The sequence below is a fragment of the Chionomys nivalis genome, chromosome 1 (assembly GCF_950005125.1).
Source record: "Chionomys nivalis chromosome 1, mChiNiv1.1, whole genome shotgun sequence".
In the NCBI taxonomy this organism is placed as follows: Eukaryota; Metazoa; Chordata; class Mammalia; order Rodentia; family Cricetidae; genus Chionomys; species Chionomys nivalis.
The window spans coordinates 33,606,005-33,666,952 of NC_080086.1; the positions used below are offsets into that span (position 1 = coordinate 33,606,005).

Genomic DNA, 60,948 nt, shown 5'->3' on the forward strand with positions numbered 1-60,948 from the left:
TAAAGAGTCTACTGACTTTTTCAACCATCAAAAAAAAAAAGAAAGAAAGAAAGAAAGAAGAAAAGAAAAGAAAAGAAAAGAAAAGAAAAGAAAAGAAAAGAAAAGGCATGTCGTCCCTGAGTTCAAGAGAAGGAGGGGACCATACCAACGAGAACCACAGTGGACATTCCTAAGGAGGGCTGGAGAGCTTGCGCTATGCGCTATGTTCCCTATATGCCAGCCTTCCAAAAGGCTTAATTAAAGCTCTGTGTGAAGTATGGCAATTCTGCCACTGTAATTCTCCTTCCTTTTTATATCCCGGTGCTGAGACAGGTCTTAAAGCTGATGTAGTTAGGACCAGGTAAATTCTGATTACATGCACTTAGAGTGAGTGCATTAAAAATGAAGGATAACACACATACACACACACACACACACACACACATAATCATAAAATCAAAGTACAACATTTTATACAATGTATCATTTCCAAAAGATCTTCTTATGTTCAAAGCAATTTCAGATGTTAAGCAAACAGAGCTTGTTTCGCCCTCAGAATATTGAAGTGGAGACTGTTGTTTAAGCTGTGGTTTCTCTTATTGCAGTTTTATTTTTTGGAGTTTTTCTTATTTGAAGTCAATCATGGTTTGAAACAGTGCATGGAAGAGTCTACAAATATGCAATTCATAAATTCTTCTGAGATGCAGGATAAAATCATGCACCACTAAGATCATCCTAGCCATGATCATCACTTGATTCTGTGGATGCACACTATCTACCCAGTAGTCACTCAGTATCCATCTCAGATATGAGACTGACTACAATGGTATCACAGCATCTAATATCTATTTCCTCAAATTGAAGCATTTATTCTTTGAGGGGACTGAGCATCTTATAAGGAGCTAATGAAACTCACATGGCTTAGAAAGCTCATAAAACTTACAAGACATAGCAAGTTTCCAAAGAATACCAAAGGCAGTAAGTTTCCTTTTCCAGAAATAAATACCATTGTTGTAATATTCTCTGAGAAAAGCAACTTTGCTAATCCACAAAACAATTATTCCAAAACATCAATTATAAATATTTCAAAGGGACTCAAAGAGGATATGAACAAAGCCCTGAATGCGGACAGTGAAAACATAAACAACTGAATAAAATAATTAAAACAATTGAAAATGGAAAGATGGAAATTTTGATAAAGAGACGGATTCTCTGAAGGAAAGCCATAATGACATAAAACTTGAAATGAAGAACTCACTCAGGAAGTAAATAAAACAAAAAGCTCAGAGGAAAGTCTCACCAAAAGATTAGATCAAAGGAAAGAGATATTAAGTGCTGTCTTGGAGACAAGTTAGAAATAGATCACCCCAAAAAAGACAATGTTAAATTAAAAAACAAAAACATACTACAGGAGCAGAGGATTCAGGAACTCTATTATATATATATATATATTATATATGTATATATATTACTATAATATATTACTATTATATATTACTATAAAATGTACAACTTTATGAGTAATCAGAGAAGAAAAGGAGGAGAGGAGAAGGAAGAAGAAAGAAAGAGGAAGAAGGAAGAGGAGAGAAGAAGACTAACCAGGTCAAAGGCACAGAAAATATTTTGTAACCCTCACCCACCATCAAAGAAGCTACTTTTTGGAGCAGAGAATATTACAGAAAAGTCACAACTAGACAAAATGTAGAGAACAAAAGACTGTGACAAATGACACATTGCCAATTGATACATCTATAATATAACACCTACACCTAACGCTCAGGGAACATTGCAGAACTTGTGGATTGGATAGATTGTAAGAGCCAGAGGACCAGAATATCTGTTGTGAGATTATATCATCTAAATATGGCAAGGATGCTGTACTCATGAACTCTCTGATGAATTTGAGAGCGTAGATTAATACCTAAAGGTCAGGCAGGTCATGTGGGACAGTGTGTAGATCATTGTTGCATCTCCAGAAATAAACAGAAGACACTGTTTTTCCGGCAAGGAGTTTTACCAGTTATCTTGTGAAAACCCTCCTCGAACAGCCAAAGCAACCCATTCTGAAACCTGGGACAGATTTCTTTTTCTTTCCAGCCACACGGAAACTTCAACAGCTATTTGGTGTGGCCTCTTATTCCTTCCAGAGCCTTGGTTCTTCTCTCTAGAAATTCAGATTTGAATCTAAGCTGAGGAAATCTGAATATTGGCAGACATGCTCTGTTCTCTGGCCCTGAGAAGACAGGATGGCGATTAGGTAGCTGCAAGAACAGCTAGCTAATAGATCAAGGATGGCCCCTCCTGGGGCAAGGAGACTCCTCAGACTCCAGTACGACAGGCATCTGTGGAGGATAAAGGGTACACAATAATACAGTGCCAAATGCTCCTGACATCACAGGAAATGACACCACAGTCAGACTAAGATGAAGCTGCCAGTGCTCTTAGAATTCAAGGGGCCATATTGGGTACCATCATCCTGAGCCAGCAATGTTCAATGTGTAGGATCCTTTTTTCTAAGCCCCAATAAAGATTGCAGAAAATGCCAGCATATAGTCCAGAGCCAGCTTGAATGTCTCTTACAGGACAAAGTAATAATTGTCCTTGAATGATAGAGGACTAACATAAGATAGAGATGCCCATGATTTGAAACACCAGAGTCAGAAAAGAACCAAATTGGGTCATCACTGGGACACTAAGAATAAGGTCAACCACCTGGACAAAGTAGGGCAGAATGTACTACATGGGTCATACCACAGGCATGCCCTCCCCCAGCCTCCCACCAGTTTGACCTTGACCAAAGAGAGCCTCCATCACAGCACTCAGGCCTGTTTCCTTCTATTCAAGTGGATTCTGGATGTTTGTCATGTGTGGTGGAGTTTTCCCAGGTGGGTGCAGGCTTAAGGCAGGGTGGCCTTTCTCTTCCTAAGACATCCCAACTTTCATTTCTTTGCAAAAGGTAGGCAAGTGTGAGCGTTAAAGATCTGGAGCTGCAAAGCTATCCTGACTGATAAGGAAACAGGCTATACCTAGATCTGCAATGTGACAGCTTAGCCCAGGAGGGAACAGCTTCTTGACTTGTTGGGGAGCCAGTGCCAAAGAAACATACTTTGTCTCTAGAATCAGAGTCAGTGAAAGAAATATGACCTTGCCCTAAGGCTAAAAGGGACCTGTGAAAGGAAAACAGGTTCACTACTTGAAGTTGTGGTGAGGTGGGGGATGGTCTCCCCACAGGATATAGCAATCCTGCTTCTCTCCTAGAGAGCCACTACAGCTGAGCTCTGTTCTGCTCCCTCAAGGAAATATCCTAACAGAGCTATCAGCTGCTTGTTCTCCAGCCCAAGATGTTACTTCTTTTGCTAACACTCTGCTAAAGGGAAGCCCCTAAGAAGTGCAGCAGTCTCCTCCGGCTCCTCAAAAAGTTATTACTTTTCCTGCTCAGCCTTGTTCAGCTCTCATAAGGAACATCTCAGCAAGGCTTTTCTTCTCAGTCCCCTAAAGGACATCCCAGCAAGGTTTTTCTATTCTGCACCCAAGCCTCTTTTGGGAAAGAGGTTTATTTGGGAAGGGAAGAGCCCAGGAAAGTGGCTGCCTCTGCCAGGGTAGTGATGTCCCCAACTGAACAGGCAGAGGGTCTTATATAGGGCTTTTTAGAGGCAGAGTTTTCCAGGGGAGATGTTTTTCTGCTCAAGGATTGGTTAGTTGTCTCTGCTCAAGGACTGGTTAGTATAGTTGGTCAGGGGCAGAGATGGCTCTGATTTCAGGGCCAAACTGTGTTCCTTTCACAGGTCCCTTTTAGCCTTTTGGCTCTAATCTTAGGGCAAGGTCATATTTCTTTCACTGACTCTGATTCTAGAGACAAAGTGTGTTTCTTTGGCACTGGTTTCAAGGTCAGGGCGTGATTCTTTGGTTCTGGGTTCGGGGATAAAGATGTTTCTTTCCCTGGTTCAGGTCTCAGATCCAGGGTATGTTTCTTTCACTGGCTCTGGGTTCAGAGTCAGTGTGCTCAGTGATTGGTTGGTTTCCTGCTCAGGGATTGGTTGGTTTCTTTGGTCAGTTGGTGATATGTACCCTACAGCTTTCATCCCAGATAACTGCAAATCCTCAAGGAGATGTGGTTCTCACACTTCTACTGGAGATCCTCTTGACTTGTGCAAGTACTTACGTAACATGTGGGCCTGCTTCTTGGGGTTTCTGTCTGCCCGGTTCCCCAGCCATTTAGTCCCAGAGAAAATCACACAGAGAGTCTACATTAGATATGAACTGATTGGCCCATTCGCTCAGGCTTCGTATTAGCTCTTATAACTTATATTAGCCCATTATTCTTATATATGCTAGCCACATGGCCCAGCACCTTTTTCAGTGGGGCAGATGACATCCTGCTTCTTCAGTGTCTGGATAGGACTGTGGGAAGAGCTTCCTTCTTTCCAGAATACTCCTGTTCTCATTGCCCCACCTCTACTTCCTGTCTAGTTGACCCACCTATACTTTCTGCCTGGCTACTGGTCAATCGGCCTTTATTTAAAGCATAATTGACAGAATACAGAAATGTCCCACACCATTTCCCTCTCTTTTTTTTAAACAACGGAAAATATTCATAGTCCATTTTTGGGAATGTGGGTGTATTACCAGGCTACTTCCTGCTGATTGGGGGCACTGATAATCTTATGGGGACCTAAAGAAAATTTAGAATTAGGATAAAGTCCTGGCTGGAGTATCCTGTGAGCCTTTATCATCTCAGGCAGCAGTCTTGAATCTGTTCTGGATGTAGAACTCAGACATCCAGGCCATCTGTTCCTACCGAAGATTTTTTAGGTGGTCTTCCTTGATCAAATATGATTTTTCTTAACTTAGAATAAATCCGCAGCCTCTCATTTCCTCTGGAAACAAAAGAAAAATCCCTTCTCCAAAGTAACATACCTTTTGACTTCAATTTTGAAGTCAAGGTATTTTTTAAATACCTATTTTGGATTAATTTAGCAACATTTATAAACAAATATCTTTTAGCAGCTATTGCTCCTTCTTCAGCATTCAAACAATTCAAAGAGATCATAATAACATACAGTATTAAGATTCTCTGTATATTTTTTCATCTTTACATGGCTTATTTTAACCTCTATTTCTTTTATTTTTTTTTTTTTTTTTTGGCTTTTTGAGACAGGGTTTCTGTGTATCTTTTTCCTGGAACTCACTCTACGCCAGGCTGTCCTTGAACTCACAGAGATCCACCCATCTCTGCATTAAAGATGTGTGCTACCACACCTTGAATTCACAGAGATCTGTCTACCTCTGCCTCCCAAGTGTTAGGATTAAAGGTGTGTACCACCCCAGCCCTTTTATCATCTGTGTACAGGAGGGCTAGTGGGACAAGGCTAAGATAAGGCTGATCTTTCATAATTAATAATAAATCTCCATGTCATTTCTGAGCTGGGAGTCCAAATAAAATCTGACTACATCAGTATATCTTTGTATTAGAGGAACGAGCACATCCATTTCATTAGTATGAAAATTTGCTTTTGTCTCTAATAGATAGTAAAATATGTACATCCATAAAAAGGTATGTACCACCACACCCAACTACTCTCTTTGTTTCTTTTTATTTTAAGGACTTTAACCTTTTTCTTTTTTCTCCTAAGCTAGCATATTCTTTTAAGCACACAGTAAATCATTTAGAGGTTTTCTTCATCTTTAAATCTCTCTTTACTGTACATCTCTCTTTTTCTGACCACATGAATCTTTAAGCAATATGGGTAGGATTAAAGCTGTGACTTTGACGGCTGGATCCAGCTCATTCCTTAGCTTTCTGTGATTCCAGCCTCATGGTGGAGGTACCAGCTGTAGCCATGTTTATTGCCACAACTCTATGGTGTTTCAAGGTCCTTGCCAGCAAGCAAGCTGCAACACTGTGTCCACAAACTACACTCAAATGCTCTCTCTGTAGCCAGACTCCTGCCTCCGAGAGTCAGAGTTTGCACTTGCAGGATGGCCCAGAAAGCTGGCATTTTAAAACGGCATAGCTTTTTTTCCTGCTATCACTGAAAACCGACAAGCATGAGGTCAGCTTTTATCAACACTATTTAAGTGTTTGGTGGCAGGACCTCTTAAAGAGCTGCAGGGTTTTCGCAACTAAAGCTGAGTCAGGAAGCTTCTCTTAAATGAGAGTGCTTATCTCTAGCAAGCAGAGCAGACCCGCCATGCTTTACTCTATTCTTTTCTGCCTGAATTACTTTCCAAGCTCTCTCAACCTTTATATGGATGCAGTTGTCCACATGGGTGCCATTCTGTAACATGAGGGCCTGCTTGTTGGGATTTCTGTCCTGTCCAGTTCCCACAGCCATTTTGCCCCAAAGAAAATCATACAGAGAGCCTACATAAGTTATAAACTGGCCCATTAGCTCAGGCTTTGTATTAGCTCTTATAATATATATTAACCCATTATTCTTATATATGTTAGCCTCATGACTCAGTACCTTTTTCAGTGGGGCAGGTCACATCCTGCTTCTTCAGTGTCTAGACAGGACTGCAGGAAGAGACTTCCCTCTTCCCAGAATACTCCTGTTCTCATTGCCCCACCTCTACTTTCTGTCTGGTTGTTCCACCTATACTTCCTACCTGGATACTGGCCAATCAGCATTTGTTTAAAACATAATTGACACAATACAGAATTGTCCCACACCAGACTTAAGCTAAAAACTCTGCTTCTCATCTGCCAATAAGTGAGACAGATGGTGTGGAGAGATACAAATTCTGTGGAACTGGATGCCCAACCTCTAGCACTTCCCAATAGGTCCTGGTATTTCTGGTATTTCTGAGCAGACTCAATGCGCTGGAGTCCTCACTACTGCTTTCTGGGGCAGAGCAGAGGGGGAAAAAGGTTTGATAGCTCTGTCCCTGATAAAGTCAGCTGGAGGTTCTGTCAGTCATAGACCTCAGGCCCAGCAACTCAGCATGGTGGAGGGAAACTGACATAGACCTAGAAAACATATGCAAAATTTCCACATGACTTCAATGGACATGTTTATCCTCCCTAAATAATTAGACCAAAATAGAGACTCTGCTCTCATTAGTCATATTTAGAATGTACAAACAAAACTCATTGAATATCATCAATTATTGCTCCAGGAACATTTAGTATTGCTCATTTATGATATTTACATATTCACTAAAGTCTTTGTTCATGACTTCTCTGATGTTATATCTTTCTGCTCATAGTTGGCAACATGTATCTTCTGCTTTGGCTCATTGACTCTGTGACACATTTTGGAATTTAGATTCTGTACATGTCCTAAGAAGATTTACAGAAGTTTTGGCAAACCCACAGACTCCTCGCTCACATCCTGTGGCTGTTACATTCACACAAGCACCAACACATTTCATGTATTTTCTAAAGTCCTAATGTCGATTGTTTTGGCTTTGTAAAGGACAACTCAGTTATGGTCCCACAGGAACAAAATGGGAGAGGAACCTATAGCTCAGAATCAATTCGTGTGGTTTTCCCTGACACAAACACCAGTTCTCTGACACCACATGAGTGTCTTTACAATTGCATGCTGACACTATTTGCCCAGAGACTGAACACAAACCATGAGATGAACAGGCAATCACAAGACTGTCCCCTCTTCAGACACAAAGCCTGTTCCCAGGCTGCCTGTTCTTCTGCTCAGCTGACTACAAATTTAGGCATTCCCATTGTTATTAAGTCTGACAGTTTGCTAGAATGACTGACAAAATTATTCAATACAATAACTACAATTAATTATAATAGTTTTACTTTTGAGGATGCAAATGAACAAACAATCAGGAGAGGGCATCTAGCCAGGCCCAGAGAAAACTCTGATAGGCAATTCAAATATGGTGCAGAAATGAGCTCAACCTGGACTATAGAGGATATCTGGTGGTTAAATAAAAGCCAGCATTTCTCAGGAACTTGTTAGGGTGGTTCCCCTCTACCAAAAGAAGTCATTTCCCTTAATTTTAGCTACAGAAGTAGGAACATATGGCTACTTGTAGTGCCTGTTAGCATATCAAAGCTCATTCTGGTCTCCAGTCACCCTCAGTGTTACACATTCAAAGTCCACACTAGCATCCTAGCCCTGCTCACCACCTTCCCTACCCTTAACTCCCTCTGATGGGGAATCTTTGTCAGCCAATGATCTTTAAGAGATGGGATCAGGTTAGGGTGTGACTTTTGGGTACCCAGAGAAAAACAACAGGCCAGGGCACTCTCTTGCTCACTTGCTCTCTCTCTCTTTATCTCTCTCTCTCTCTCTCTCTCTCTCTCTCTCTCTCTCTCTCTCTCATTCCTGCACTACACAGCTGAGCTTGGACTTCTTATCCCTGTTTTGTGAGTTTGTCCCTTATAACAAACAAAAATAGAATTAGTTTATTGTAGGAGGAGGGCCCTGGGCCACTTGTTTGTCCTGACTGTCCAGAACTGAAATAACCACACAGAAACTATATTAATTAAAACACTGCTTGGCCCATTAGCTCTAGCTTCTTATTGGCTAACTTTTATATTAATTTAACCCATTTCCATTAATTTGTATATTGCCATATGGCAGTGGCTTACCGGCAAAGATTCAAACCAGCATCTGTCTCAGTCAGAGGATCCATGGCATCTCTCTGACTCCGTCCTTCTTTCTCCCAGCATTTAGTTCTGTCTCCCTGCCTGCCTAAGTTCTGCCCTATCAACAGGTCAAGGCAGTTTCTTTATTCATAAACCAAGAAAAGCAACACACAGAGAGATGGACCTCCCAAACCAGTTTATTTTGTAGTTAGCCTGGTATTTTTCGACCCACATTAATTCAACATCCCTCCAGTTCACGGACTTCCCTCCCTCAGCTACTCATTCCCTGCTATTCTATGTTCGTTCTCCCTCTCTGCCCTGCTCCTGCTCCTCTCGCTATGCTTTCTTCATTCTCTGTCTCCTGCCATTCTCCCCTCTCTCACAGATAACCATGGCCATGTTCAGTATACTTCTTCCTCTCTCAGCTCTGGACTCTTCCAGATGTCTCTGGCTATTCTAGCTCTCCCATAGCATCAATAAGTGCCTTTAGTTTATATACACATAGCCAGTTATGAGAAAGTGATCTTTTCATAGAGCTTTAATGCCCTCTATAGGCAGCACAGCCTCTCCAAGAAAGGCCTTCTACACATGGGTGTGTTCAGCAACCCATATGCTCCATTGTCTCAGAGCTTTATGGCATAGACATGGCTGATGAGATGAGATTACTGTGATTGATGAAATCACTATGATGGGTGAGATCACTATCTCATATGCTTGAAATATGCGTTTTGCAGTTGCTTTTTCTAAAATGCATTGAGTCCTTGCTTGAGCCTGAAGTCACTGCATTTGCTTTGTATCTTTCTGCCTCCTTTTTTTTAAGCTAAAGGCACAGACATAAGTTATTGTCCTTAACCTTCCTTGTTGGGTCACTTTGAATTCTTGGAACAGTACAACTGCAAAGGACATACCTTATTTTCCAGGTAAAGGCAATTATCCATAAGGGTAAGGCTGTACCCTAAAAGAAGTGATAATCCCTGAGAACTCCCTTGTTTCTTAAAGCAACAAGAACTTTTCAGACCGCCTTCAAGACCTTGAAGGGCCCAGATATGGTACAACCATCAACAGGCAGAAAGCAGAACAGGACTGCAATTACGGATCATCTCTTGCCCCTTTGCCCCAGTTCTCCCTTAAGTCCATGTTAGTGCCACAGTGATGGACTTGGAGCACTAGACTGTTTTATTGGTTCCTCTTCCCAACATGGCCACATTGAGTAAATCTCTCTGCTCCTCACCATTACTTGTTTCTGTAATTAGCATCCTGGGGATGAGTGGTTGAACCTATCTCTTGGGAGCTGCTGGAGTACAAGTTTTTGCCTTGATAACTGTAGCGATGAGGAAACCTCAAAGGTGACAAGTACACGCTATTGCCATGGCTAGTCACTACCCACCAGAACTAGATGCTAAATGCCATTGTTTAAGACGCTACATATATTGGTAATAGGACACAAAGCAGTGAAGCCTTAACTGAGTTGAAAGTTTGGCTAGTGTTCTTAGTGTCTGAAAATGCTATGCCAGCCGCTGGAAATAAGAAACCATCAATGGTTCTGCCTAGCTATATATATTGGTAATAGGACACAAAGCAGTGAAGCCTTAACTGAGTTGAAAGTTTGGCTAGTGTTCTTAGTGTCTGAAAATGCTATGCCAGCCGCTGGAAATAAGAAACCATCAATGGTTCTGCCTAGCTATGAACACTGCATGCTACCACCTAGAACTGCAGGATAAGATGTGCTCTCTGCTGCAATCATGAAAAGACTGCTTGGGGAAATAACAACAATTTTCTTATTGGATTTGAGGACCACTTCCTAAGAGGATTCCTTGGTAAGATAAACCTAATCAAAAGCCTACATCTGGAGATGTCACCAATCGTGGAGGAAATTTGCTCCTGATGCGTGTAAGCAGAGTATTCTATTTCATTTCCCAGCCACCCAGACCCAAAAAATCACACAGAAACTGTATTAATTACAACACTGTTTGACCTATTAGCTCAGGCTTCCTATTAACTAACTCTTATATCTTAAATAAAACCATTTCTATTAATCTGTGCATCATCACGAGGCTATGGCTTATCGGGTAAGGTTCTGGCATCTGTCTCCTTCAGCAGCTACATGGCACCTCCCTGACTCTGCCTACTCTATATATCTCTTCCAGTCTGGCTATATTCTGCCCTGCTATAGGCCAAAGCAGCTCCTTTATTAACCAATGGTAATAAAACATATTGATATCATACGTAGGGGAATCCCACATCAGATACATTACAAATGGACATGTAGTCAGCCAACCCATCTTTAAATGTTTATGTTTACATACATAGACTAGTGCCTCTCTCAGCCTTTATCCAATAAACTTCTTTTTGTAGTGGGCAGTGGTTAATACAGAGACTCATAACTGGTCAAAACACTAAAAACAAGTGGCTGTTGAATGCTCGGTCCTAAATAGGACATATATAGCATACCTTCTAAGGTCCAGGGAATACAGGGCAAGAAGGATTTGAAAAGAATGTAGTTAAGAACCAAGGAAAGGAAAGAAGTGTTGTGAAATGCTGTTTTCTAGATATGAACACATAGCAGCTATGGATACCTGCACAAGATTGGGCCCCTAACATTCCATCCCATATAGGGGAGGGGATCACAAGACCACACCCACACTTCTCTGAGGAGTTTTTGACAGTTAATGCAAGGGGAGTCATTTTGTGGCCACTGGTAAGTTGCCCATACCCTAATAAATGACCCCTCACCCATACTCATGCAAGTGCCACATTTATGCTCAGTGGGTCATGAAGAAGAAGGAGGAGAAGAAAGAAGAAAACATAAAAGTAAAAAGGGATAATTGGGGAAGAAGAAGAAAGTCAGCAGAAATGGGGAGAAAATAAGAGATAATGGAGGGTGAATATGTTCAAATATGTGTATACACATATAAAGTTGAAAACATTCAAATTTTTTATTTAAAAAATTGTTAACCCCTTGGATTATGTACCCACCTGAAAGGTCAGTGGTAGGACAATATGGCCAGTTCCCATCTTGATATTTTCAGAAGCCCACCTAGACACAACTCATTAGCATACCTGGAAAGATGAAAGGGAGTTCCTTGTGCATGATTAGGACAGTCCAGCGCCCCAGGAAATTCCACAGTTGTCACCAAAAAGACAAAGACCAAGTGCACACCTTCTTTATAGCACAGCCATAGCCAGGTGCACACTGACGGACTATGCTGCCCACCTGACCCTGACCCACGGCTGTCGCTTTGTAACATAAACAGCTCATGGTATCAGCAAGTCTATGTGAAAGGCACTTGTGAGGTGCTAAACAAGTGTGAGTTTAAACTGGTTGAGCAAACTGCTCTCAGAACAGACACTCATTCACACTCAAGGTAGGACTCAGCTCCCAGTTCCATGGTTTTCCCATTTCAGAGCAGTGGGGGTTAACTTCTGCGAAGTTGAGCACACATTTGTCCAGCAACGTGTGTGTGTGTGTGTGTGTTTCTGTAGGCACATACATGAGGGTTACACAAAAGTTCAAGACAGGGTTCCCCACCAGAGTACAAGGAGTAGCAGAGGCCTGACTGAAGGCCCAGGCAGATGCTGTTGCAGATATGAGGAGAAGGTGGGGAGGGTGAAATATTAAAGAACCACCTAGAGAGCTTCTAGGGGAATCTGGAGTGGCTGCAGGGCTACAGGACTACGGTGAAGCCATGACACAAGGAAGAGGACCACCGAGGGTGAAATCCAGGACTGGAACAGATGAACCATCAGAGAAGTAGGCTACATCCGCAGCGGAGACCAGGCTGTGCCGAAGCCCTGAGGGAAGCGAGAAGTCCTCCGACTGTTCTCTGCCTGCACACCAGGTAGTCAGGTGACAGGTCACTGTGAGGATGCTGGTCTGCCTCAGGTAGTCAGGTGACAGGTCACTGTGAGGATGCTGGTCTGCCTCAGTTTGCAATGCTCCCTGGCTTCTTACACCTGTTCATTTGTTTTCTGACATGTTTATAATATGCCCTTACATTTACTGACAGGTTTACAGGTGTGTTTTGTTTCCTTTTGGGAATTGGTTGTTATCTGTCAGTCTCTTGTGGTTGGCACTCCCCAGGCAGTGGTGTTAACATACACAGTGAGATACAGCACCATCCTTTCTTCAAATTTATACTCAAAATGGAGTCAAGTGGTACTTTGTGAAATGGAGTTCCAAAAGGCAGCACACAGCCTTAAAGCCACTGTCTTACACAATATGGGGTCATTAGGACATAGTCTGCGTTCAGGTCTCCATGGACCTAAAACCTTGCCACCATAAATAACACTATATTTGAATACCCATAGTACCCTTTTCGTATTAGTAAACAAACAAAATATTCTAAAAATGACCCTAAAATGAATGAACAAATTTTTATGCCAAAATAAATAAATAACTACTAAAATGAGCAAATCTTTAGTTTTTAAGAAGCCAGACACAAGTCCATCCCCATCCAGACACCTAACGAGTACACAATCTGTATCAGCTGTGAGTCTATGACTGATCTGTGGATACAAGAGGAAGATGATTGATTGTCTGGTGCCTCACTAGAAAGAGATGAAAGAGGGCTCTGCATCTCTCCTAAAACTTTAAGATGCTTTGTTTCTAATAGAGCTTCTACAGATAAAAGTGATTAGAAAGATTCTCCAAATGGATAGCTTAATTCTTTGATTTTACCAGTAGCAGAGGTATCTTCATTTAATCAGTCAGTTCAAACGTCTGGTCAGTGAAGATCATAGACCTTAGACCTACAGAGAGGGTGTAAGGACATTCCTGAGCTAAAACAAACAGAATACAACCCATGTCCCAACCCTATAGGCTGATCCAGAACTCCTGAGTTGAGTTAGTTGCCTGTGATGTATTCAGGGAGCTCTCAAACCTATGTAGGCACAGCTGTAACTTCAATTCTGAAGTCTTCCAGAGACTGTCTATGGACTGTCTCCTCTAAACCATCACTCTCCCCTGCCTCTCCTTAGTTCAGACTCACAAATGAACACTTCCCAGACAGAGAAAGCCCCACCACACCTGGCCAAGGCAGACATACTGTGAGCACTCTACAAAGAAGTTCTACTGAGAACACCAAGGGCAGCTGAAGATGACCCAGAAGACCCAATAAGCAGCAAGGCACCCCCGTGGTTAGTCAGCATGCATCGACTACATGGAGCACATTATTATACAATGATGGTGTGAGGGAAATGGATTTCTCTTATGACACACCAAAGAGAAAACACACCCAAAGCCCTCCCAGAGGAGATGACAATTATAGAAATGGGTAATATGGCAGAATGATCAATTCTGGCTTCTCTCTCTCTTTCCTCTCTCTCCATCTCTTCATCCCTCTCATTTTCCCCTTGTCCTTCTGTAAGAAATTACAATTATGTATAAAATTATGTGAAATTCCTTACTTAAAAACCCACATAAAGGTCTCTTTCATCCATCGTTCTTTTGCTTTCTCCAAATTTCTCCAAAACTTCTTTCATAGTGAAGCCCAGGGAAGAGAGAGAGAGATGTGGGAAGGTTGTAACTCCTGCTTCAAAGACATGGGTCCAAAGACTTGCTCAGCAGACCCTGTAAAGTCTCTAATATAGGTCAGAGCAGAAGGCATCTGCGTGATTCCCAGCTCTTTTAACAACTTGAAGGCGACCCTTTGGGGGCGAGCAAAGCACCAATGATAGGCGTCCCCCAGCTTTTTCTATGGTTTGAATGTGTTCCTTCCAAAATTATTATGTTGGAAACAAGACAAAAATGTACTGGGAGGCAAGGCCTTTGAGGAGGAGCTTAGATCATCAGTGTTCCACCCCATGAAGGACTTGTGGGACTGGACTCTATTCTGCCATGAAGACATGACATCCCACCTCCAGAGAACCCAGACACAAGGCACGACTGTGCAAGCAGAGACTGTGTTTTAACTTGCTGTCATATTTATCTTGGGCTTCCCAATCTCCGTATGTATGAGAAATAAAGTTCTGCTCTTGATAACAGTCTGGAGTAATCTATAATAACAGTACAAAGTGGCTCCAGCTCTCTTTGAATCGGAAACATACACGAGAACTTTGAAAACATGATAGAGTTACTTAGAGCTGGAGGGGTAGTGACAGGAGTGCATTTTCAGCCAGCAAGGAAAAGATTATTTCTTCCACATGGATTGTGAGGAAATATGGAAGTAATTTTTTAAAAAATTTTTGGATTTAAACTTAGTATCTGCAGTTTGGGTACCTACTTATGACATTCAACAGTATGATACAAATGCTTGTAGTCTTCCAAATATCAGGTTGGAACTAAATGCTGGAGGCAATAGAATAAAAAGGCAATTTTGGGGTAATTGGATCATGAGATTGCCACCCTCATGGATGGGATTAAAAATCTTATTGAGGTATTTGAGGGACTTTGTTTGTGCCCTTAGTCAACTTTACCATGTCAGGAGACATGGTGAAGCCCTTCCTTCTTCCATGTGAGAATGAAGCCAAAAGGTATCATTTGTAAGGAGCCCTTTCCAGACACTGAACCTTGATATTGCACTTCACAGCATGTGGGACTATGAGAAATGAAGTTGTGCTTTCTATTAATTACCCAATCCAAGATATTTTGTTATGGCAATAGGAATAGATCAGATGACCACTTAACATGGTGATTATAGAAGGATAATCTCTGGGATTCTTGAAGAAGATCCCATAGGAGAAGGAGAAATACCCAAAGACAGTTCCCTGGGCCAGGAAGGTCACTGCATACAAAGGAGCTCTGGTCACAACTGTCCAGTGTGTCCTCTAACCTTAGTCCAACAGAAAAGCAGAAGAACACCTAGCAAGTGTCCTGTGGGTGTTTTTCATTTTTTATGGGAGGGTAAAACTCCAGCAGAAGGATAAGCATACAAAAGATAAACAACTAAAGCTTCTTAATAAAATAGTAATAAAAATGAAGTTGATTTTGTAAATATCATGGTAACAGATTAATCATGAAACTTCTAACAAGTATTTTCAGGGCTCCAATTACAAATCAAACTTCTGTTTACCTGGATACAACAAACAAAGAGATTAAGGTATATTAAGCAGGGTTATGATTCACCACGTGCTCAGAGAACAAAAGGAAGACATTTCGAAGTCTGGACCTGTGCTCCTTGTATCTAGAGATATTAGTGTCTCTACTACTACTGCCCTACGGGAGACATAGGCTACTGTGCTAGTTTGTTTTCTATTGCTGTGCTAAATACCATAACTAGAAGAAACCTATGGAAGAAAGTCTTTATTTGGCTTACATGTTACAGCCACAGTTGATCACTGAGGAAAGGCAGTGCAAGAACTGAAGCAGGAGCAGGAGCCACGGAGGAACACTGCTTATTGGTTTGTTCCAAGACCATGCTTAGATACCTTTCTTATAATAACCAAGAAGTGGCATCACCCATGGGGGACTGGGCCTCCCACATCAATCAACATTCCAGAAAATGCCATACAGACTTAATTAAGGCCAATGTAATAGACATTTCGTCCATTGAGATCCCCTCCTCCTAGGTAACCCTAGTTTGTGCCAAGTTGACCCAAAAAGCTAGCCAGCACACCTGCCTTGAGATATTGTAACCATATGACTCTGGACAAGGTCCTCTGGCAACACAGAAGATAAACATCCTTGCCTCTACAGTGCCCTGGGAGGGCTTCAGAAGTACAGGGATGTGTAAGTTAGTGGGCAAAGATACAAAATACAGAGGCAGTAGGGAAATGTATACTAATGTGAAGAGCCTTCACAGTGTCCCAAGGTCAGAATCATTCTGGAGCATCGAGGGGATGTACCAAGGACTCAAGCCTGGCCCCAAGGTCAAGCCAAGTCACTGGCTTAAACTGGCATCCTCACTCTTAAAAACAAAACAAAACATTGCTTTTCCTCCTCCAGCAAAATACTCTGTTCCCATTTCAACTCTGTCTTTGACAGTGAAATGAATAACAGAGACAGTCAATTGATTACAAAGAAAATTCTTTGGCAATGATCTTCATATTGCTTACCATAAATCCTGGCAATTCCTTGGATTTCTCATAATGGGAAACCAAAGAGCAATCATTGAGTGACTTTTTATCAGACTCCAGGAGCTCTCTAAAGCCATCTGTGCTCTGGTTTCCATAAATGAATAAAGATGCCTGAGTCCAAGACTCACTGCTGAGTGCATGATGCTCTGAATTTCAACTCCATGGATAGCTATCTTCACTCTGCTGTTAGGAGATGGTCTCTTGTGAATTCTCAGACCCTGGGATGTTCCCCTGCTCTCTCTGTGTCCTTAATCCACATTAGAGTGTGACTTTCCCACTTGCGCACAAGCATGATGTAGATCCAGAAGCCATGCATTTAGAGACTTTAATCCGCTTTACTTAAACAGGAGAGGTGTCACTGGCACTCATCTGATGTGGGAAGGTCATTGGTTAATTAATAAAGAAACTGCTTGGCTTCATAGGTTAGAACATAGGTGGGTGGAGTAAACAGAACAGAATGCTGGGAGGAAGAGGAAGTGAGCTAAGACACCATGCTTCTGCTCTCCAGGGCAGACACGATGAAGCAAGCCGCCAGGTCAGACATGCTGAATCTTTCCCGGTAAGACTGGTGCTACACAGATTACTAAATATGGGTTAAGGCAAGATGTGAGAATTAGCCATTAAGAGGCTAGAACTAATGGGCCAAGCACTGTTTAAAAGAATACAGTTTCCATGTAATTATTTTGGAGCATAAGCTAGCCAGGCGGCCGGGAGCCAGGTGGCAGGAACGCAGCCCGCGGCTCCTTCAACACCCATCTATCCTGATTTCACAAATAAGTACCTCTTTCTTCCAAGAAACTGACAGTATAAGCAGGTGCAGTGGTTGGAACGGACCTCTCCTTCCTTCTTCCTGTAGTAAGGAGAAGAGAGCCACGTCCTGCCACCTAGCTAGCTTACACCAAAAATAATTACACAGAAACTGTATTCATTTAAACACTGCCTGGCCCATTAGCTCTAGCCTCTTACTGACTAACTCTCACATCTTGATTAACCCATTTCTAATAATCTGTATGTCACCACGAGGTCACAGCTTACAGGGAAAGATTCAGTGTGTCTGACCTGGCAGCTTCATGGCGGGTGGCTCTCTCCGACTCTGCCTTCTTTCTCTCAGCACTCAGTTCTGTCTACTCTGCCTACCTAATTTTCTACCCTATCAAAAGGCCAAGGCAGTCTCTTTATTTAACCAATGAAAGTAACACATAGACAGAAGACCCTTCTACACCTGATCTTCCTTTCTCCAGTCGTCCAACTTCCCAGCTTCCTGGATGGCATCCTGTCCTGATGTGCCAAAACTTCTATTGTTTGGGTAGGTTGGGCTTTGTTTCAGGTGTCCTTTTCCTGTTTCTTCTGAGAAATAAGTTAAGTGAGGTCAGGTTTTATGTGTGCCATGCTGCAGGATGCCTTGAGACACTGAGTTCAGAACCCAGCTTTCCTGACCACTCCATGCTGCTGGATACAGGTCAGAGTTGCTAACTTCCAACTCTGAAGTAGCAGAGAGTGGGAGAGATGCTAGGTTGGGTGGGACAGAGCCCTGGATGTGTACATACATAGCACTCCTTGCAGAAGCGTACCCACAACAACACCTCGTGCGAGAAAGTGGGTGAGAAGAAGAGGTGGAACATAGTCCAGAGCACAATATATTTTGTATCTGGAGCCTTGAGTACCAGACTCAGTATTCCCTCAGGGTTCAGAGTAAGGTGTCTATGGCAAGAGAAGATCTGAAGGTAAAATAATTAACTCAAACATATTACCTCTGCATGTTCTTTATTTTTCAGGTGAGGAGGAAAATTGTAGTAAAGGAGAGCAGAGGAGAAGGAAGAGAAGGAGGAGAAGGAGGAGGAGGAGGAGAAGGAGGAGGAGGAGGAGAAAGAGAAGAAGGAAAAAGAAAGAGAAGAAGAAGAAGAAGAAGAAGAAGAAGAAGAAGAAGAAGAAGAAGAAGAAGAAGAAGAAGAAGAAGAAGAAGAAGAAGAAGAAGGAGAAAAGAGAGAGTAGGGGTGATATCCATGAGGTTTCTAGGTTTTACAGTCATAGTTGGAAATTTTCATAGGCAAGGACAATGATAATGTTATGGTAAAAATAAAACAGCACCAGCCTGAGGTGCCCATGGGCCATGACGAACAGCAGGTTTCCCAGTAGGGTGCTGGTCACATCCTGGGGTAGCTGGTCTCTTTGCTCCTGTCCAATGTTTGCAGTATAGGAATGTCTGGTGTCTCTTATACCTGTTTAAGGTATTAGCAGAACAGAGGACAAAGTTAAGTTTAGGGGAAAAAATTAGGATCAGGGAATTAAGAGGGGTGTATGTGACCTATTTAAGGTGGATCCTTCAATCAGACTCCCTGGAACTCATAAGAATTTTTTGGATTTGTGAAAACATAAGTTTTAGCATATTATGTCAGAATGACTGTGACAGGCTGTGGTTGGGGGTGATCTCCCCATTTTTAGGAACATCAGAGGATTACTGGGAGCTTAATGGTTACGGCTACACTTGAGCCCTTCGCTGACATTCATCTCTTGTTGTTTTCCATAGCTAAAAACATGATCGGACAACCCAGGGATAGTCCTCCCATGCTAGCACTGTACACACTGAGCAATGCATTTGCTTTGGGGCCCAGGATCCCTCGAATTTTTCTTTCTCTTTTTCTTTTCTTTTCTTTCTTTTTTTTTTTTTTTTTTACTACTTGTAAGTGGTCCCCACTCAAAGTAGCCTTTAGCCTCTCTGGCTTCTGAATTGCCCAGACTGGAGCCAGTCAGGCTTTGATACCCACAAATAATCAGGAAGCAGTCTTGAGAATCCACTGCCCCAAATACTTTGACCTGTTGTTCCTAACCTCCTGCCTTTTTATTATAAAAAAGAGATAGGAATGAAATGGCTTGTCCTGTCCCTTTAAGATACAAACCCCGCCTACCTTCCCATCCCCCCCACCCTGTCCACTGAGGCAAGTTGATCTTCCTTCTGCTTCCAGCCTGAGACTTTCTTCCTTTCCATCTCTCTTCTGAAGAGGTAGGTGCTGCCATGGCTCCTTTCCTCTTTCCCCCTCCTTTGCCTCTTTCTCCTCGTCCCCCTTCTCCCTTCCTCTCCCCTTTCCCCTTCCCTTCCATAACCCACTAAATAAATATCCAATCTCCGTCTGCATGGCGCATCTATCCATCGCTGTCTCTCACCTATCACTAGGTTCTCTGCCTGGGACCCACTGTCCCTCGTGGCCCACTGCGCTGCCCACTGCTGCCCCTCAGGGACCTGCAGCATTTAATTTTACTGTAACAGATAATATGCATAACAAAATCACAAAAGGGCAGATAGAACCTGACAAAGCAGTACTCCAGAACATGTGACACAAACCAGGAAAGAGCCAGCACCCAAGAGAAAATATCTGACATCCAAACCTTTAGATAAAGTTGCTAAACATCCCTGAGTCCTGGATTCACCCATTCTCCTCATCCAATCTCTTTTGTGACAACCAGTTTTGGGGACACCCAGATTTGTTTGTTAGCTAAGGTAGGGCATGCTACCTTCTTGCTCAGTGGCTGTTTTCTTTAGACATTTCTATGTGATCTATTAGCAGATAATTTTGTGGGATTAATTCTATGTAAATTTGATTTTTAGAACAAAGAGTGACTACTATCACTCTAAGGCCTCATGGTGTGGGGGAATGAAAAGGTCATTCTGTTGCCTATGCAGAAGTCACACTGCTGAGGCATTTTGGGAATGAATTCCATTTTGAAAGTAGAATCATGACCTCACAAGGTTTGCACAGCTATGACAGTGACTTTTTCAAAAGACAAGTGTTCCCACAGCTCTGCAAAATGGGTAGGTCCATAAGTTGTACACTGTGGGTCTGCCTTCATGAATCTATCAGCTGTACAGTGACTGTATAGTCATGTGGGCTCCAACACTTTTGGAGAAATCCTACCTGCCCAGGTTCACCTGCTGTCTCTGGGGTAAGGGTTAAGAAAGGGTAGGGTAAGATGCAGGCAAGATGCTCCGGAGGAGTTCTGGCCAGGAACATAGGATGACCTCTAGGAGCACGAAGAACCCTCCCATTCATGGGATTATCCACCCCTCTGAGCACTGATGAAGACACAGAGCAAGAGGATGACTCAGAGCAATGTTTGCTCTTTGCCAGTTCAAAGGAGAACCAGGTGAAGAAGGTCATCTGTTCTCATTCAGTACAAATATTTTGTGTGCACCACTCCTTAGGAATACTGGCAGTAACTGGCCCCCACAAGTCTTTACCTTGATAAAACTGTATATGCCAATGGAAGATAAGTGATGGCAGACAAATAAAAGACAATTCTTATTATACGACACAAAGAAAGTAAATGGGGGTGATAGACTAAGGGGCAGAGTCCCTGTACCTTTATTTACCTATCTCTAAAATGTAGCCAATGATATCACCAAGCATTATCTACCAAAAGATATCATGGGGAAGCCCAAATGGAATGAGCTAGAAAGAAGGCCGGGTGAATGATCCCATGTACTTTAACTTCTCCTGTGTAAATACTGTGGCAAACTAGCCTAAGATGTGTCATTTCAACTGCACAGTCAAGCAGCATTTTAAAACGTACAGTTGTGTGACATTATACCTGTTCACACTGTGTGCAGCCATCACACCACCCATCTCCAAGACTCTCCTCACAGAGGATCTCTGCCCATTGAACACGAACTCCAAAATTTCCAGTACTCCTTCACTTCCTTTTTCTGTGAATGTCCCCAGTTTAGATCTCTCCAGTGGCATTGTGTAGCGCTTGTCCCTCTGCATCTACAGCATTTCCCACCCAGCTTCCCCTGAACATAAGGCTACTGGGGAACATGGCAGTTCTATGGTTAGCTTTTGGGGGAGCAACCAAACTCCTCCATAGTGACTGTGCCATTTTCGAATCCTACCCACAATTTACAAAAGCCCTGATTTCTCCACATTCTCATTCACAATTATTTCCCATTTCTCTGATAGTAACTGTATTAACAGGTGTGAAGCTGTCTTTTGTTCTTTTTAATGCAATTTAAAACATTGCTGAGTTACATCTTACACATGCATCCTTTTAATTTATACTTCACTGTGCTGGTTAGTTTTTTGTCAACTTGACACAAGCTTGAGTCATTAGGAAGAGGAAATCTCAACTGAGAAAAATGCCTTCACCAGGTTGGTTTGAAGGCAAATTTGTGGGGCATTTTCTTGAATATTGATTGATATGAGAGGACCTAACCTTCTATGGGTGATGCCACCTCTGGGAAGGTGGTTCTAGTTCATAGAGAAAAAAAAAGCTCAGTGTTCCTCCATGTCTCTGCATCAGTTCCTGCCTCCAGGTTACTGATTCAGTTCCTGTCCTGACTTCCTTCACTGGTGGACAGTGACATGGAAATATAAGTCAAACAACAGCCAAACAAAACAACAGGCAAATGAAACAACAGCCAAACAACCCCTTCTTGCCCAAGTTGCTTTTAGTCATGGTGTTTTATCACAGCCATAGAAAACAAATAGGATAAGTGTTTCACGTCATTGTCATACTTGAGACTTGTCATGAAGTAGAAAGGCCTGTCTTACTATTCAGGTGGCTGGAATGTCCAACAGTACAACATTGTCCTCCTGTTGAGAGACCCTGGCTGTATCAGAGATGCATTGGCAAAAACAGACACATACAGGAGAGACAAGGCCCTGCAGTTTGATTACTGACTCTCTTTTTGTTTGTTTATTTACAAGACAGGGTTTCTCTTTGTAGCTCTCTGGCAGTCCTGGAATTTGCTCTGTAGCCCAGGCTGGCTTCACCTGCTTCTGCCTCCTGAGTACTGGGATTAAAGGAGTGCGCCACAACTGCCTGGCTTATAACTAGCTCTTATAAGACCATATCAGGCGATTTAAGGGGCAGAGCCCCATGAGCTGACTACTTGCTAGTGTTACTCACATACTAACGTTCCACCACCTGAATGCCACATTGGAGACTCAGCTTCTTTAGCAAATGGACCTTTAGGGGAAAATCATATCCAAACCATAGCACTCTCTCCATTGCCTAGGTATAATACACACTGTGTGCTGTGCATATTTCTGTACTGTACACCAGATTATGTCCTCTAGACTTTACGGAAAATTGTAGACATTGCCAAATATAGTCTCAACAAATCTGTTTCAATTGTTTATGGCTCCTTCCACAGAAACAGGACATAGAAAGCTGCCAGCCCATCTACAAACCTTCATTATTATTTGCCAGTAAAGTCCGACAGTGAGTTGCAACACTATGCCAACTACTATATCCCTGCCTATCCCAACCTATTATACCCATGTACCCAGACCAGAATGCCCTAACCAGAACAAAGGAGGATAGCAAGGCCAAGAATGCTGGGTTCTGTAAAATGTCCCCAACCAGACTCATAGTCCCGCACATCTGATCTTCCATGTAGCATAACCTCAAACCATAAATTTCCCAACTCCTGGGGCAGGCCATACTCAAAAGTGTAATTTACAACGTGAAATCCGAGCAAGGGCCAAACAGCGGTCAACGCTGTGGACATAAATCCCACGCTTGTTCTTATGTTGACAGTCTACCATCTGAGGAGAATAAGCAAGAAGGTGCTTTCCTTGGCTAATGAGTTACATGCCAACGGATCTCCAAACATTGTGAATACGGTTCAGAGGGACTCTAGCAAAGGATCAGAGGGGACTCGGGGAAGTTTCTAGAGCTTTGCTAGTGGGTTATTTGTCCTTCCCAGTGTGCTCACCTTAATTTTATAACTGAGAGGGGTCAGGGCTGCAGGACACTTGGAAGCTCCACTGCACAGTGATTTCAAGGCCCCTGGATCTCACCTTTCCATGCTTAGGACTGAACCTGCCCTTCCTCAAATGCTGGACTTTATTTGGGGATTTCAATTGACAAGTCTACTCACAGCCTGCTATCTGAATCCCAGCTTATTTACTTGGCAGAAACAAAACAGCAGTCTGCCAATACAGGGGCTCATATGTGATAGCCCTGCAGCAGAAATATAAAATACACCGTTGTGTCCCAGAAGTCTCAGAAAGGAAAACCAAACATGAAGAACTCAACGGAAAGGCAAGCAGGATTAGCAAGGCGTGAGAAACTTCTTTTGCAAAAGTCCTCCCAGCCAGAGCATACAACCCCTGCTCACCCACGCACACACATATGCACACATATAAAGCTTGTTTCACGTGGGAAGTGGAATGATCCCTGAGGAGGTCCACAGCAACACAAACATTCTGTCTCTGCTCCAAGTCCACTCCATTTCATTCATGTTAGGAGAGTCTGAAGAGAGCTGCTGGTGAGGCCCACAGTCTTGGGGAACCAGGTCTGTCACCCCATGAAGCTCTGCCACATACAAGGGAGTCAGGTGGGGCTAACTCACCATCACCCCATAACAAGGCCATTTAGACCCTATGATCTCCCTTTGCCAAGCTGTGGCTTCTAGAGGCAGCTCCACTTTCCGTGGTTTCAGTAACTGATAATCAATCACAGCCCAAAATAGTAAATGGAAAATTCCAGAAATGAATAGCTCCTAGCCAGTAAGTCGTGTGCTATTCTGAGTAACATCCTAAAGTCATAGCCATCCTTCTCAGTCCCCCTGGAGACATGAAACTCAACCTTTTGCCCTGTGTGGACACATTTATACACTACTGTCCATGAATCATTTAGCAGCCTTCTTGGTGATCAGATTGACTTCGTGGTATTAGGATTTTTGTTCAAGCAATTTTGCCTATTAATACTTCCAGATCACAAAAAGATGCTGTGCTAGCAATTTTCTTACAGTATATTGTGATTAATGTTTTGCCTTTCACTGTTTATAATAATTGTAAATTAAACATTATGTATAAATGAGTATGTGTATATGAAAAAACATAGCATGCATTGATTGAAGTCAGTACTGTCTGAAGGTTGAGAGATAAGCTGGGGTCTTGACAGTTCCTCCACCCCCAATGAGAAGGGGTGCACTCCAGTTTGTCTTGAGGTGACAGAGAATTTTCTGAGCACTTAACTCCTGAAGAATCTAGGGACCCTCCTGTAGAGGGTAAATGTGGAGCTAGCTTCATTCCCAGGTGGGCAGGAGTCCTTAAATCTTCCTCATTCTGCATCAGTCTCTGCCACTGAGGCAATAGGCAGGGGACCTGGGAAATTTTGTGTGACAGAGCAATTGCAAGGAGGACAAGAGCCCAGTCACCCGCCACCGGCAGAATCACTCTGCACTCACCAATCCCAGACAGGCACCTGTCTTACTTTATCTGTGGCAGCTGTGTATTATCTCACAGAGTGGGGACTATAAAGTTTGAGCAATTACTGTCCCTTACCCTGAGAGGTACCCTGACAATGGAACAACAAAATTCCATTAAATCCAGAACAAAGACAGCTCCTCTCAACTCTAGTTTAGTAACAGCAGCAGCTGAGGCTGAGAATGAACAAGGGGCCCTGGGAAGGAGAGAATGGGGGTACTCCTGTTTCTGCAGGTAGGTGGGATTTCTCTCTAAAAGGTAGGAATCTTTCCTATGCAGAGACTGGAGAGGCAGGAGTCCTTGTGGCCGTCTGGCCTGAATAACAAACAATCTAAAGCGATATGACTTAAAAACACAGTTGTAGGGCTGGAGAGATGGCTCAGTGGTTAAGAGCATTGCCTGCTCTTCCAAAGGTTCCGAGTTCAATTCCCAGCAACCACATGGTGGCTCACAACCATCTGTAATGAGGTTTGGTGCCCTCTTCTGGCCTTCAGGCATACACAAAGACAGAATATTGTATACATAATAAGTAAATAAATATTTTTTTAAAAAAAACACACAGTTGGGGCTGGAGAGATGGCTCAGCGGTCAAGAGCACTGGCTGCTCTTCCAGAGGTCCTGAGTTCAATTCCCAGCAACCACATGGTGGCTCTCAGCCATCTGTAACAAGATCTGGCGCCCTCTTCTGGCATGCGGGCATACATGAAGGTAGAATGTTGTATACATAATAAATAAATAAAATCTTTAAAAAAAAAAAAAAACACACACACAGTTGTAATTAGTGGCCTGTATCCTCAGGTTCCACATTTTTACACTAAACAGAAGTATGTGTCCCTTCAGAGGACTGCAGTGTATGCTGAGCCTGTAATTTTCCTGCTGTTACTCCCTAAATGGTGAAGTATAAGACTACATCATCTGTGTATTGCAAATAACCTAGACATGATGTAAAGACACAGGCGGATGTGAGAGACAAACATGTCACCATGCTATATAGTACATTCGCCTCCAGAGGTTTGGAGATTGTCAGACATTCTGAGTTTTAGAGCCAGTTCCCTACAGAAACCAAGGGATAATTTTGTTCACAATTATGCAATTGATGACCTCAGCCGGGCTCAGCTATGCCGTGGCTCCTGAATATCTGCTGCTGTATCACAGATGGGACTGGTCATGGCTTCCTCTTGTGCTATATTTTGTATATTAAATAATCCTTCCAAGTCCCACAGGTTTGAAGGCTTGGTCCCTATGCTATGTAAGTTTGAGAAGTAGTGGCACACTTCAGAGGCAGGAACTACTGGGAGAAAGTTAACTCATTTGGGCTGTATCTTTAAAAGAGATCTTGAAACTCTGGCTTCCCACCCCCCTCTCATTTTGTTTCCTGGAAGCAGTGGGGTAAACAGACTTCCTCCACCATACATCTCCACCATGATGCTCTATGTTGCCACAGGACCGAAACAGGGGTTGAGTGGTCATAGACTGAAATTTCTACAGTTGTGAGCATAACAAACCTTCCTTCCCTTTAAGCTGTTACATCAGGTATTTTGTCGCAGTGATAAAAGGATATTTCCTCAAGCAGCCAAGCTGGGATTTACTACAGTAGCTGCGCAAGAGTTGAGAGGAAGAAAGCGCCAGGTATCTTCCATCAGCTTACAAAAGAACAAAGGGCCGCTTTGCTATACCAGCATCATTCCTTACTACGTTCTAAACTGTATCCTTATGTCCACAGATAAACGTAGCTCTCACCCCTCATCAAAAAAGCCGTCTTTATGGGAAGTGAAGACCATGACAGAAAACCACAACTGGACACAAAGCAGAGATCAGCAGATCGTGAGGATCCAAGCCCAGTGGATACATCTATATCTCAGCTCCTATATCCAAGGCTCAGGAGCATCAAGGAAGAAGAAGCAGAAAAATGCTAACAGCCAGATACCAGGATGTCTACTAGTATCATAGAAATAGGTGCATAACTAAGATCTGAACCATTGCCATATAAATAGACATGCTAAGTTCAGAGGAGGGAAATCTCATAGGGTTCCACCCCTAGGCAAAGAACGACAGGTGTCTAATGATTTCAGAGAGAGGAGAAGTAGCATCTCCCAGTGATGAATGCCCCATTGGATGTGTAGTGCGGAGAAGTTGTCCCCAATGTACTGCTGCCTGTCACAGGCCCACGAGCAATGACTCCAAAGCAGTATAAAGCCTCCAGAACTGTGAGCAAAAAACAAAGGCTTTCTGAATTATTATATCAGATTCTATCGTTGCAGATAGAAGGATGACTAGCAAACCTACTCAGTAGAAAAAATCATCTTTTAGGCCAGCCAAAGACTAACGCTCATCAGGAAAGACATTCTACTATTTAAGCATAATTAACCAGAAACCTGGAAGTAGGAAATTTCTGCTGGGATGTTCTAAATGAAACTACTGCTTCCCTTCAAACAACCATGTCATTTCTTTACCAGGTCAAGTAATGAAGACCTTCTTCTCCTCCTCCTCCTCCCTTACCAGAACCCCTGGCTACTTTCAGCTTGGTGTTTGCCCAATTCCTAAGCCGTGGTTCACTCAGAGCCTTTAATATGTTAATCAATAAGCCTCAGCTCCTCTGTAGACCCCTGGCCATCGTTTCTTCTGTGTGGGCCATACGGAGCAACCTGAGCAAAAAGAGAAAAGGACGCTGGGACAATCATGTTGCAATCTATTAAAATACAAGTGCTAGACTTTCCTCTTCAGAAGATCTCCGGGAATGCGGAGCACACACCGCAGCTCAGTAGAACAGAGCACTTTCCTAGAGAGCACAAGGTCCTGGGGCTTGGCCTCCAGCATCACAAGAAAAATAAAATAGAAAAACAAAACTTTCTTGTGGAATGTGGTGGCCCAGATCTAGGATACTAGCATGTGGGATTCTGATACCAGGAAACCCCAAGTGTAAGGCCAGCCTAGACTTCACAGTAACTTCTGGGTGAACTGGGCTTTCTAACAAAATCTGTCTCAAATTAAATGTCTAGAGGCAAGCTCAGCAACCAGGCCACCTGTGGGGTGACTCGTGGGGATTATATTGCGGGCCAACTCTTCTGTTTCAGGCTTCATTGCTGGACACAATTTAAGATCTCATTTGTAGAGGGACAAGGCAAGTGTTGCCAGGTATTGGAATTTAGAGCTGACTGGCCCACTCTGCACAGTGGGGGCTCTACCCAGTCACGTGAGAAAGCCTCTTATTCTATTAGCCTGGGGAGTTTCAAGGCTGCCTTGGCCTCAGTAGCAGCACCTGGGGGCAGGGCTTGTAAACTTCAGGCCTCTTTCCTCTGGACTCTGACTCATGGACTGGGAAAGCAATAGACCCGAACTGGCCCCACCCCAACACTGATTGAATCGTACGCCATGGGACGTGGACATCAGGATTTGTGAGAGGTCACCCAGATGAGAGCAAGAATAAGAGCCATGTTTAAGGTGACATTTAAAGAAAGAGTGATCCTCCAGAAGGTTAAAGGACCCGAGTGCCTGCTAACCCAGCTTTACTCTGTGCACACTGTTCTACAGAGTCAAGACTTCTGCCCTGCCAGATGGAGCCCATGAAGAGAGGTCCTGTATCCTGCCCAAAGAAATCTATCACTTGATCTCCACTGCAGCTGTCTTTGGTGCCTTCTCTTCATCCATGCTTTCCAGGGGGCCCAGGCAGTCTCTCAGGGGGCTAGACTCTAGGCCTTTCAGTTCTTCTTGCTTGACCCTGTGGGTCCTGTTACCTCGCAAGCATTAGCAGCCTGATTGCTGGGGGATGCTGGTCCTCTGGGGATTACCACAGACCAGGTGTACAAGCAAAAGTCAAAATCCGGAGTCACTTATACTGAATGTGCGTCTGATTTTCACACCACTGCAGAGGTGGAAACATAAATCAACATCTTAAGTAAGAGCAGTTGCCCAGACTCTCAGCTGTCTCTCTTTTTAGCCCCAAGTGTGATCTTTGCTCCTGACTTCTTGGCGTCCCTGTTGCTGAACCCTGTGGGATGCATGCAGGCATGTTCAGCCCACACAACTCACAGGCACCACCCCTGCAGGCCAGGTGAAGGAACCTCCTGGGTTTTGCATAGTCTGGCTTTATTCTGCCATCCTCACTTTCCAGAATTATCCCTCCATCTTTAGTGCCCCTAGAATGCACCCTGCTCAAACCCTCACGCACCTTTCCACTGAGGGTTGGAGCAGGGTGCATTCCCACTCACCGGCCACATTTATCTAGACGGCCCTGTGGTTTGAAAAGAAACTTGATTTTGACTTTGTTTTTAGTTATGCTCGGAGGTAGAGTTTTTCAGATGTGGGTTAGCAATGGACATTGATGGCTGGATGAACTTAGAGGAACATGCTTTTAACCCTTATGTAGTGATAGGAGCGGCGGGCTACGTCCCCGGCACCCGGCCGCCCGCATGGCTAGCTTATGCCCCCAAATAATTACACGGAAACTGTATTCTTTTAAACACTGCCTGGCCCATTAGTTCCAGCTTCTTATTGGCTAGCTCTTACATATTGATCTAACCCATTTCTAATATTCTGTGTAGCACCACGAGCTGGCTTACCAGGAAAGATCTTAACCTGCATCTGTCTGGAGTGGGAGAATCATGGCAACTGACTGACTTGGCTTCTTTCTCCCAGCATTCTGTTCAGTCTACTCCGCCTACCTAATTTTCTGTCCTTTCATGGGCAAGCAGCCTTCTTTATTAATTAACCAATGAAAGCAACAGATAAATACAAGACCCACCTCCATCACCCTTAGGTTGACTTCTTTGCAAAATTTCCTAATGAAATTCTCATTTTCCTTTAGCCATAACCTGAGAATTATTTGGGGGTTAATTTAAACCAAAAGTTGAGACTAATCAGAATTACCACCAATGAAATATCAGCGTAGAATACCTGCTGCCTACCCCAACTTTCCATCAGTCCTCGAGTCCAGGGCCATATGCCTTCCTGGAGTCCACCCAGGACTCTCGTGCAGCACCCTGGGTTTTTTCTGAATCGGCTCCTGTACCCTTCAAGGCTCTGATGAATGAAGAGATTCATAGCAGTAACAGAGGGGCATCCTGTCCAAAGTGACTTGCTCTCTGTCGCTGAAATATTGCTTTCTCCCTATCCTGGAATCTACTCCTGAGCATTGGGGATTTAATTGCCTACATGCTACAAACCTGTGTACCTATTTAGCCTCATATGTCCTCCTGAAGGCCCAAGTTCAGACACAAATTGCTAGATGCTACCTTCATCCAAGGGTCAGGCCTTTAGAAAGCTGAAAATCTCCCATGGGCACACAGTGCAAATCTGCACCTTGACACTCCTGGCAGGAGACTAAGCTGCTGGGCAGAAATGTCTGGTGGGGCTGGCTCAGCAAAGAGCTGGTGTCCTGCTGACCCCCGTGCTGCCTGACCATCTCTCACCTTGTCTGTCTTCTCTGTCAAGACAGCTTAACTGAAATCTAATATATGGTGGTAGAGACCTCAGCTTCTGTGATTCACATGGATCCAACAGGACCCACTGTCCTCTGTAAACTCAGACAGAGATACCTGAAAGCCACGGTGGTCCAATCGCACGTTGACAGCTAGCATCAACTGGAACATAGCTAGATGATCCCTGTGCCATCAGTCTGCTGGGACCAAGGTGGCAAATGACTGCTCCACGGCTCTCCTGGCCCAGCTGAAGAACAGTATTTCATCACACCAACTCCATACAGACCAACACTGGGAGACATGGGGCGATTCCAATGCCCCAAGAAGCAGAGAGAGCTAATGGTACGGGTCTTGGGGTCACCATATACAGTAACATGGCCCTTCTTCTTTTTCTAGAACACAAGTCTTGTGCAGACCTTGGATTTAGCCTTCACTTTATGAAGAAATGTGGGTTGCATCTACCTCAGGCAAGGAGAAAAAAAAGTTTAACTGAAATAGAGTATATGCAGTGGCAAAGGCAGTCAGCCTGGAAATGTACCATTCTTACCTGTCCCACCACTGATCATATGGCCTGCCTACTCTCTGCAAATCAACTGAATTCATTCTAGAGGCCTAAAGTATAAAAGAGTCCCAAGTTCCCTTCATTTATTCAATCATACACAACCGCCAGGCCTAGGAAGCCCAACAGCTGGTGGGAGACGCTAACACTAATGCAGGGAATTCAGACGTCATAAGCTGAGTGCTGGAGGCTGGAGGGAGGTAACACAGGCATAAACAAATGATCAGAGAGAGAGAGAGAGAGAGAGAGAGAGAGAGAGAGAGAGAGAGAGTCTAAGCTGGATTTTGAATAATGAATAAAGCAAGAACGAGAAGAGACTATGAAAGATAAAAGATATAATCAAGAGAACCTGAACAAGACAGTGAAGAAGTGACCTGGGCAGCTACTAAGGCCTGGAATTCTAGAATAAGAAATTTGAGCTTTATTCTGTAGGAAATGGAGATCCTTCAAAAGAGTTCAGCTAAGAGGTAACTTACGAAGGTCTACATTCCCCAGCGTAGCTTGAGGTAGCAGGTGATGGGAGAGGAACGCCATCAGAGATTAGAGGACGACGGACGTTTGCAAACAAAAGAAGATGGCCAACAAGAAATGGAACTGACAGAAGCGGAAAAGATGAGGAGCTGTGATTCTGATTCTGGTGTTTCCAGGTTTCTGATGAGGGTAGTAATGAGGCTGGGATCTAAGAACGGAGAGGAAATAGAAAGGAACTGAGAGGGACAGCTGAGTTTGTTTGGTACATGCTGATGTTGACACAGAAGTGGCCAAAAGACAGGTGAAATTTTAGTGCCATAGAGAAGGAAAGGGAAGTGAAGTCTGAGGCTCTCGCTGGAATTATCTTCATTTTTGTAATGTTCACGTTGTGGGAAAGTAAACCACGAGAGTGGAGAGCAGAAGGGAGGATTGCCCATAATGTACTAGTTAGTAGTTGCTGTGTAACAGGTCACTCTAAAACTTAGAAACTGGAAAACCAAATATTTACTCTCTCACAATTTTGGAGGACTGGGTGTGTCTGAGAGCCACTTGCCTGGCTGGCCCGTGCTCAGAGTCTCCAGAGAGGTGGCTGTTGGCAAGGGTTGGACTCATCTGAGCCTTGGCAAGGACCAGAGTTTTCATCTGAAGCCATTCAGGAGGCTTCTGTAGGCTTCTGTGGACAAAAGGCTTCTAAGTTTGCATTCTGTTACACTGCATCTGTCTTCCTTCTGAGAGGATAGCTCCTCCTTCCATCTCTACGGCTTGTAAAAATAGTGGTGATATGTGCTTGCTCAACATGCCCACACTCCAGGGAGTCAGTACTGCGCACAGATGCACCCTATCCTTGCTCTCAGGGGGTGGGAGCATTTCTAACCTATCAGGGTTGATGAACTATTACATCTATCATAGGGGTTACACAGCACAACCTTGATACAGTCTAAGAGGGGGAACCCACAGAAGGAAATTTAGAGATAACTAACTACAAAGCACCTGACAGGAACACAACAAAGAAACAAGACTCCATAATAAACACAGATAAGACCGAACACAAAACATAAAAGGACAGTGTAAGCAGTCAGAAAGAGAGGAAACGTTCATATGCTAATAAGCCTAAGAGTGGGAGGAGCCAAATGAACACAGACTAAGTGATGCCCAGCCATTTTCTTCTACTGACCCCCAGCTGGGAAATAAAACCTAAGGAAGGACATAAAACAGCAAGGGGTCATCTAAATCAGCCCAGACACCACTCCAGGACAACTCTGGGTTTGAGTTATGCCCCTGCTGTTTCTACCGCTCTCTGGAATCTTCCTCAAGCCCAGTGGCTAAAGAGCGGCACGTACTCACATTTCATGTTCTCCTCACTCGAGATCCCCAGAGCCGTCCCTAGCATCTGGAAAGTCTGTGCTCCTGTCAGTGATGTTCAATTTACATCCACCCCCAGATGGCTGGGGTGTCTGAAAAACACCCCTTTACAGTAACAAACAGAAGCTCCAGACAAAGCCGAGAGGGAGCCCCGGATTGACGGCTGGTGCACTAGTCCCGTGGACCACCTCCAGAGAAGACCGCAAGCCTTCGCCGAGTTAGCCTCCAGCCCCTCAGATCTAGAAGCAGAGAGCCTCCCGATGCTGATTTCAGACAAAAATCTTTCTAAATCATCTCCACAGTTCCTGGAAGAGTCTCTCTCACAGGGCAGCTTCTTGATGAAAGCGTCCATAAATCAAAACCTGAGCGAGCAGCAGAGGGTCTGAGCTAGAGGCTGGACCAGACCCACTGGCCCCTCGTTTCTTTCCTTTGTGATATTGAATCCGTTCACCTAGGTGGACCTGAGAGTAAGATCGGGGCTGTGTATGTGCACAGCACTGACTCAGGAACACAGGTGTGTTGAGCAAGCATCAGCCCTTGCTATGAACGTCAACCCCACAGCTGTTTTCACAAGCCCTGGAGGCAGAACAGCTGTTTGCTAAACCCTTAGATTTCAACACTAGGGTGACTTTAAATCTGTGTCCACCCCTCAACTTCCCCCACATCACTTCTTTGTGGCCTGGCATCTGGGCACCATTGCAGGTCAGGAGTTAGTTAAGACAGACATCCCTAGATCTCTTCCTTAGAGTATTCCAAGGACCCTGAAAAAGTGCTTCCTGGAAGTCCTCCTCACAGCGTTCCCCTGGGTTCAGGAAATAGCCACTAAGAAGGCCAGATTTCTCCCTCTGATCCGAGGATTGTGAACCATCCACATGTCCCTACCCCAGCACTCATGGGCTTCAGGCTGCTCGTCCCCTCCCAGGGCTTGATCTCCCCGCTCTGATCTGGAACCAGAGCACATTTCTCTGCTGGGAGCTTGGTGCTTTCCATTTCACCTTCCACTCACTGCACCGTGGGACAAAATCAAAATTGACTTTGGGCTTTTTTTTATCCACTTGCCACCACTGTTCCAAGCAATGAGGTCCCTGCCTGGTATAGTCTATAAGACTTCCTACTATAACAAGACTTTCTGTCACCTGAAGGACTGTTCCAAGCTCCACACAGGTTCCTGAATCCCTTTCTACTTCAGGTTCTCTGCCTTCCCTCTGTCCCTCCCTCCTCTGCGTCTCACTGACCTATTGAAAGTGAAACTCCCACAGCAATGCGGGAGTGTTCTTCCCTTTCCCCACAACCTCTCCAGCATAAGTTGTCATCAGTATTTTGATCTTGGCCATTCTTACAGGTGTTATATGGAATCTCAGAGTTGTTTTGATTTACATTTCTCTGATGACTAAGGATGTTGAACATTTCTTTAAGTGTCTTTCAGTCATTTTAGCTTCCTCTGTTGAGGGTTCTCTGTTTAGGTCTGTACTCCATTTTTTTTATTGGATTATTTGTTTTGTTTTGTTTTTGATGACCAATTTCTTGAGTTCTTTGTATATTTTGGAGATCAGACCTCTGTCTGATGTGGGGTTAGTGAAGGTCTTTTCCCATTCTGTAGACTGTTTTGTCTTGTTGATCGTGTCCTTTGTTTTACGGAAGCTTTTCAGTTTCAGGAGGTCCCATTTATCAGTCGTTTCTCTCAGTGTCTGTGCTGCTGGGGTTATATTTAGGAAGTGGTCTCCTATGCCAATGTGTTCGAGTGTACTTCCCACTTTCTCTTCTATAAAGTTCAGTGTGGCTGGCTTTATGTTAAAGTCTTTGATCCATTTGGACTTGAGTTTTGTGCAAGAATGCATGCTGGTACAGCCCCTTTGGATGTCAGTGTGGCAATTTCTCAGAAAATTAGGAAAACCTTCCTCAAGACCCAGCAATACCACTTTTGGGTATATATCCAAAGGATGCTCAATAGTGCCACAAGGACATGTGCTCAACTATGTTCATAGCAACATTGTTTATCATAGCCAGAACCTGGAAGCAACCTAACTGCCCCACGACCAAAGAACGGATAAGGAAAATGTGGTACATTTACACAATGGAGTACTACACAGCAGAAAAATAAATCTTGAATTTTGCAGGAAAATGGATGGAGCTTGAAAACATCATTTTGAGTCACACAGAAAGACAATTATCACATGTACTCATAGGTGATTTTTAAACATAAAGCAAAGAAAGCCAGCCTACAAACAACAATCCCAGAGAACTTAAACAACAATGTGGACACTAAGAGAGACTTACATAGATCTAATCTACATGGAAAGTAGAAAAAGACAAGATCTCCTGAGTAAATTGGGAGGATGGGGACCTTGGGGGAGGGTTGAAGGGGGAGGAAAGAGGCAGGGAGGGGAGCAGAGAAAAAATGTAGAGCTCAATAAAAATCAATTAAAAAAAAGAACTAGTAACAAAAAAGGAAAGAAAGAAAGAAAGAAAGAAAGAAAGAAAGAAAGAAAGAAAGAAAGAAAGAAAGAAAGAAAGAAAGAAGAAAGTGAAACTTCTGGGCCTTCCGCTAAATGTTCAGGGAGCGCTGCTCTATTTTCTCACCGGGTACATTAGTGTTGCAGGATCAGACTTGCATGTCTAGGGCCTCACTTCCTTCCCATCCAAGTCCTATTTTAGGGTCTAGCCACTGCTTCCCTGAGACTTCACTTCCCTAGGACTCCACTGCTTCTTCTAAAAGACTTTTAGAGTCTTTTCTCTGAACTGAAAGCGATCTGAGGAACTTTGCCAAGACTTCTCTCCGCCCCATGGGGCTCCACAAATGGATTACTGGTCTTATGCCCACTTTGTGGTTTCTTCTAACAGGCTCACACTGGGATTCCTCTTTTGTTTTGTTTCTGAAATGGCCTCTGCTTTTCTCACACCACCAGCTGGGTGCCATTGTCCAGATCACTGGAGGGGCATCTCAGTCAACAGGGCACCTCCAGGTCTTGAGGAATGCCTTAACTTCATAACCTTTAGTTCTCTACCTGTCCCACTGTGAGCTTAGAGCACTGAGAAAATCCTACTTAGGAAAAAGCTGAGTGGAGCCAGTTCAGGAACAAGCCTTTCTGTCAGGCAATGTGCATTCTGTGGGGACCTGAGGCCTTCTGTGACGGCTGGAAGCCTGCTGGCAGACCCCAAAGCCAGCCCACAGCTACTTGTTGTCTCTTGGGACAGACCCACCCTTGCCATGCCTTGTCCTGCCTAGGAGATCCACAGAGGTGTAGCGCAGCCTGACCTTGAGCCCCACGTTAGAAGTAAGTGGCTTCCCCTAGAACCCCAAAGCACGTGACCTTTCTCGGCCATTGGCCCAGAACTGGGTCACCTCCTCATTCCTAAAGTATTGACTGGGAAGGGGAGGCCATGGTCATGGTCAGTGGACTAAACTGCCCTCACCAACAGAGGCCAGGAAGAAATTCTTGTCTTCTGAGCATAGGGGCATGAGACCCAAAGCAAAAGAAGCCACTATGGATGGGGGAAGGTAAATGACAGCTGCGGGGTGACCAAGGCTTCCCAGTCTCCTTAGGGACAAGAAGTTCTCGAAGAAGGCTGTAAGCCACAGATCTACTGTGGCCCAGGCCCCAGATCCTTCCTCAGATCAACTCAGTGTGCACCACAGAGACCCCCTACCCTGCATCTGACATGGAGTGTGCTGGCTAAGACATACCACATTTCAAAAAGGTTGGAATAGAAAAATACTCAACTAATGCACAAATAATCTGATAATAAACAGTCTGTTCAGAGGAGAAGCAAGCCATACACGGGAAGTGCCTCCCATCCCCCCCACCCGTCTCTCTGTGTGTGTGTGTGTGTGTGTGTGTGTGTTACTAGAGATGGGACCCAAGGTCTCACATATGATGAGCACCGAATGATAGATTTCTACACCTCAGTTTAAGCATCATATGAGCACAGAGGTTCTTACAAGACAGGGTGGGTTGTGGAATGGAATATAAGTTAATGATCCAACTATAATAATCTTAATAATAAAATATGTCCATTCATTAAACAGCAGAGAAAGATGCAGAATTACACGCTAAGGTTTCTGCTATTATTAGGGTCGGTCAGTTTGCCCGTTTGTTTTTGCTTTCATCCCACACGAGCAGACAAGGAATAGGTTTCAGAAAACAGCTGACAGGAAGACCAAAACATGATACCGTTCAATCCAGTAGATCAATTACAAAGGAAGAACCAGCGCAGTCCACCAGGGGCCATTCTTAGAGGCTGAGCGTGTCCGCGGGGCTCTCGGGTCTTTTCTGTTTGGGGAACACCAGTTCAGTTATATTTCTTCTTTACTTTCTGCCGCAGTTACCAAGGCCACACCCAGTTAATTATTCACACAGCATACACAGTGATTTCCCACATCTCATCTCCCAGATGCTTGTAAGAAATTGAAGAAGGTCTCTACATGCTGTGATCTGAGCTAAGAGGGTCTTGTCAGAGTTCAAATCTACCAGATTAGGAAATATTATCAGCCCATCTACACACAGACGGATAAAAACCTAGAATTCATTCCAAAACTTCTTCCCATTGGTGATTTAAAAACACATCCATTCTATCTCTCTAGCGCACCCCAGATCTGCAGGTGCCCAGTCTCCTGGAGGACCCCAATCAGGTGTGAGGTGTGTGACTTTCTTGGCATGGCTTGATAAGGAAGGGCTAGGGCTCTAGCTCTCCTGTTTCCTCCTCCCAGCCAGAAACAGTTAATTGCCTGCTCCGGGCTGCCTCCAGCCCAACCCTAATCGGCATGATCTCAGGCTTCTGCACTGGGGCTGAAGCAGCTCCAGGCCCCGGCCAGGGCTGTGTGGAGCAAGGAGAGCATTCTTCCAAGATAATGATTAATCTGAGCAGCACTTGGCAAGGGCACAGGCTGCTAAGCTAGGAAGGTGAGCCCTGTTCACACCTCAGCCAGGCTGAGGCAGCAAGAACTAGATCGGGAAGGCAGAACCCAGAGGCCCAGGGGGCCCCAGCCAACCTCTACAGCCTCCTGCTTGTGAGGGGCATCGGAGCATCTCAGATCCAGAGAAATCATTGCAGTCTGCCCTTCTGCGAGTCTGCTCACACCTCGGGCACCATGAAGCTCCAGGTGTTCTGGACTGGGCTGGAATATACCTGCCGGCTCCTGGGCGTCACCACTGCTGCAGGTAAGATCCTACCTTATCTACCACCGCCTTGGTCAGAGAGGCACAACAGAGAAGGCTGCTGGAGAAGCGGTCTCAAACCAGGAGGTGGTGGGCACATCTGGCCACATCTGGCCTTGAGTTTCTCTTTTACCCCTCTACTGTGGGTAAGCAGCTGCAGAGCAAGCCCTGGCAGGTGAAGAAGAGTGAGCCTTAGCTCTGGTACTGAGACTCAATGGCAGCCTACTCTGGTGAGACCTTGGGAACCTTCAGCATCCAGGAATGAGCTAAGGGGTCTGCTCCCTGCCCTCAGAAGATAATGAGGATAGCAGGTTGAGGTGGGGACTGGAGGTGAAGGTATAAAGGGATAGAAAACTATGAGAATTGTACTATTGTGTAGTTACGAAAATGGTCACCTGAGTTCACCTTGCTGGGTCCCTATCCAATCAGAGAGGATCGCATTGACAAGGCAGCTCTGTCCTTGGGAGATACACAGGGCATGAAGATGGCAGGCTTCCATGGGCCCTCCCACACCCTACTGGCATGGGCACTGTTGAAAACCAGCCCCTTTGCTATGCGCCATCTACAGGAGTAGATGTGTGGAATTCAGGGGTCGGGAAATCACCTGAGCTGCTCAGTTAACTGGGATGACAGGTGGTTAGCAAAGAATTGACTTCTGCCCCTAACATCGATCCAGAAGGGGGAGAATCTATGTTGAGGAACTGAATAGCAGTGTTCTGAGCCCTTAGCTCAGTGTACCAAGTCCCTTGGGGAAAAAGAGGAGATACACATTAAATCCTTCTTTGCATCTATATGAAAGCTTTCTCGAGATTCTCTCCCAATTGAAAGGCCCCTCCAGTTCAAACTAAAGCCACATGAGTTAAGCCTCAGGCCTCTCACGCATGTACAACCTTGGTCCAGCCCTGTAGAGCTTTGAAACCGGCTTCCTGACCATGGTGATGGATGGATCTGCTGAGTTCTGGCAGATGCAGTGCTTAGCAAAACATGTGGACAGAAGTTCTGGGTAGATGCCCTTGTGATATGTTGCACTGTCAGTGGGGATCAGATCATTCTTGGGGTACTAGGTTGGGCTCTTCTGGCACCAGAGCTATGAGTCAGAGCAGGTAGGGTCAAATTCCTGCCCTCCTGCTATGTGCTAGAGCAAATGAACTCAGATTAGAACCGTGACCTTGCCAAGGTCACACAAGAAGCTTGCATGTTGATTCTTGGATTTTCCCAACAGCACTGGGCAAAGCCTTCCCTGAGTCCCTAGGCAAAAGAATTGATCTGCCCAGACCTGTGTAGATAGGCCTGGTGGAAACGGCAGTTCTAGCCTCCTTCAAAACCACAACACATCTTACATATAGGCAATGATCACAAAGACTCCCAGGTAACCCTAAATACATCTCCGTGATGAGAATGTGTATTATCGTCTGCTGCTCCAGCTCCACTGTGTTCCCTCTGCACCCTGAGTATTAAATGCAGACACTGTACCCTTCAGGCTACCAGGAATCTCACAACTAAAACACAGCCATACCCCACACAGAGCTATCTCCATCCTTCCAGGAAGCTGCTTAAGATGCACCTATCTGTCCTTCTAATGGACTACTGAGCCTAATGTATCTCAACCTAAGGGCAGCCTTTCACCCCACACCCCCAGCACGCGTGCACACCAAGGCATATTGCACATCTTAACCGCAGCCTTCATCTCTGCAAAGAGACCGCTGCTAATGCTGAAGATGAACCTCCTGCTTGGCTTTGGTGCAAGACCCAGGCTAAAAATAGGCTGCAGTTGCCTTTAGGGCCACGCTTTCAAAGAATAGCCCTTGGGCTCTTCAGAGTGCTGGAGCAAGAGAGACACTAGAGAGGGGGCTCTGGGGCTCTCTGGCAGACCTCAGATTTCTCCTGACATCGCTGGCTTTCGGGCCTCTGTCCAGTACATAAGATTTTCAAATTCTTTATTCCCTTAAGCCTCTTTTGTTGAAATCCTCTGTTGAAAAATCCAGGCCGCATTGTAGGAATGTTGCTGCTAAAGGAAAAATGAGACTTGAAACAGAGACTTGAAACAGAGACCAGCATTTTGCAGAACTCCAGGGGAGTGGGACATATGAAGTGCCTTTGTATATAGACAGCCTGGGCTGCCCAGCTGCTAGGAAGGAATGTGAACAAAGCCTCCCGGGGTGTCACCTCCAGGGACTGTGCAGATCCTGGGAGTTGGCAGCCTCCACCTCAGAAGCCTCTTTGGTGGATCCTGGAGACAGGCTCCAGGTGCTCTCCCGACGCAGCCATTTCCTGTGGCTGTGGTTGAGGCATGCCCTGCAGAGAGGTCTGCTCACTACACGGCTTCCCCTACCCAATTCCCTTCATGAAGCGTCGTGGGTTTTGCTGCTGACACAGAGCTCAAGCCCTGTACTCCAAGTGGTTTTCAGGACAGACACTTCAGCCAACCCAGGGCAAAGAGACCACAGTAGACAGACAGTACCTATTGAGATTATTTTCCAAATGAGAAAATCCTGCCTCTTGGCACAGTCACGTGTTTCTTGGTCAACACACACACATACATCCTACTCTAACACGATCTTACAAAGCCCTTCCCTGGCCTTCGAAGGCATGAGGGCTATATGTGCAGTGCAGTGTGTGAGTTTGACCTCTAAGTGTCCCTGTGGCTAAAATGTGTTGCAAGACCCTGCCCACAAAGCAGACACACTAAAAAACTGTGCACAGGCCAAGAGGCCCTGCCCACCCTGTGCAGATGTGGGAACATCTGTGTATCCATCGGTGAAAGTGGACTCTCACCACCCTGTGCAGATGTGGGAACATCTGTGTATCCATCGGTGAAAGTGGACTCTCACCACCCTGTGCAGATGTGGGAACATCTGTGTATCCATCGGTGAAAGCGGACTCTCACCACATTCCCCTGAAACATGGCAAACATTTTCTGTATGAGAACCTGAGACTCAGTGGAGGTGATATGTTAGTAACAGTTGTTTTGCTTGGGTGAGTTTTTGTTCGGAGGCAGGCTCTACATTTAGCTTAGGCTGGCCTCAAATTTGTCACCTTATCTGAGTCTCTGGGATTGCAGATGTGGCCGCATCACACCCATCGTGTGATTGCTTTTAATACAAGCTGGGCCTCAGAAAAGACCTGATAAATAGATACCAAGTGGACAGGACTCAGCAGGGCAGGGCACCCTTCTACCTCACGAAAATGGCTCACAAGATTAGTCCCCGGCGTTTGGACAGAAAGGCAAACCTATTCTCCTTTGAACTTCTGCAGCACTTATTCTAGGGGCATCATCAGTGACCCTTCACCAACTCCCAGCCCTGCACAGGCCAGAGAGGGAGAAGTGTTCCCAAGGCAATGCACAGATGCTTTGCCCAGTCCCTAGGGCCTGGGATTCGGGGAAGGAGTGGGGAGGAATATGTCTTTGGGCCTTTGTCTAGGAAGGAACCCTTTTCTTGACTGTCAGTACACACAAATAGGCACAGGCTTACCCAAGAGTGATCTGTCCCCTGGAGGAGGAGAGATGTCATCATCAATACTTTCTAGGGCCTTCCAGCCTACCTCAGAACAGAAGGCTTATGCTAAAAGTCTATCCACTGGCCCCCACCCCCATCCCCATCCACACCTCCCCACCCACCTTCTCCCTCCCCACCCTGACCTCAAAGTGGCAGTGTTCCCTCATTCCTACTCTAATTGATTCCTTCAGTCTCTGGGTAACGGCAACTAGGGTCTTCACCTGTGCTACTTGTCTTCAGAGCAAAACCTCATGCTACCCTCTGTGGCCCCACTGTGCTCATCGCCACAGCTATCTTACAGGTAGGGAAACTGAGGCACGGTCAATTGAAGCACTCTGCTCAAAGTCTCCTCCAAGGAAGCAGGGAGGCAGAGTCCAGCTGATGGGTATCTATTCGTGAGACCCCACGAATCAGGGTCCTCTGCCTAAACCAGAGTTAGAGTGTTATGTGGGAAATGGAATGGGAAAAGCCGGGTGCCACCTCTCAGAACAGGCACCTGAGACGGAGTGGAGAACCACAAGAATGTGTGCAGACTGGCAGCCTCAGGGGAGTGGCCTCCAGAAAGCCCAGCTGTCCTGCTGCAGTTGCCCGGGATACAGCTAAGCAGTGCAGCACCATTCCTGACTTCTCTCTTAGTTGGTAGATCTGGGCTTTACAAGTAGTGCATTCTAGATAAGATACTGTGGTTTTATTTCCCAACAAATTTCAGACTTCTATCTCAAAGGGGCATGTTTCTCTGTATTTTAATGACTCTAAGATGTAGGATTTTTTTAGAAAGAAAGAAAGAAAGAAAGAAAGGAAGGAAGGAAGGAAGGAAGGAAGGAAGGAAGGAAGGAAGAACAGTAGAGAGGCCCAGTCAGAGCCCCCCACCATCACTATCAACCTTGGATCAGTCCTGACTGTGCACAGGCTCAGTCTGGGGGTAGGGCTGTGTCACAGGCATGACTATATTGCAGCAAATAATACAGTCAAGTATATCAAGTACTCTCTGAAGCCAAAGATCCTGGTATTTAAGCTGCTGGTTCTCTGCTCTGAATAACCTGCATGCCTGATTCATCTGGTTACCCCCAAAGATCTCCAGCTGAGTCCATTCTTGGGCCCTGTGTGCTCATCTTTCCAGAAAGGCATATCATAGTAGAGCCTCCCCCTTAGATGTCCAGAGGAACATATTATCCATACTACAAAGTTACTATCTTGCCTACCCCATGAATGCCTGAAGACCGTCATGCTGAATTTAGTGGGGAAACCGACGCTTACAGTTCTGTTGGTTTGTCAGAGGTCCAGTTTACCCAGGCACACTGCAATGTAGTGAGGAGCTGCAGGCCGCTTCCCACCACCCAGCTCTCACACGGCTAGCTTTATACCCGAAATAATTACACGGAAATTGTATTCTTTTAAATACTGCTTGGCCCATTAGTTCTAGCCTCTTATTGGCTAATTCTCACATCTTTGATTAACCCATTTCTAATAATCTGGGTAGCACCACGAGCTGGTGGCTTACCAGGGAGGATCTTAACCTGTGTCTGTGTCTGGTGGGAGAATCATGGTGACTGCCTGACTCGGCTTCTTTCTCCCAGCATTCTGTTCTGTTTACTCTGTCTACCTAATTTTCTGTCCTATCAGGCCAAGCAGTTTTCTTTATTAATTAACCAATGAAAGCAACAGATAGATGACATTCCCACATCACTGCAACAAGGCAGGGTCTTCTAAGGACTGGACACAGCAGACCAGCGTAAGGAGCGAGATGGTACCTGAGCAAAGCTGTTGTGGGCAACTTGCTTGTGAAACAAAAGTCCTGTTTCTCCCAAATAAGGTGCTATGAGTCACTCTGGGGCTCACTTAAGGCTTCTTTTGTTTGTTTGTTTGTTTGTTTTGTTATGACCCATTAACCTGCTTCTCTATTTAATAGACACAACCACATTCTAATCAGCAGCATTCCTTACTATATACCCTTCACATATACAAAAGACTCACAAATATAGATCAGGACAAAAGTAGCATTTAAGTCCCAGGTGGTCTCGTTTCTTAATGGGTACAAGGTTTATGCTAGAAATCTATCTACCCAGTCTTGGTCAAAGCATTCAAAAAAACTAAAAGTTTTCTAAGTAACTGTCTAGGGCCCTGCATGTTATTTTTTCTAATTTTGCATATTTATTTACTTTTATTGTATGAATATTTTGCTTTGCATGTATGTCTGGTCACCACATGTGTGTCTGGTCCCTGTGGAGGTCAGAAGAGGGTATCACATCCTCTTCTGGTCACCACATGTGTGTCTGGTCCCTGTAGAGGTCAGAAGAGGGTATCACATCTTCTTCTGTAAGGCACTGTGTGCATGCTGAGAATTCGACCCCTGGTCCCCTGCAAGAGCTTCAGTGTTCCTGGCTGCTGAGCCATCTCTCCAGACTCCCCATCGCCACTGCATACTAATTTCAAGCATCTTTAAATGCAGATCCGCATGACCACCTCCTGCCTTTGAAGAAATCATGTACTCCAACATGTCCGCAGGGGATTTTTGTCCCAGTGAGGTTAAAATGGCTTTCTGATTTTTTCCAAATGAACCCCTTTCTTTTCTGGTCTGATGATCTTGATGAATATTCTCCCTGCCTCTTTTCTTCTCTCCTGCCTCGCAACAGGACTTGGGTCAAATGTTTCTTTCTTTATTCTTCATACTTGGGTCTTCTAGGTTAAGAATTGGAATATGGAAAGCTGCTCATGATTTATTCCTCTGCAAAAATTTGCTCTTTCCATCTTATGCACTATGTACCCATACATGAAGGAGCCGAGACCTCCACCCCAGGGCACTGCGTGTGATCTGACCAGGGAGGCAGCTAGTAAACACATTCCACCACCTCATGCTTTTGTGACCTGCACCTCCCTTCCCACATAAACTCTTTAATCTCCAGTTCCCTGTCTACAGAACAGCAACAGTCATTGGTTCTACCCTGAGACTTTGGTAAAGCAATGACTCAAAGAGAAAACTGTTGCTGTGGTTTGGAACTCAGAGCAGGCAACTCCAGAAGCCTGTTCAGGAAACAAGGTCTGTGATCAATGAGCCCCTCTTGACGGAGGAGGACAAATCAAAGGAAAGAAACAGGCAACAAGGGACCCCAGTAGACTATGACGGAGGGGTTAGATGGGCTTTAAAAGCCCTGATCCCGCTGTACCAGACCCATCGTATGTGAGCTGAGGTGGTGACTGGATTGGAGAAAGGATCTCACTCTGTAGTCCTGGAACTCACTGTAGCTTGAGCTGGACTTGAATTTCTGGCAATCACTTGACTCAATCCTCCCCTCCTCTAGTGCTGGGATTACAGGCGTGTGTTCCTCCTGCCCCCTCCCCCCAAGTGTAGCTATTTCTATTCCATGTGCAGTGTACAAATCAGAAAGAAGACTGTAGTTCTGATCTATTTTTCATGGGTTTACAGTTCTTTTTATCTCCTTTGTATATATTCATTGCTAAAAAATGGTGGTTTCATCATAACAATTATACATACATACACACACATATTTATATATCATATACTTTGTATCCATCTGCTTATTAGTCTCTCTTGTTTTCTCTTCTCTGTCCTAGATCCCTACCTTTCTTCATATTGTTCTCCTTCTATTTTCATACTGTGCATGTACATGGGAGCGTGAGCACGTGTGTGCGTGCGTGCGTGCGTGTGTGCGTGTGTGTGTGTGTGTGTGTGTGTGTGTGTTATCCCCATATGAAAGACAATCTAGTTCTCTTTTTAAGCCTGGCTTATTTATCTTAACATTATAGTCACCAACAAATGACACAAGTAATTCTTCTTTGAGACTAAAAAAAAAAAAAAAAATCCAAGCCAGGCGATGGTGGCGCACGCCTTTAATCCCAGCACTCGGGAGGCAGAGGCAGGTGGATCTCTGTGAATTCGAGACCAGCCTGGTCTACAGAGCTAGTTCCAGGACAGGCTCCAAAGCCACAGAGAAACCCTGTCTCGAAAAAAAAAAATCCATTGTGTATTTGTATCAAATTTTCTTTATTTGTTCATCTATGATGGACACCTAGGTTGATTTCTTATCTTGGCTTCTGTGAATAGTTCAGTAATTAGTAATTGTGTGGACAGGTACTTCTGTGATATGTTAACTTAGTTTCTGTGAGTGTCTTTGCGTGTAGACCCAGCAGTGGTGTATCTGAATAGATCGTATGGTATTCTGTTTTGGGTTTTGGAAGACCTTCCGCACTAATCTTGACAGTGGCTCTCCTGGGTTACATCCCTGTGGCGGTTTGAGCAATGACCCCCATGGACTCGTGTGTCTGAATGCTCGGCATCTAGGAAGTGGCACGAGTAGGAGGTGTGGCCTGTTGGAGAAAGTGTGTCACTGTGGGGGTAGGCTTTGAGGTCTCATGTGTTCAAGCTGTGCCCAGTGTTGTAGACTGGTCACTTCCTATTGCCTGCATATCAAGATATAGAACTCTCAGCTCCTTCTCCAGCACCATGTCCGCCTGCATGCTGCCATGTTTCCTGCCATGATGATAAGGGACTACACCTCTGAAACTGTAAGCCAGCCCCATTTAAATGTTTTCCTTCGTAAGAGCTGCTGTGCTCATGGTGTCTCTTCACGGCAATATGAATCCTAACTAAGACAGTCCCCATTAGGTGAAGGTCAGATGAAGAAGATGACGTCTCTGCTGTGGACCCACGATCATCTTTTGTAGCACCACGAGAACTGTCACTTGGAGAGAAAATGTACATATTTTCTTTTAATGCTGAGAATAAATGGGAAGTGTATAAAACCTTGAGTATTCCTAGCCAAGACCAAGAAGAAAAGGCTTCTGAGTCCTCACAAGGAAGATGGTGTTCTAGTGGGAGACAATTTCCTCAGAAGTACTGAGGAATCACACAGGGTCTCACACAGCAGTCTCATCTCCAAAAACTGACACATCAGCCCAGATACCTTCATGGGAGAACTCTGCCAACACTTCCTACAGAAATTTGAAAGGCGGGAGTGATTTTTCAACTCACGTTATAGAATTGCCACTTACGATGTGACTACTAATCTCAGCTGTCAATGTGACACACCTGGAAAGAGGGAGCGAGACAGTGCCTCTACCAGATGGGCCAGTGGACACATCTGCAGGGCCATTTTGGTTTGTTTGCTTTGGTTTGGTTTGCATTCTGTTTGTTTGTTTGTTTTGAGACAGTATTTCCTTGTGTAGCCTTAGTTGTTCTGGAACTCACTCTGTAAAGCAGGCTGGCCTTGAACTCACAGATATCCACCTGTCTCTGCCTCCCAAGAGCTGGGATTAAAAGTGTGCACCACCACCACCTGACTTTGGGGGTATTTTCTTGATTGTAATAGATGTAGGAGAATCCATCCTACTATGGATTTTGCCATCCCCTGGCAGGTGGGCCTGGTCATATAAAAAAGAGCTGATTGTGAGCCTAAAATCAAGTCAGTCAACAGCTTCTTCTGCGGTCCCTGCTTCACTTCCTGCGTGAGCTCCTCTCAGTGATGGGATGGAAGCTGTAAGGTAAAATAAACCCTTTTCTCCCCTCGAGCTTCTTTTGACTCTTGCTTTTAGAACAGCAACAGAAAGTAAGCTAGAAGATGGACACCCGAATTAAAGATGTTATAAGAAAACTGGAGACCGATCCCTACATCAGCACAGAAGCAACCATTCTGAACAACTGTAGCAAACAAAATAAGAATATATGAGAAGGATAATATGTCATAACCAAGTGAAAGCTTCTGTAGAAATGCAGGTTGTTTTCGCCTTTAACTCATTAATTTATAGTTGGCCATCTGTTATTTGGGCTGCCCCTGTTAATTCTTAGAAAATTTTTATGATTATTTTACCTTCGAGAATTTCAAAGTGTTTTGGTTATCTTTACCTCCCTACCCTTAACTTTTCTCAGATCTACTGCCCTATCCCTTCCCGTGCAACTTCGTGTGCTTCCAACCCCAGCTAAGGTCAATTTGTGTTCCCTAAATCATTCGCATGGCTATGGCCTTCAGCTGGAGCATTGTTGACTATCAGGGGCTACACTTTCAGAGAAAACTGACCCTTCCTCTATCAGAAACTAAGAATTGTCAAGAACTCCTAGGCTTGGAGTGGAACTCCTTGCCCAACTCCCCTCTCCAAGCCTGGATTTAGGCTGCTTTTGGCTTGAGCACAGTGCCACAACTGCTATGAATTCCTACGTTCAGCTATCCTGCTGTGTTCAGAAAATACTGGCATATCTGGCTCTTGCCCTTTCTGACAGCTCTCCTACAATGATCCCCAAGCCTTTGGAGGAGGGGGTGTGGTATATGTGTTACCTTTAGGGCTAGACATTCTGCAGTCTACTCTCTGCATTTTGAAAGTTGTGGGTCCCCGTGCTGACCATCATCTGCTGCAAACAGAAGCTTCCCTGATGAGGGCTGAAAGGTTCTTTAATCTGTATGTATAATAATAGGTCATTGGAATTGATTTAATACTACGTCTGTTTATCAATATAATACTTGTAGGTTCTTTCTTATGATTTATGATCTCTCTAGCCATAGGTCTTTGGCCTAATAATGGTGCCAGGTATGGGTTTCACCTTTTGGAACAGACTTTCAATCAAATAAAAGAAAATCGATTGGTTACTCCCATGATATTTATGACACTATTGCACCAGTAAGCACGTCCTACCAGGCCTGTTGATATTTTGGACCATAGGGATCAGGCCTGGGTAAATTTGTGTTTACTTTTTTCCTTTGGTAGATAAATAGTATCTTCCTAGTGAGTACAACCTCGATTTCTCCATGTTCTATGTATGACTCAAGTAAGAGGTCTCTTCAGCAATTGGGTCTTGCCATCAAGTTTTGGGATCTGAGAGGTAACCAAAAACACTGGCAACAGCACATAATGTTTGTGAACTTGTAGAATCTCACTGACCAACAACCACATGAAGCTATCCGGTTTGACAAGCACTATTTGTTTAAGATGCTGTCTTTTCTCCAATTTGTATTATTGATTTCTTTGTCAAAAATCAGATGGCTGCAACACTGTGGGTTATATGTGGATCCTCAATTCTATTCCAATGTTTAATTAATATTTCTTATATGAATATCATGCTGTTTTATTATTATAGCTCTGTAGAATAACTTGAAATCTGGGGTGGTGATGTTTCCAGCAGATTGCTGCTGTTATTTGTCAGAAATGTTTGAGTTATACTGGGTCTTTTTTATTCATGAGTTTAATTTGTTGTTGTTTCCTTTTTTCCAATTTCTCTGAAAAATTGAAGTTTTGGTGGGAACTGTGTTGAATCTGTAGATTGCTTTTGTAGGATGGATATTTTCACCACCTATCATCCACGAGAGTAAAAGAGTTTTCCATCTTCTGATGTTTTCTTCAGTTTTTTCAGCATCTTAAAGTTTCAGAAATGCTTCCTCGGTTAGATTTAGTTCAAGACTTTTTTGGGGGGCTAATGTGAATGGTATTGTTTCTTTGATTCCTACTTCTGCGTGTTTGTCATTTGTATTTAGAAAGGCTACTGCCTTGTGCTTTGGTTTTGTAATTAACTTTGCTGAATGTATTTTTCACTATAATGGACTTCTGGTGGAATATTTAGGGTCATTTATTTATAGAATCATGGCATTTGCAAATAAAGATTATTTAACTTCTTTTTTTCTAGTTATACCACTTTTATCTCCGTTATTTATTCTTAATGCTTTTGCTAATGCTTCAAGCACTGTACTGAACAGAGCAGGGTGAGTGGACATTTATGTCTTTTCCCAATTTTGTGAAATACTTGAGATTTTCTTTATTTAAGATGATGTGATGGGTTATGTTTATTGATTTATGTATATTGATCCATCCCTGAGTCTTTGGAATTAGTCAGGCTTGACCACTGTGGATAATCTTTTTCATATGTACTTGACTTCAGTTTGTAAGCATTTTGTTGAGAATTTTTGCATCTATGTTCATCAAAAATACAGGCCTATAATTTTCTTGGTAGTTGTCTAATTTTGATATCAGGGTAATATTGGCTTCCTAAAAAGAATTTGGTAATTTTCCTTCTTTTTATATTTTGTGAGATAGTTTGAGAAATATTGGTGTTTGAAAGTCTGGTAGAATTCTACATTGAGTCCTTCTGGCCCTGAACATTTTTTTTTTTAATTTGGAAGGCTTTCAATTACTTCTTGTAGTTCACTGGATATTATAAATTCACTGAGATTATTAGCTTCATCTTGGCTTAATGTTTGAAGCACGATTAATAAAAACCTCAGAGACTGAAATTGGGGTTCAACCTGAAGATCTGAAAAGCAAAACAGGCAGCCACTAGCTTTTACCTCAACCTCAGTCTGAACTGGCGATCCTGCCTCCAGAAATTTCAGAATGAGACTGTGTCTGAGAACTGTCTCCTCTCATCTTATAATCTTCTCTGGGGCTGGGATTAAAGGTGTGCACCACTGGGATTAAAGTCATGCATCACCCAGTTTCTATGGCAACTAGTGTGGCTACTGGGATTAAATGTGTTTGTCATTACTAGCTGGTCCCTAAGGCTGGCCAGCATGGCTGTCTTACCTTCCTGATCCCCAGGAAAGCTTATGTATTAAAATCCAAGTGAAATGCCACTACAAACTTTGGTACATCACATATATCTAGAAACTCATCCATTTTTAAAGATTTTGCTCAGTTTGGTAAAATATAAATTTTTAAAGTATGTCCTTTATAAGTCTGTTAATTTCCTCAGTTCTGTTGTAATATCTCCATTTTTCTCTAACTTGATTAAGTTAGCCCCCCTCTTTCTTTAGGTTAGTTTTGTTAGTTTCTTTTCTTTTAGTTACTTTGGCCAAAGGTTTGTCAAACTCTTCATTTCATTGATTCTTTGTATTGCTTTAATCATTTGTTTTATTAATTTCATTCCTGGTTTTGATTATCTCTTCCAATCTATTGCTTTGGAATATTAATTGTTCTTGTTTTTCAAAGGCTTCAGGTACATTATTAAGTTAATAATTTGAGATCTCTCTAAAATTGTTATGTAGACACATGATGCTATAAACTTTCTTATGATTGCCTGCATTGTGCTCCACGGATTTTCATATGTTGCTTTTTTGTTTTCATTCAGTCCTAGGCATTTTTCATTTCCCTCTTGCTGCCTTCCTTAGCCCAATTTTGATTCAGTAGTGTGTTCTTTAGCTTAAATGAGTTTGTGTACTTTCTGTCATTTCTTCTCATTTTAGTATCCAGCATCCATGGTTGTCAAATAATAACCAGGGTGTAATTTCAGTTTTCCTGTATTTGTTGAGACTTGTTTTGTGGTCTAATGTGTAGTTTATTTTGTAGAAAATTCCTTGGTCTACTGAGGGGATTCTATAATATTAAGGCTTCAGATGGGATCTTCTATAGATAGACATTATGTCCTTTTGGTTTATCAAGTCACTTGCTCCCCAAATTCTTTATTCTCTATTTATTATTTATTTAGTTTTGTTCCCAGATGACTTGTCTGTTTGTGAAACTGAGATACTGAAATCACCTACTATCATTCTGTTGGAGTCAAATTGTGATTTTTAAATTGAATAGTATTTCTTTTAAGAAAAATGTTTATTCAAGGCATATATGTTTCATATCATAATATCCTGTTATTGGGGGTTTTCCTTTAATAAGTATAAACTATCTATCCCTCCTTACCTCTTATGATTAGTTTGGGTTCAAAGTCCATTTTGTCGATAATGTAATAGCCTGCTTGTTTCTGAGTTCCATTTCCTGGGAATGCCCTTTTCCATCCTTTTCAAATAAAGAGCTGTTTATCTGTAGTCATAGGTATGTTTCTTGAAGGCTGAAAAAGGGCATCTAAAAACAGACACACAAAAGCCATGCAGTGCTCTGAAAGTTTTAGACTAGGGGCTTTTCTCCCGAGGTCAGAACAAGCCAAGGATGTGCAGCCTCGCCACACAGAGTCAGCGCTGGGACAGATTTCTAGCCAGCACAGTCAAGCCTTGAAGAGAAGCAGAATGTACGGCTTCCCAAGGACAAGTGAACAAACACAAAGGCAACTCGTATATTAGAGGTACCTCTTTAATGCGTGGTAAACAATTAAATATCCATTCTACAAAATCACCTATCTATACTTTATATCTAACTTTTTAAAGAGCGCAAAAACTTATAGACTAAAGTGCACATCTTAAAACAATAAAACTCTTATTAGACAATAGGATAAAATCTCTGTGTTGAGTTAGGCTGAGATTGTCTAGTTCAATATCAAAAGTTTAGTCCATAGTAAAAGAATTAATAAAATTCTTCTGATTAGATCCCATCAAAATTTTAAAACATTTCCTTTTAAAATATAGTATTGGAAGCCAAGACAAAATACAACTGATATCAAACATGAAAAGACATTCCACATCATTAGTCCTTGGAGAAATGTAAATCCGTATCACAGTGAGAAACCATGCATGTATATTAGGTTGACTAGAATTAAAAAGACTGGATCATTGACAAGGCTGCCAAATTCTCATGCACTAGTGGGAATGCAAACAGTGAACCCACTTTGAAACAGTTTGACAGTTTCTTCAAAACCTGTACATGCAACTGCCATATGATCTGGTTATTCTGCTCCCAAGAGAAGCAAAAGCACATAGCCATGCAAAGACTATACAGAAACACTTTAGAAGCTAAATTCTTAATACCTAAAGACTAGAAGCAACCATACTGTCTATCGGTGTGTGAATTATAAGCAAAGTGAGGTGTATCCCCACTCGTCTGCAATACCAGTCAGGCATAGATTGGCCCAAACTGCCTATGCACACTACAACAAAAATGAATCTGGAAATAACTCTGGAAATGTAACAATAGCCAAACATGAGGACATACTATTCAATGTTATTTATCTTAACTCATGGGAAATATAAATTAATCTCTAGTGATAGATCACTAGCTGCTTAGAGGTGGACCAAGGAAAGAGAAGGTAAGATTTCACTGATGTGATACCTGGAGTCTTCCAGGAATAATGATGCCCATTGTCTTCATGTAGTGATGCTTTCATGAGTGGAGACATATGTCAGTGCTTATCAGACTGCACTATAAACATGTGCAATTTGTTAGAGGCCAAGTATGAATCACTAGATCTGTCACTGAAAGTGCACACGTTGTCTTGCTTAAATGAGGTCCTCAAACATCTGAATATCTCAGCAGGATACAATAGTAAGCTTTAGGTGTTTTCCCATCCTGGTGAGTTGTCTAGGCTGCTCTGTTAGTGCTGGCTACCTAGGCGTGTCTGCCTGGAGGCCAGACAGCCAGGTAGCTTGTCTATACTGGCCTTGACTGGGATGATAAGGCAGTTCTGTTCCCTAGGTCTCTCACGTCCATTGCTCAAAGAAAGTCATGTTGTTGAGCCCTGAGTCAGAGAGAGACAATCCTCTGCTACAGACAAGAGATGGCTAAATCATGTAATGAGAGGTGTGGATACCAAGAGGTGCACAGGGCCAGGGGCATGACTGCCATCTGTTCCCGGGAACTGTTACTGAGCCAAAGCCAAAGCAGACACCTCAAATGTGTCTTTCACCTGTGGGTCATATTTAAAGAATCTCTTAGGGATCTGAGACTGTAGGCCAGTGACCAAGAGTTTGCCTAGCACATGCGAGGCCCTAGATTTACTCTAGAATTAATCAATAAACACCAAGGTTTCCTTGAAATCTCTTCCAACTGAGTGTCCAGAAGTTTCTACCACCAGAAACCATGCTGTTTCTCAACTCTGGCTCTCCTGTGTCTATTGCATGAACCTGAGCCCACAGGGAGCCTCCAGGCCAAGCTTGGAATCTTTTGCAACTTCCTATGTGTTAGCGAACCTTATTATCCGGATAAATGTATACCAACTGGTTCAACACCTGTGCCCTGTTATGGAAAAAGCAAGCAGCAGGTGTCATGGTGGCGACAGGTATTCGGTTTTAACACCCGACAGAGTGTGGTGAGGACATAGACAGTGACTAATGGAACTATGATGAGAGCTAGTCTATCCTTATCAGCCCTCTTAAGAGAGAATGTGACTGTTTCCATAGTTTACTCCGTTAATGCATATACTCACTGTGGACCAAGAGCCCTTGCCATTCCCTGGCATTGCTCATTGGTTTTCCTATCTCAGGTCCTTCTTGAAGCCTTGTTAGTATAAAGTAGCCCCACAGTCCCATCCTTCTCAATATGTGTTGTGCATTACCCTCTGTCACTCTGTATAGGCTCAGAGGGCTCAGGCCAACATGGGAGTAAACATCACCCTAAACTCACAGTAAGCATCCCCTTAAATTCTGAGTGTACTTTCTTGATTATGAGAGCCACCTTCAGAACAAATACTTTCTTAACTCTAGGCTGAACACCTTCTGAATTTTAGGTGACAATTTTATGTTTGTGGATGCCACATACCAACCGCAAGCTCGGAGATCCCAGCAAGAGAGTGGAATTTAGACAACTTTCACCCATGGCGAGGCACGAAACACATACCCTGGCCTGGGCCAGAATGGCAAGAGTATCGGAAGTCATCAGAGAATAGTCATGCACCTGAAGGACTGCTGCCCTTAGTTTAGGCAGTCTCTGGAGCACACGGACAGTGACTTCTATGTAATAGGGCGGAGAGTTCTCCAGGCTTTTCCTGGAGTTTTCAGGGATCACCCAGAAATCTTCCTGCTCTCTTTGCCTAGCCACACCTGTCAGCACACATGGAAGGGAACCATTCTGGTCCTGAGACCTCAGGAGGAAACTCGTGTCTCAGTCGAGAGCACCCGAAGGACAATGCCTTGGAGTAGTAAACCCAGACCTGCTCTCCCTTCTCTCTTCCCCTGCAGTGTTGATCGGAGTGGGCACAGAGACCTTCCTCCGGGGGCAGTTTAAGAGCCTGGCCTTCTATCTGCTGTGAGTATACACACCTGTGCTCTCCCTGCCTGCGTGATCTGTTCCAGCTCACCCCATGTCTGTCCACTACTCAGAGAAATACAGAGCAATCCACTTCCCATGCTAATACCACCCCAGCCCAGAGATGGAGCCACCGAAGTTTCTAAGTCCTGGTTTGAAAAGACCCCATAAATCAGCCAACATCCTCCCATACACTCACTCATGCATCTGCCTGCCCTACCACACATTCACCCATCCATCACCCGTGAATCTATCTCATCCATACACTCTACCCACTAATGCACCCATGTACCAGTACGCCTATCACTCATCAAATCACTCATCCATCTATCCATCCATCCAATCACCCACCAACCTTTCCCCCTACCCATTCATTCATCTACAGGCTTGCCTACTCACTCACTCACCCAAACACTTATTCCCCCGTCTATTCATCTATCCATCCAACTATCCATCCATCCATCTGTCCATCTATCATCCATGTATCCATACATCCATCCATCTGTCCATCTATCCATCCATCCAACCATCCATTCATCCATCTATCTGTCCATCTATCCACCCATCCATCCGATCATCCATCCATACATCTGTCCATACATACATACATACATACATCCACATATTCATCCATCCATCCCACCCATCTAGCCACACACCCATCCATCTATCTATTATCCACCAACTCTATGCATCATATACCCGTCTATCCACAATTCACATATCCAGGCATCTATATAATCACTTTCTTATTCAGCAAACACCAATACATGCATGCATACATACATACACATATACATTCTCTAGTCATAGATATATATTAGGGTGTGTGTGTATATATATGTTGATATATATATGTATGTGTATATATCCCTGCATGACAAGTACAGTTCACTGTCTTATTTGTATGCTGTCATTTAGCATTATAAGTGATGTGCACATTGGCCTAGTTGTAGAGGTGGTCAAACTCAGGTCTAAGCAGTCAACCTATCACTGGGCTAGTGAGCAGCAGGTCCCTTGTTCAGACACTAGACTCTGCCTGCCAAGCTGACCCTACCTCTCCACCACCAGCTGTGCCTACCAATAACCCTAGCAGGAAAGAAATGACTGTGCAGTGTCACAAGTGGTGAGGGAGTTGGGGGGGTGTCTTTGGGTATATGACTCAGCACCTCTGCAATTCCTGGCTGCCAGCAGTTCCCTCCAATGCCAGAGGATACATCTGTGTCCCAGCAGTCCCAGAACAAATCCATAGCCTCTCTCTGCCCACCCCATCTCAGACTGCATCTTCTGCCCTTTCCTTCCCCTCCCTGACCTGTGCTTCTTAGTCACACAGTCTCCAAAGTTTGGGGGTTTCCCATCTCGCACCTGCACTGATGAGCTGTGTAGCCCTGGGCAAGGGTCTTGTCCTCAGTTTTATCATCCATAACTGACGTTATTATAACTTCTGGTTTCTGTAAGGCTTCTAGGAGTATGATTGGCACATTTTGATCATTATATTCTTATCATTTCAAAGCTAAGGGGTAGGAATCGGGGAGACACTGGGAGCATTTGGAGAGCAGGAGAAAGCAGAGATCAATTACCATAATCAGAGAGAGGGGGAAAAACAGCCAGCTGCAGTCCAAGCCCAACCCCACAGGGCTTGTAGACATCCACTCATTTAATTCATAACTGTTTGATGAAGCCTTATAGTTACCATCGGTTTATAGGTGAGAAACTGAGTCACGAGAAGGCCAAGTTTCTACCTACATTCACACAGCTGATCAGTAGCAGAAGCAGGACCTGTGACTCTAAGGAGACAGAGGTCCTGAGCTCCCTGTCACATCTACTCTCGCTAGCTTTCACTGTGGTGGGTATTCACAGAGCACTCTCCTGTAAGTCCTGCCTGGGGTGGGCCAGGTCTCACGTGGTAACCATGCAGAGAAGCCCTTTAGAAGTTCATAAACTAGTGACTCTGGCCACTGTGAAACAAGAGTTCACCAAACAGACGTCAGAGGGAGGTGGGCCACCGAGAAGGGCTAGCTTATGCAAACGCCCCATGGTACGTGCTAACTTTCTGTATACTCAGGACAATGTAGGGTATTACTTACAAAGAAATTTAATGATATGCCATTTCAATTCTATGGGCTAGGAGTGCTCTTTCAAATAAAAATTGAAATTCTATTCACAAGAATACTGATACATGAAATTAAGAAGCTAGGCAGAAGCCTGTAATTTCACATATGTCCCAGGAGATTCTGGTTTTAGAATGTCTGCAGCAGGGCAAACATCTTCAGATCAGTGTGTCCCAGAACCCTTGGCAGCCCAGTGATGGTGGAGGAAGAGGAGAAGCAGACCACTGAGTCAGGAAGGCCAAGGGAGGAGCCCTTGAAGCTGCATGAGGCCAGAGAGAGTAGAAATCAACCTAAAGGTATTTAAGGAAGGCTCCCAGCTGCTCTTGGTGGGTGGGCAGTTGGAGAAAAAAGACAGAAAAGAGGGCTCTTCATCAGAACTACCCTAGTTTGCTTTCTCATGCTGTGATAAAAGCCATAACCAAAACAGCTTGCGGAGGAAAGGGTATATCTAGCTTACACTTCACATTGAAATCCATCATGAAGCGAAGTCGAGGCAGGAACTGAAGCAGAGGCCATGGAGGGGTGCTGCTTGCTGGCTTGTTCTCCATGGCTTGCTCAGTTTGCTTTCTTATACAACCAGGGCCACCTGCCCCGGGAGTGACACCACCCACAGTGGGCTGGGCCCTTCCATGTCAATCACTAATCTAGAAAATGCCCACAGACTTGCCTACAGTCTAATCTGATGGGGGCATCTTCTCAATTGAGGTCCCTCTTCCTAGATGACTGTAGCTTGAGAACAGTGTTCAACTTCAAGGTTAGGCCACCAATGTCACTCAAAATACTGAGCACACGACACCTTGCCTGCAGGCCTCTGCTTCTTCCTCCCCCCTGCCTCCTAGCTTCAGTCACTCCAGGACAGACCCGCATGCCATCCAGGCAGTACTATGGATGTTTGGTAAAGATGAATATATGGGGGTGAGGTCATGGTCACTGTGTCAGTGGAGATGTCTGGGATCAGAGGAACCACAACGACACTCTTGATAAATCCACTTATCTTCTCATCCTTTTTTTAATCCACAGGTTTACAGGCGTCACCATCTCTGTGTGTGAAGGGACCTACTTTGTGGCTCAACTGTTGGCCATCTGCTTTAAGTAAGTACCCTCCAGAAGTGGCCTTTGCAACTCTTCCTGCCCCCGCCCCAGATAGATACCTCACCTACGGAGTCACGGCTGAGGTTGCCCTGCTCCTGAGGCCACTGTGGACTGGTTATCCTTCCAGAAGCAGCAAGCCCCACAGTCACTGGCTTTCTGCTGTGTTCAGCTGGATGGATCCAGTCAGGGTCTGCCTCTCACCAGACTCCCTGACCAAGTCAGCTTTCCCTACTCCAGGACATTCCATTTCTGGGCCTGTGTCCATGGTGTCCACTACAGGTGGAGGGCCCCGCAGGAGGCCCAGCTTCTGGGGAACAGGGCAGTGTGTAAGAACTGGCTTTTCCATCACTCAAACCACAAAGACCCTACTGCTTTCCATCCGGTGCTCACTGTGTGGCCCTGGCCTCAGTGTGGTAAGGGCTCAGAACCTGGACTGTGGGTAGCAGAGCCCACGTAGTCCCGTCTCCAACCGGTCAGTGAAAGCCAGACCTCAGAGAGAGCTAGCCAGACCTAGGACCTTGCGTGGTGGAGAGCCACTAGCTGCTTCCTAGGCTTAGCCCTTGGGTGATAGTGCCCCCTTCTGATTTCTGCCTCAAAGGATTCTTGACATTGCAAGCATGTTTTAGTCCCAGAATCCTCTCTGCACCATCTCCCACTACACAAAGACTTGCCTGTTTGTATGTATGTGAACACACAGACACATACACCCACAGACAGACAGCAGAGGGCACCAAAGAGCTGTTCTAGGCATGGTCCTAGTGGCAGTGGCCCCTTCACGTCAGAAGACAGGCATTGTCTTTGAAACCTGAGAACAGGACCCCTGAAACATCTGCTCAGTCTATCAGGGCTCTGCTTTCACCCTGGGTGGTTCCTGGGTGTCAGGAAAAAAAAAATGAAGATTTTCTAGGCCAATTCTGCCCCGGGGGCTGGCAAAGTTCAGCAAGCATGGTGCAGCTGAACCCCAGACTGCCTGTTCTCTGTGTAGTGTTCCATCCCTACAGTGGTTCCGGGAGCATGGTTCTTGCACTGCACACCATTACTGTCCACTGAAGACTTTCAAAAAAACTCCTGAGACTTCCATCAAGTTTACTTTCCTCTTGACCAAAACCACAGCTAAAAACAAGGGCCAGGGAAGCCATGTAGAAACCCTATGGACCCTCTGGAATGACTCAAGCTCTCTAACCACAGAATCCACAGTGAGGACCCTGCGCTTCTGTGGCTCCAACCCCTCAGATACTCAGGCAGGGGCCACATAGAGGTTGTAGACACTGCAGGGCTCGGCCCCAGGCTCCCTTAGCCTTCTGTGGGGCTGGACACTGTAGGGCTCAGCCACCCGCCCCCCAACCCAGTCCCAGGCTCCCACAGCCTTCTGTGGAGCTGGACACGGCAGGGTTCAGCCTGCACCCCTGCCCCCTCACTTCCACCCCAGGCTCCCATAGTCTTCTGTGGAGCTGGAGACTTTCCTGGAATAATTTCTACTAACCTTGCTAACCCTGATCCCCTCCCCCAGGTGTCAGCCGGGGTCTCTGGCACACAGAGCAAGGGAGAAGGCCCACTGGCTGGGCTGCTTCCAGAAGTTCCTAGCCTACACGCTGCTGTCTGTGGCCTGCTTCCTCCACCCTGTTCTGGTCTGGCATGTGACCATTCCAGGTAGGAGCGCCAAAGGTAGTAGAAGAGGTGATCTAAGCAGGAGGATAGGTCCTGTCTCCCAGAGCCTCCACCAGCCTCTCTGCCCTCTCTGACCCAAGATGTAAGAATGACTATCAGATGTCCACTGTGCTGAGCAAGCATCAGGGACATCCTGGGGTTCAGCCCTCCTATACACCACCATCTTGAGGTTGAATACTTGATGGGACCGTGGGTTGTCTTCTCACTGACCACTTTCGAAGAATGGATGTTACTCCTCGGCCCAGTCCCTCCCACATCTCCCCAGTACTGACCCATTCAGCTCTAAGCTCCAAACTCTGGGAAGGCACTCTTTGTGGGACCCCCTTAAACAGCATGTCAGCCTTATCTCCTGTTCCTCCTCCTAGTGCCTTGCATGGTGACTCAGTTTCTAACCCCAGACCTGGCGTCCTCACCTCTGCACCTGTCTCTTGCCTTCTTTTCTACAACTTTCCTCTTCATTCCTCCTTATTTATATGAGCACTGTGCCCCTCCCACAGCCCATCTGAAATACTGAAAAACTCCCTAGACTAAACCAGAGGAGACTGAACTGTCTTCTTAGCATGTGTGCCATGGCCCCTGAAGAAAGTCATTGGAGGATTCACCCTGACATTGAGAGAGCCCCAAGCCCTGCTCCCTGAAGAGGCAGACTTAGGAGTTCTAGGAGTTTCCGGGACTGGTGGGCACTGGCAGTCAGGTTCCTGGATTCCCATAGGTGGGCTGCTGTGTTCCTTGCAGGAGACCACTGCAGAGAGTCCTCAGGGTAGCACGGGTGAGCCATGGCCAGTATTTTCTGTACTAGTGCAGATGAGAGATTCACATCTCTCCAAGATTGCTGGGTGGCAATTAGGGAATCTCCACATCCCTAGGAGTGAGAAGAAAACCAACAGAGTCAGTATCCACACCAGCATCTGTATCTAGGAAAGTCTTTGCATGCCTTGTCCCATTGATTCCCAAGTGTGAAGCTGAAAGCAGTGATGTTATTCAGGCAGTGAGTATCAGGACCACCTCTCCATATGAAGGGAACTTGGGGCACAGGGATCAGAAAGATCCCTAAAAAGGCAGACAGAGCCCTCTTTGGTACCCTGGCCCCAAAGCACTGGACCTATTTTAACCTTTTAACCCTGCCATGTCATCTTGCCAGCCTGAGTCTGATGTGGGTGTTTGAAGGCTGGACCTACTGGGGTACTGATCATGGCTGTACAACACGGTACTGCAGTGGCACTGTGGAGAGAAAGGCTTCCCAGGCCTCTAGTTTTCCTCCATGACATGTCTGTACAGTATCTTGACCTCTCAGATCTCTTCCAGGCTCCATGCTTATCATCACTGGCCTGGCCTACTTCCTGCTGAGCAAACGGAAGAAAAGAAAGGCTTCCCCAGAGGCACTGGCCCCCACAGAGCAGTACACAGACCCCTCCAGCAGCACCATGAGCACCACAGGCTCTGGGGACACGGAGCAAACTTACACTTTCCATGGGGCTCTCAAAGAGGGGCCTGGCTCCTTCTTCATCCACATGAAGAGCATCCTGAAGGGCACCAAGAAGCCCCATGTCCTGCAACCCCAAGGTACCCTAATGGAACTGGCGCTGGAGCCAACTGACTCCTTGGCCAAGAAGAAGCAGGTTCACTTTGAAGACAGTGTGGTCAGAATCATCCCGTCCCTCACTGAAGGCCTGGGTGATGACAGTGACAGTGGACCAGAGGAAACTGCCTCTGACACGACCCCCATCATCCCTCCCTCCCAGACCCCACACTTTCTGCCTCCTCTCATGGCCACTGACCTGTTCTGAGCTTCTCAGCTAGAGGTCTACAGATGGATGGACCTGCCAGAGGACTCCTAATAGCCGTGGTCCTGGTAGAGAACTCAGGGTATCCGTTGGTCAGCTGTTCTACACTTCTCAGTGGTGACTGGGGTTCGGAACTGTGAGATAGCATACCACGCCAGATCTGTGGAGACCCCCAGGGTGGCTCAAATGGGGCTTTAGCATATGGAATCAACACAGTCTCCTCCTTCTC

General features: G+C 44.6%; 2 protein-coding genes across 2 annotated transcripts in view; both read left to right on the forward strand.

The window, feature by feature from the left end:
• The window catches only part of LOC130883500 (60S ribosomal protein L28-like), a 455-nt gene extending 431 nt beyond the window's left edge, over positions 1 to 24 (forward strand). Inside the window, exon 1 of the mRNA XM_057784022.1 lies at positions 1 to 24. This exon is cut by the window's left edge and continues 431 nt beyond it. The gene's annotated coding sequence lies outside the window, so the exon portion shown is untranslated.
• Positions 25 to 37,663: 37,639 nt separating this feature from the next.
• On the forward strand, positions 37,664 to 60,722 carry Tmem72 (transmembrane protein 72). Its single transcript, XM_057755082.1, has 5 exons — positions 37,664 to 37,733; positions 53,998 to 54,064; positions 57,196 to 57,267; positions 58,778 to 58,917; positions 60,241 to 60,722. The coding sequence occupies exons 1-5, from the start codon at positions 37,664 to 37,666 to the stop codon at positions 60,720 to 60,722; spliced, it is 831 nt and encodes a 276-aa protein (XP_057611065.1).
• Positions 60,723 to 60,948: the final 226 nt, after the last annotated feature.

Coding starts and splice junctions, on each gene's coding strand:
- Tmem72 (XM_057755082.1), top strand. CDS start 37,664: ATGAAGCTCCAGGTGTTCTGGACTGGGCTGGAATATACCTGCCGGCTC. Junction 37,734..53,997: donor GGGCGTCACCACTGCTGCAG/GTAAGATCCTAC, acceptor CTTCCCCTGCAG/TGTTGATCGGAGTGGGCACA. Junction 57,268..58,777: donor CTGTTGGCCATCTGCTTTAA/GTAAGTACCCTC, acceptor CCCCTCCCCCAG/GTGTCAGCCGGGGTCTCTGG.